The sequence below is a fragment of the Carlito syrichta genome, unplaced genomic scaffold, assembly GCF_000164805.1.
Source record: "Carlito syrichta isolate Samal-C Ts95f unplaced genomic scaffold, Tarsius_syrichta-2.0.1 Scaffold305574, whole genome shotgun sequence".
In the NCBI taxonomy this organism is placed as follows: domain Eukaryota; kingdom Metazoa; phylum Chordata; class Mammalia; order Primates; family Tarsiidae; genus Carlito; species Carlito syrichta.
In genome coordinates, this window is record NW_007249670.1 from 154,858 (window position 1) to 226,946 (window position 72,089).

Here is a 72,089-nt window from a genome sequence, read left to right on the forward strand (position 1 = left end):
TATGGAAAACATGTCTGCCGGGGAAAATGGAGACTAACAACCATAGACCCACTCCTCTCCAATGGAAAGTTGTCTGCTAATGGATGTCCTATCACCGTGTTTATTACTGTATTGAATCTCTGACTTTTATGTCATCTGCAATCAGGCCAATTTTTCATGATTTTAAGGATAATTTTCACAATTCTGCACATCATTGGCTATTCTTCACATGATCATCAATGTTCTAGAAAACAGAAAATAGGCCAACTGTCATTGGTTGAGCCCAATCCTGCTCTCAGTTTACCCTTATTTCATTTATTTTCTTCAAGCCTGAACCTCTATTCCATTTCTCCTTTCTTGATCCATGGCAGGCATCACCAATTGATATTAGTTCCCTTTTCTGATGAGCTAGGATGCAGCCTCAGAATCTTGCTTAACCTAGTGCTTTAGCAATCAAATCAATCAATTGGAGTTGGGATACAAGGTGAAATCCATTTATCTTTTATTCAGGAATAATAGACCAGGTCTATGGGTTACCTTGAATTAGATGTTTTCATGCTTTGTTTAATATGTCCCCTCTGGTTTACCCTGAAAAACACTTGCTATGCCACTGTTTTTTGTTTTGTTTTGTTTTTTTACCATATGGAATAGCATCAACATTATCATTAATTAAAAGCCTTTCTTGAGTTTTCTAAATAAGATTTACCAATTCACTTTCACTATAAGCTTCTTTTCCTTTGTCTTGCTTATTCCCAGCGTTTCATACTTGTTTTCCATTCCTCACTATCTGAGTACGTGCTCACTGCCAGACTCTGATTGGACCTTTGATTCTCTCACATAAGTGAGACTGCTTCTACACCAGATTCCATAATCACAGCAATACCTCATATGTATAGGATGCTTTACAATGCACAAAATACTTGCACTCATATTCATGAACTTCTTTCTGATCAAAGACAAACTTTTGTGATGTAATTCAAGGATCTCAGACTTTTGGTTTATGGGACAATATTACTTTTCAGAGTCTCTTATTATCTTGCTCTGACTTTTAGTCACCTTCTTTAAAAAGTATCAGCCTACCCACAAAGTCTTTCTTTTTTCGTCATGTATATTTCTTCAATTGCATAGGCAATTTTGACTTTAGAGAGTGGGTCAAAGGAATTTTTTACTTTAGAAAAATAAATGTGTAAAACAAACCTCTGATTTAGGAATTGAACTACAAACACTTTCTCCCTTCAAAATGATATTCAACAACTGAAGTTACATAAACTAAAGTTCATGTATGCATTTGCTAGCAATTTACTCATGATTTCAGAAACATACAGTCACTTTTAAGAGGCTTTTTTCTTTAAAAGTGTTCTTTCTGAGGATATTAATGTTCTAATCTCTTCTTTTTTCTTAAAAGGGGAAATCGTTTGACACAATTCAGTTGGTCCTTAGAGAAAGCTATAGATAAATTTACTACATTTCCTGTGGTTTATTTTATAGAGGTCTTTTTTTAAAAAAAAATTTTTTTTTTAACCTTTTTTAAAGCTTGCCGCACCAATGTCTTTCCTCCTGGACATAATTTCTCCAGGTGTTAGTCTGAACTTATAAAACTTTCTATCATGATGAGTCTTTCTTTAAACTGGAAGCCTTCTCAAACTTTTAAAAATAATGAGCCCTCACCAGGGAAATTTATGATAAGGTTCCCTTCCCTCCACCCTAAACCATTGAGCCTCCCATCGGTTTATGCTTGGCCAATGGAGAGTAAGACAGTTGTAATAAAAAATGGAAGGGGTTCCTAGATGTTCCGATCTCTTTATGAAAAAGAGGAAATGACTAAGTGATTTCATGTTAGTCTATGAAGTCATCAGATATATTGTGATGCCATTAATAATTTTGAGTTCAGATTTTGGTCTCTCTCTCTCTCTCTCTCTCTTTCTCCCAGACGTTTTACTTTCCTACCAAATACCTGTAAAGCCAATGCCTATACTATAGATCCTACATTGAAAAATAAAGACAACTAATAGTTTTATTTATTTATTTTTAACATCTGTTAATATTCCTTCTGTTTCCTGAGAGGTCTCCAAATCATGGTTAATGTAGAGTCTGCAGCTTTGACATTCTTATGGCACCGTATCTCTTCTGTAACTCAGGGCCACTTACACCCCAGGGAGTGTCTTTAAAACAGGAAGTTGCTCAAGCAAATTATTATTTTTAGGAGGACAGATCTATGGCCGAAACATTGCAAAGGCCAATTGCCCATTCTTCAGGGAGGCAAGTGGACAGAGGCATACTTCAGGAGCAGAGGAACTAACCATGCAAGTCCTCTGCTTTCTCCCATTTCTCTCTCATTCCTCTGAGAAGCCACTGGTTGAACTAAAAATAAGTTATTTTAAGGCAAGTTGTGAAAGACTCATCGTATTCAGTTGAGTTAGCTCCTATTTTTCAGTAATGCAGTAAGTGTATAAACACACACTTCATTTTCCTTATATGTTCCCACCTTGCCCATGGTTCGGTTCTGACCTTCATGAAGACTTTCATTCAAGTTTTACTTCTTTTTCTGCTTCATTTGTTACCGAGAGCTCCATCCAATTCATGTGTGCCCATGCTGTCAGCTCCTAGTCTTCAAGGGTGTGGAGGAGGCAGCCAGAAAGCACAGGTCAGAAGTTAAAACATTTTGATTAAATGTAGCCAGTCCCTCTGCTACCCTTTGCCTACTTTGATTTAAAACATTCCTTAATCTTATTTTCCCTAGCCCGTGACATAAATGGGGTGTAGAGGGGGAATCCATTGACAGACGTACTCGAAGTCTGTGTTAACGTTTGGAAGTGTATATGTGGGCTTCAGATCCAGTGTCAAAAAATCTCTTTCAGAGTAAAATTAAAACATTTTATTTTAAAGAACCTCAAGAAAGTAAACAAAAAACAAACAAAAGAGATGCACTAAATGTCTGTGTTGGCTCCCTGATCTGGGATGAACATGGTTCACAATCTGCTTAGCATGCAAAGACCTGTGTGATGACTGCTCTGTCGGGGAGGTGCTCCCGCAGTTCAGGCCTTGTCTGAGACTGTGTTTCTGCTTTGGGGTCATCATAAAGCATGGCACATGGTGGGCATGCAAGCAATACTTGTTGAGTAAATAGCTGAATAGCAAACCTAGTTAGTATTGGACCCCAAATAAATTTAGGCAATGGTTATAGGAAAGAGAAGTAGAAAAATAAGAAGTGAAAACAGCCCTCCATTCAACTGAATTCAAGATAAGTGGACAAGTAATCCTTAGTAGAAGATAAACCTGAGATTATAGATTCCTTCCAAGTTCCTTCCACTTACAATTTTTGAGGTAAAAAGGCTTCTTTTAAAAACAAAGTATAACACTATGAAAACACGAAATGTTTGATGTGGAAGTCTTTTTAACATCAGTAAAAAAGAAAAAAAATCTTTCACTATTTTCAAAACAGGGAAATGGTTTTAGATTTCCTTGAACATTTTAGAATGTAAAAGAATTTCCCATGCATGAATAAAATCAGATTTTCATCAAAAGGCTTTTAAGCAAAACTTCACACTTTTCTCCATAAAACAAAACAAATATTTTTCAGAGTAATATTCTCTTACACAAAAGATTTTTACAAATCATTAGAGTGTTCTGTGTGCGGAAAATAAAATTCAAAATTATTCAGTAAAATATTTTTCTTTCATTTTTTATAGCTACTATGAATAAGAAAGCATTAAAGAGGATAAATGACTATAGATGAAAGTTAGCCTGCAAAACATAAAGAAAAAAAATTCTTTTAATGTTTTGGTCACGAACTCTGACAATGATAAATCACTTTTCAACAGCTGCAGACAGCTGTTAAAGTCTGGCGTCTAAAACGCTTAATTGGGGAAGTGTGTTAAAAGTTAAAGGGCCAGTGTCTTTTTAAGTTATGTGAAGACTTTCTTCAACAGTCCCTGATAGTGCATTCCAAGGTTTGGGAAAGAACATGCTACTCTCTTCGTTGATTAAATTACAAACTTTAGAGGGACAAATGTAAAGTGTAGATCAATGCAGACATTGATATAGATTAGATCAGAAACAATAGTCGGTGTACAATAAAAGAAGGCTCTCAAACTTGTATTTGGTGATGTGACCCAGATTAGTGGTATTCTTTTATTTCAGATGTTTGAGTTGGCAACTACTAATTGCATAAATGTATTAATAATACATTTAGGTTTAAGTTATTTAGTGATGATGTCCAATCCTACCCAAATTAGTAGAGCAAGAAACTTAAAAATTTAAAAAACTAGTTTGTGTGTGTGTGTGTGTGTGTGTGTGTGTGTGTGTGTGTGTGTGTGTATGTGTGTGTATTGCTTGGTTTTTTTATTCTGATAAGGTTTGGATGAGATATCCCAGCTAGATTAGGGATTTTTTTCACTTCAAATTTTTCTTCATTAAGATATTTCAAAACCATTTGCAATCATAATGTTTTTTTCAAGATTCACAATTATTGAAATAGTGTCCTTTTGAAGAAACTTTTGTTGATGGATGGCACATGACTTTATTTTCCAAAATATATTCTGTATTAATTATACATATATATATATACATACATATATATGTAGATATATAGATATTTATATGTAAATATATATTTAGTGATTATATAGATAGATATTTTGTTAAGCTCTGCAAAAACTGATCTGATGATGGTTTTATTTTATTTTTGCCATGGGTACCAAGTGTGTAAAGTTAAGCATCATATATCTGTGTGAAGAGGGACATTTCCCGTTGAGTAACTGTCGGTAGGTCATTTCTCCTCTGTAAAACTCCTGACATTCAGGAAAGGGAGTAGTTCTGTTTCACACTCCATAGCAAAGGTGATCTCTGGGAATTGTTTGCTGAGTAATTTGCTGTTATACAATACATCATTTTTATTGGTAATAAGGCAGATGTCACCAACAGCGCAGTTTGTCCAAGGCTGGCTCTGAAATTTCCTTTAAGACATTATGCTCCCAATCAGGCAGAAAATTGTCGTCAGCTATGGCAGGTTGAAAGATCACATTGCAGTGTCCAAGGACTGTTTATGACTTTACCAGCTATACACAGAGTGGGTGGTGGAGAGTGGCCTTGAGTAAGTGTATTTGTTCCAGTTATACTGCATCTAGAAACATTATTCCTGTTTGCTAGTGCATAAAATTTTGGCAGAAATGTACCCTAAAAAATATGTTGTGTTAAAGTTTGTATTTTGTGAAGCAGATGGATTGATATCAGGGATAGAAAAACAAAAAAGGCCCATCCACACATCAGCAAGAGCTCTTCACATATTTTTTTTTTTATTTGAAGCAGTCTTATGTATTGCTTTAGAAATTCTAAGATGAATGACTTTAAATTAAAACTGTTCATTGCTAATTTTAACTAGAGAGACAGTTTTGTACATTTTGGTCATAAGAATTCTGCAGGTCATTCTTAATACCTTGGATGATGACCATAGTGTCATGATTTCTACTTCAGAGCTTTAAAAAGACTCATATCCACTTTAAATTTGGGATGATATTGTGCTAATATCCAGTACTAAATTTTAAACCTCACTCCTATAAATGTGGAAAGAACTTATCTTACTACTCAAATAACTGAGAGTAGAGTGGGATTATAAATTGTATTTATCACAAGAGAGGTAAGATGACTCATGTCCACCCTTGTGCCAAACCATACATTCTCTTATTGCCTCATTATTTCCAGTGTGACGATGGCACTGTATTTGTAAAGCTAACACTAACTGTTGTAACGAGGTACACTGAAATATTGAAATGACTTAATAAAATATGAATTTGTTCCTTTTACATCACAGCCCAATGTGGGTGTTCCTGGTCAGGTGGTTCTACCCCAAGTGGTGACTTGAGCGAGGTTCCACCATCTTCAACATGTGGTCCCCAAAGTAACCCTAGGGGATGGCATTCATTAAGAAAAGGGGAGAAGAAGGCATTTGGGGCACACATCGCATTCGCCCACACACCATTGGTCAGAACTCAATCACACAGTCTGAGCTAACAAAGAGTGCTAGAAAATGGAGTTCTTGATTGTGCAGCCACTTCCCAGCAGCGCCATACTATGAAACCAAGTGGGAAATTTCAGTGGACAGCTAGTCATCTCTGCCAGAGATTTTGTATTCTGCCTCTCTCTTTTCAGCACCCCATACTTGTTTACTTGTTTTAGGGATCACAAAGTGAGGCATGACTTTCGATAAAAATAAATGAAAAGAACAAAAAAGAAAATCTTCACTTTGTGGAACTTGCTGGAAGTTTCCAAGCAAGTAGAGTTCTTGAACTGCTTTTGCTTTGAAGGAAGTCAAATTGTTAATGACATAGAATATAAGGATTGAAAATTAATTAATATGAAGAAAATGTTTATACCTGTCTCCATTCTTCCTCCACACTCCCGAATCACCAAACAGGCTGCAAGCTCATGGAGTTTGGCACACACTTCTTTTTTTGTATTCAAAATACAGAGCACATAGTATGTGCCAAATAAATCTTTGGAAGTTTGCCTAAGTGCATGCATGGAAGAAGGCACTATCGCAGGAGTGAGCGACTGGGCACACAGATAAACAGCCTTGCTCCGTGCTGGAGACTGTTTCCAATAATTGATCACAAACGGGTTAATTAAAGTAATTCTTAATTTGATTTTGTAAAAAGGAGGGGGACAAGTAAAAATCTAAATTTAAATATTAACCTTAAAAAGATACATACATGCTATTTCTGGAAATTCCAAAAATAAGAAGAAAATGCAGTAAGATAAGAAAATTTCATTTTAATCACACAGAATACTGACGCTTATCAAGTTAAAAAAAATAATGTATGGCAAAATACTGCAAAGACATTTTAGGTGCTTAACTTCAAAAACAGCAATAAATGATAACACTTAGGATATAAGTGTTAAATAAGGTCTTTTTAAAAAACTACCTCCACAATAGCAAAAACAATCCAAGAAACTGAAATGCAAATATATATGCCAAAAAGGAAGAAAGTTGGCACCCCGAGGGTGATTCTAAGGAGATAGCTAAGATGTGTAGGAGTTAAGATAAAGAAATGCAAAACCATGCTGTGTAGAGGGGAAAAAATGACAAATGGTGGTGTGTTCACTTATTCACACAGAAAGATGAACAGTTTTTTTTTTAAATAGAAAACTTACTTTAAAAATGCAAATTGAAGAAAAACAATGTTTTTTAAATAGTCAAAAAAACTTTATGTAGAAAATAATTTGATAAATCTAGGTTAAAAATAATTGACCAACATCTTTGAAAAGATACTGACTAGTCAGAAAAGAAACAGCATTGTACACAGTTTGGGGGAAAAATGAATAAATCTTACCTGTCATTACGAAGTAGGGAAGTAATCAAAACAAAATCTAATTGTACTCACAGACATTAAGAGTCTACAATAACCAAGAACTCGTTCTGTCAGGCTGTGCAACTATCCGCCCATGACAGACAGAGACAGTAGATGACTAACAGAAGGGTTTCACAGCTGCTTGACTCAGCATAGTCATTAGTAAGTTCAGAAAAATACCTGAGACCACTTAGCTCAAGTGTTTTCACACCTACAAAGCACTTCCAATTGAGAAAATGGGTCTCAACAAATCAGTATCAATTTTAGAAACATCACAAAAAGTTAATAGGCAAGTGTTGGTTCTGCAACACTCATACCACTTAGTTCAAATGACCTTCCAGGTTGCTTTCACAGGGAAGTCACAGGCCAGTCTTTTCCCAGCTGCCCTGCTACCTCTCCTTCATAGCCATTATCTTGATGTAATTTAAATCACTGCTAGATTTGATGATGTGTTTAATATCTATCTTTCCCACTAGACTGAATGCTTGGTGAAGGCAGGGATCCTTTCCGGTTATTGCTATGTTTCCAGTATTAATCAATCCCTGGAGTATAATAGACTCCCAATTAAAAAAAAAATCTTCTTAAGTGAAGGAATGATCTGAGGGACAGAGGAATGTTATTTACATACTTTGCTTAACGCCTACTTAATGCCTATTCATCTCAGATCTTAAGTAAGGAGTGACTTCTCAGAGAAGCCTTCCTTGCACCTCTAGACTAGGTCAAATCTACTTGTGACATATTCCCTTAACCCTGTGTTCTTTCACTGCTCTTGTCAAGGTTGTCATTTTATGTTTATTTGTGGAATTATTTGATTAACATCTCTTCCTCCCATAATCTATATGCTTTATGATTATAAATTATTGTATTCTTAGTTCCTAGCATAGTGACCAGCACACAATTGACTCTTGATTAATGTAATTCATCAGCATATAATTGCCTCAAACAGAAAGTTGAAGGAACAAGTAAATAAACATAAGAACGGATGGAGAGAAAAGATATGTATGAAATTTGCCACTAAACAGATCCTGACTCTGGGGATAGCTTATATACATATCGTTAAGGAGAATAAAAAATTTAAGTGACCTTTTAAAATTAGTATGATAACCCGACTCAGTGGCTCAGCCTGCAATCTCAGCATTTTGGGAGGCCGAGGCTAGTGAATTACCAGAGCCAGCGGGTTCAAGACCAGTCCAGGCAACTTGGTGAGACCTCATCTTTACAATAAATCAAAAATTAGCCAGGCATGGTAGTGCGGGCCTGTAGTTCCGACTACTTGGAAGGTTGAGGCGGAAGGATCGCTGGAGCCCAGCAGGTCGATGCTGGGGTGGCCATGAGCATGCCACTGCACTCCAGCCTGGGCAACAGAGTGAGACTCCAACTCAAAAACAAACAAACAAAACAAACAAACAAATAAATAAATTGGTATGATAGTGAAACACAAAAATTTATAACAAATAGTAAAGTAAGATATATAATGCACAACGGAAGGATGAGGATAATACATATTAGATACATATTTCTAGATATAAGTGGAGTGAGGGTGCTCAGAATATTGACAATAGTGAAAGCCCAACACTGAGATTCCAAAATTATGTTGGGGAAGTAACCCAATCACTATGTGGAATACCCATTCAGAGAGAAAGAAGTAGTACATCTGTATCTGGCTCTACAATTGCAAAACATTAACCAAACAAACTTTGAAGTCAATTCTGGGAATATCAATCAGAAAAAAATGAGTGAGGTCTTGAGAATTAAGCCTTAAGAATAATGTTAAGTTGATTAATGTAAGTGAGCTTCAAGTATAGCAGAAAGAAGCAGTATCGTGTCAAACCTTTTACACTGAGACTTCAGGGAGCTATTTTCCAACTCCCTGATTGCCAGAGCAATAAAAATGAACAAAATATAGCAAGTGGGACTTACATTAAAAGTATGGATAAGCGTTTGAGTTGAGCAGTTCAAAACCTTTGACTGGTTTGTTCAAGAGAGTGTCCCTCTGAAAAATCCATGTGGACAAATCTATTTTCACTGGCATGACATGACTTAGGGGAAGTCACGAGGACAGGTCCAGAACAAAGGCTCTGTGATCTCTCCAGTGCCATCAGCCCCAACACTGAATAATAAGCAGGGGTTGGATAATAAAATAGAATTTTTCAGTGGAAGTATTTATTCCTTTATTATAAATTCTGTTCTGCATTCACTCACATGGTCTGGCTACTCTGTTTGTGAAACACCTTCAGGGGGTTATAGCAAAATGAGAAGTCATACCATATATCCAGAATATGAGTGAGAATGTAGGATTATCAGTTTATATGGCATCTAGTAGAAATTTTTTTAAAAACTGGGATGGGCAATGGTAAATTGAAAGTTGGAGAAAAAAATTAATACTATTAAACCAAAAACAGACTGAAATTAAGGCCAAACTCATGAAAAGTTTTCAAAAGTTGAGTATCTGTTGATTTAATCTACCTAGGACTAAGTGTCTGAGTACTGAGAAACCTAGAGCCCTTTGTCCTGAAATTTTCAGATATCATTGGTGGCCTTTATCATGATGGGATGTAGAATTGCTGCCTGATAAGCTAGTTCACTTTATTCATTCCTTCAGCATTAATCGAATTTTTAACTAAGCACCTATCACTGTGTTTGCAAAGTGTTACATTCTGTAGGACAGGAAAAGTTTCAAACAGGAAACCTCCCTTGTGAGGTCTATAAACTAACTAGCTTTCCTTTTACTGCATCAGAGACTAGATTTAGTAAATTAGAGAGTATTTACATTTATTCTGTCCTAATGTAATTAAACTCATTCATGTACTGATTCTTTCAACTAACGAACATAGTAGAAGATGTGAGGCATGATTCTTTCAACTAACGAACATAGTAGAAGATGTGAGGCAATCTCTTGTCTCAAAGAGCTTCTGGCTTACTAGGAGAGAAAAACTGCACACCAATATATAAAATATTAGGCAACCTATTCTGAGTGCCTGAGGCAGATATTTACTTCAGATTGGCTCTCTCAACACCCATTCCCAACCCATTTCTCCTCTGTTTTTTCTAATCTATCTTAAAAATCAGAAAGCCAAATAATTACAGCTTCCATTGCAGTTAGGGTGATACCATGTTATCCAATGAGATGCAAGGTAAAGTCTGCTGAGGAGTTTCTTTTCTTTTCTTTTTTAATTTTAAAGATGTGGGGTACAATTCAGGGTTAGGTATACAAATGTTCATTATGCAGGTACCCTTGATTATGAGAAGTGCCCTTCTCTCCCCTGGCAGTTTCCCTCAACTGTCAATTCCACCCACTGTCCCCTGGCAGTTTCCCACTACTGCCAATCCCTTTCTTATAGTATTATGATAATTGTTCAAGGTCCACTTATGAGTGCAAACATATGGCACTCTGTTCTTTGTTTCTGTGATAGATCACTGAGTAAGATTGACTCTAAATTCATCCAAGTTGCTGCAAAGTCCATATGTTTGTCCTTCTTTATGGCTGCATAATTCCATTGTGCATATGTACCACATTTTTTTTTTTTTATCCAGTCCAGCATTGATGGGCAGAATGGTTGGTGCCATGTTTTTGTTTTTGTGAATAGAGTTGCAAAAAACATGCATGTACAGGTATCTTTTTTGTAGAATGATTTGAGTTCCTCCAGGTATTTAGGGGGATTTCAGGGTCATATGGAAGGTCAATTTCTAGTTCTTTCAGAAATCATCACATTGTCTTCCAAGGACGTTGTACTAGTTTGCAGTCCCACCAGCAGTGTAGAAGTGTTCTTATTTCTTCGCATCCTTGCTGAGGAGTTTCTATAAAAGGTTTTGCTTTGTTGTCCTTCCCTTATCTTCATATCTGGGATGAAAAATGATACCTGGAAATGCAGCAGCCATTCTATATTGACATTGTTACATGCAGTCAAATGCATTCCTAACTGACACAGTATTTAATCACTCCAGTAGACATTACACTATTCATGGTCCAAGGAGAAAAAGGAATAACCAACAAAGCCTTAGATGGAGTGTCTTAGTCCATCTGTGGTACCATAACAGAATACCTGACACTGGGTAATATATAGGAGAGAGAATTCTGTTTTCTTACAGTTCTGGAGGCTGAAAAGTCCAAGATCTGAGCACTGGATGCTTCAATATCAAGTGAGTTGCTATTTCTCATTGACAGTACCTCGAATCTGCACTTTCATATGGTGGAAGGAGGAAGGGAAAGAGACCAAGAGAGTAAACCAGCTCTCTGTCGCCTCTTTTATAATGGTTTTAATTTATTTATGAGGGCATGGCACTCACAACTTAATTACTACCCCAAAGGCCCCACCTTTTAATACTGCCATATTGGAAATTTAGTTTCAACATGTAAATTTGGGGTAGAACACAAGATTCAAACAATAGCATGGTGGAAATGACATTTATTTATACAACTTGAAGATCATTTTTTCTATTAGGCCTTCTATTTGCCTATCTTTAAGAGAGGCAAATTTGTGTTATTTATCTTTGTATGCTTATGCCACATAGCTATAACAGTGTTCAGCATATAGAAGGTTCTCATAAATGTTTGTTAAATAGATATAATAGACATAATACCCCCCCAACACACACACACACACACACACACACAAAACACCTCAATGCATCAAGGTTAGATTGCTATCTAGGGACATGCTTTTTGCATAGTCCACTTGGGGTACACTACTCCATATTACAGTATCACAGAACTATTTTAAGACCAAGAAGCAATTTATGATTCCCACAAAATATGTCAATATCTCATACTAATATAAATCATCATATATCATTTCCTTCTAAGTTTTTTGAGCTTTATAGTCATAAGAATTGGTGCACAGTGGCTCAAAATAAACAAACTAATAGATTTGTAGGAATCCAACCAGCTGATCTTGCCTTCATTTTCTCTGAATAAAATGAAATATATCTGGACATTTATTGAGTCCCTATTGTGCTTTGGGCACTATGCTAGGTGCTGGGGATATAAAAATTTCCTGTCCCAACTTTTCAAGAACTCGCCATTTATTGATAAAAGTAAATAGATAAGACACCAGAGTTCCTACCATGGGAGCTTGTCCCAACACAACAAAGTCACGAAAGAGGGGATCCAGCAAAAGCTTCATAAAAGTCATTGCCATGAGCTGACAGTGAATTCACTAAAATGGGGTTTGCATTTTTACTCACCAGTTTGGGGCAAGTAAAATATCCTTTGTACTTTATTAACTAATAATGTCTTCTCAAACTGTCTTTTATTATGAATAAAAATTTTTAACTGTTTTCTATTAACAGAGCATCTGTGCCCTGAATGGAATGGCAGTAACCATTAAAAAACTGTCTTGAAAATATACAGCCTATTTTTTGGCACAGCGCTTTGTATAGTACAGTCTTGAAGTCAATGGGAATTTATTTTCAAAGGTAGAAAAAAATGGCTCTTATTATAAGGGGGCCTTATAAAACAAGGGTCCCTGACTCCAGGGCTGTAGACCTGAGTCCAGACATGAGCCTGTGGCTTGTCAGGAACCGGGCCGCAGAGCAGGAGGTGAGTGGAGCTCCACCTCTGTCAGTTCAGCGGCACATCAGATTCTCATAGGGTAGTGAACCCTGTGGTGAATTGCCTCTGCAAAGGATCTAGGTTTCTGCACTCCTTGTGAGCATATAATACCTGATGATCCACACCCCGCCCCTTCACCTCCACCCTGCCCCTCCCTCGCCCCCACGTCTGTGGAAAAATTGTCTTCCACGAAACTGGTCCCTGATGCCAACAAGGTTGGGGGCCACTGTATATAAAACAACCAGTCCTAGGCCATGGTGTGGCTCCTAAGGCTTTTATTGAAATACGATTCTGGCTTAGTCATTTAAAATATATTTGCATATATTTCCTTTTTAAAAGATAAAATATAAATATTAAAATAATACAGTTTATTTTATATTCTACTGAAGGAAAGTGATGATGAGAAAAACTTAGAAGAAAATTAATTCTTCCTATGCTTTTAGCTGTTGAGTCACCCCTTAATTATTACTGAAGTCATTTCTGCATACAGCAGAGCACTGTTTTGAGACCCTGGGAAGCACAAGGTTCTTTGCTTCAAGTGCTTTGACATCTATCCCCACATTCCACCCCTCAACCAACCCCAAGTAACTTTTTATTCAACACCCCCAAGAGCAAATGAGCTTCTTTTGTCTAAAATTGTCTAGATGGATACTAGGGGGGAGGGGGAAATTCCAGATTGTGTGTGTCTGTGTTTGTGTGTGTGTGTGTGTGTGTGTGTGTGTGTTTTCAGTGTGAGAATTGAGACTGTGTTAACTTACTACATACCGGTTCTTACTAAAGAGTTTAAAATGGCTAATGTACATCCACTTATTTTGGTGAAACTTTAGTGCTTAGTTGTCCATTATCTAGTGATGCCTGGACATTATGAATATTGTGTTAGTAGAAATAATTTCCTGTGTGACTCTTGATGAATATCTTGGTGTTTAAGCCTGTTCTTTCACAAAGCCCTAAAAGTACAGGACACATGTCTCCTAATGAAACCCTCCTTATTGTAGCCTCCTTATTTTAACTGAAATGTGGACTTTGTTTTCACACTTCTGGCAAAGTTTTTCAACTTTAGTAAGAATTTAGTGGTAATTTTTATTCACAGAGAGTAACAAGAATTACTCTAGGCTCAAGTATGGGTGAATATAATAGATGACCTCGTAAACTCTCTGGCCATGTGAATCTACTCCAGAGGATTGTCAACTGGATAATGAAGAAATATGTTCCAGAGTTCAGAAGTGATTGTTTTCTGTGTGTGCACACGTGTGTGTGTTGCTGTTTGTATTAATGTATGTTGGACTGTAGGTGTTGGTGTATGTAGGTGTGTGTATTAGTATGTGTTGATGTGTGTATGTGTTAGTATGTGCATTAGTTTATGTGTTGATGTGTGAGTGTATGTGTCTTAGTGTGGATAGTAGTGTGTGTTACTATATGTGTTGTGTGCATATGTGTTGGTGAGTGTGGGTGGGTATATGTATGTATATTTGTGTGTGTGTTGGTAAATGTGTGTACATTGGCATGTCTGTGTGTTAGTGTACGTGTTGGTGTGTGCATATGTTGGTGTGTGCCAGTATATGTATGTGTATTTGTGTGTGTGTTGTAAAAATGGGCAATGATAAACTGTGAAACTCAATGAGCATATTGACAAAGAAAGGCTGTGTTCTGTTTGTTTTTATTTTTTCATGAAAATGCTAGCTAGCCATACCTATTCAATAGAGCTCTGGGGCAAAGAAATTGGGAAGAGAGCAATGAAGAGAGAACGAGAGCTACTATGAGGAGAGACAGAGAGAGAGAGAGGAAAAAGAAACACATCAGAAGAAAATGGAAGGACAGCAACATACCTGGGCCAGGGGGTGTCTGGCTTCTTTACAGGAACCATTGCCACAGAATGTGTGAAGAAAAATGATTTATTAAAGTTCAGTTCAACCACATGGGCTGAAATCCATCTCACCTTGGAGTTTGTTTTGCTCTGCTTTTAAGAAACATGAACAATCAGCCTGAAGAAGGACAGTGTGTAGACCAAGACCCCTGAAAGCTTCTGAGCTGTGTGGTGACTCATGGCAGTTGACAGCAGCTTCTGAGCTGGTCTACCCAGCATCAGCCCCAGAAAGAACAGCCTTGGGATTCATTCTGTGTTTGTGTTGGGAGTGTGTGAACAGGGGACAAATGACAAAAAGAGAAGTATAATTTCCCCATATATCGAATCCATTTGTGGTGGCTGAATAGTCCTGTTTGTTTTCCACAGTGTGATTTAACTAAAACCATTTTAATGGGATACATACTAGCAAACATTTTAGTCATACAATTTGTCTACATATAAAGTCTGTATGCAAAGCCCTGCCTTGCAAAATAAACTACTCATCACTTTTAAAGATAAGGAAGGTTTAAAAAAAAACAAAACGAGCATGTTTACAGGGATAAACGTTCATTGCAAGCATGAAAATGTGGTTTCGGCTAAAGTAAGGTAATTAACAAAAAAAGCTGCTACAGGATTTGGAGAACTAAAACAAAAACAAAACGCCTGAGAAGGGTGATGCACCTTCTGACACTCCCCGTCCCCATGCTCAGCCCCCATGTCAATCACCCCCTCTCAGCAGCCACTAACCTGGCTATTTGTCTGTTTCCACACTACTGCATCACAAAACATCATGCCCACTTGCCTGGAAAAGATAATATCTCACACATATGGGGCCTGCCTTTGATCTCTGTGGTCGAGCTGGAGGTCAGAGGCCTGCCTTCTTCAGGCCCTTACTTCAAATGATTCCTTTCATTTACTGAGAAGCCAAACGTTAAGGGCAAAGGCAGAAAAAATAAAAGCTGTGATTTAATAGCAATTTATGTGTTTGTCCTATTTCGGGTTGGGTTTTATTCTCTTTGGGTCACCTCTAATCCTCATTCCTCACTGTTCCCCTGTCCTCCTCCCCCACCATTTGTTTGCTTTGCAGCCTGCAGACAAATTGGCACTCCAAGGATCCTCTCCTCTGTAACCTATCATGCGCCATTTTGTCTTTCTAAAAGGTAGCTTTCTGAGACTTAATTTACTGTCCCTCGCTGACATTGTGTCTAAGTGAGAAGGCATAATTATGGAGGGGCTCTTATAAATTGAATGTTCTAAACTGTGTGTACAGATGGTTTTCTTAAATGCTTGTGACTCCTAAGGGAATGTTCTATTTGTACACAAATGGGGAAAGGAGGTAGGTGATGGAGCAAGTGGGATCCAAAGTTGAAATGAAACTAAGACATGGAAAACATTTAATAGTATCTTCTTTTTTGCAAATGAATAAAATAAAAATAAGAATATCCAAGGGTGCTTTAGATTTTAAAAGTCTGAATGTTCATGTAAAATATAATCAATTATCTTACAGCTATTTTGCAAGGCCATTAATGGTCATAAAGGTCATCATAACGTTGTACTTTGCTGTATAACAACTTGGAATGTTCATACTTATTGAGCATACCCCATGTACCTGGCATTGTGGAGGATGCTTAGTCTGTTTGTTTCACTTCATCCTCATAATAAGCCTATGGGGCGGATATTATTCCTCTTATAAGAATGAAAAGCAAAGAGGAAGAGAGAGACAGAGAGAGAGCACACTCACATAAGTTTGATCACAGTATATTGTTATAATTGCTCTTTATTACTGTGCCTGATTTATAAATTAAACTTTATTATATATTTATGTGTATAGGAAAAACCACTATACATATATATGGGGTTCAGCTTATATCCATGGTTTCAGTCATCCACTGGGAGTCTTGGAAGGTATCCCCGTGGATATGGAAGATTACTGTACTAGCTCTTCCACTTACTAGCTATGAGACGATGAGCATTTAATTAACCTCTCAGTACCTCAGTTTCCCCAGGTGATTCCTACCGGTGTGAGCATAAAATGAGTTCATGTGAATGAAGCATATGCACTGCCTGGCGCAAAGCCAGAGCTCAATGAATGTTCACTATAGAGAGACCAGGGGTTTAGCTGGGTCCTCTGAGTGGATTCATCTCAGTGTCTAGATGCTGCATAAGAAAAAAAGCTTTCTCTCATTGCTTTAATAATATATTGTAAACTTTATTAACAAGAAAAGATTCAGAATTAGGGACTATCTAGGTTTTCCAGAGTTTTTTTGTGTCTGACTTACTCACTGTTGGGTTCTGAGTGAGGAACACCACTTATTTTGCCAATGAGTGTCCTATTTGTTGCTTCTTTCCAGAGCTGAGTATCTTGAATAAAATCTAGGAATGGCCTGAATGCTGAGAAGAAAAGACTTCAGTGAATTATTTGACTAAGGTGCAGTAAGATTACAGATATTCAAGAAACAGGAATTGATTGTGAGCCCATGTCTATTTGTATGGGATGGTTCCATGAAGGTATGGAATTTATAAGGATAAATTGGAACTTAGGGTTAATATGAAGAGAGAGGATGAGGATGAGTGGATGTTTCAATTACAAGATGACCACTGAGCATGGAAAACAAAGAATATCATTTGTCGGCACTTCTACATGTACATGTACAACATCTATATGGTCACACCACAGTATCAATACTCAACTGGCAGATTTGGGATTTTAAAAAAAAGCCTTGCTGAGTATAGTTTAAGGATAAATTTCTCCCTTCACCCTGAAAGGAATGACTCTCATGTTTGGGAAACCTCACTTGTTAGTGGACCAGGTAATTACAAAATCAGGCTCAGGTTCTTATAGAGTTGGAGGAAAGAAGAAATTACAATGAAGATGTATACAGATGCTCCTTGATTTAGGATGGGGTTGTGTCCAGATAAGCCCATTGCAAATAGAAAAGATTGTAAATCAAAAATGCACTTAATGCTGGCATCAAAGCAGATAGCCCCCAACTTAACAATGGTTCAACTTTTGATTTTTTGACTTTACGACAGTACAGAAAGTGATATACTATGCACAGTAGAAATCATAACTCCATCATAAGTCATAAGGAGCTTCTTGACTTTAGATGGGGTTATATCCTGATAAGCCCACTGTAAAGTAGAAAATCAGAGACCAGTTATATCTTAGAAAAAGAAGTTAATTGTTCATTGGGATCAGAGGAACAGGGTCTGAGGCAGCAGATGGGGAAAGCTGGTTCCTTTCCAGGTCTTGGTTGCTCCCACCTAATTCTGTTTCTCAGGTGTGCATTTCACAGTTGGAAATGCTGCAAAAAGGGATTAAAGCCACACCACCTGTGATAACCTAAGTTCTTGCAGATCTTGGAACACAAGAGAAGCTTCCCAGTAATTAATTTTTACTCTTGATTTGCTTGAATCCAACCCAATACTGCTTTCCCTCACTTTTCATGTACCAGTCAGCCATCTTTCTCATTTGTTTTAAGGTAACTTTTGCGATCTAACCCAGAACCCTGGGCTGATTCACTCATGGTCACTAATCTCTCCAATCACAAGACTTTGAAGTCCTGAAAACCTGGAACTCTTTCCCACCTGCTAGTCGTTAGAACAATTACATGGTTAGGAGCTCACAAACAAAGCAATTAATAACGTAGCCGGGTCATATTACATCTTGGTCCCCTATGCAGGGGGCATGAATTATGTCCTTGTTCCATTTAGGAGCTGTGTCCCTGGAACAATGGCACATATACAAAAGAAGAGTGGAAAAGGGAATGGAGATTCTTTTTTGGCTTCTCTTGCATAGACACTTACTTCCCCAAACCCGCCCCTTGACAATGAGCTCTGGTGCCATTTGTCTGACATGAAAATTTATTTTTAAAATCCTGTATTTGCTTTTTCTCCATTGTGTATACATTAGTTTTAGTTCATTAAGTCTTTATTTAGCACTTTTTTTTTTTTTTTTTAGTAATTACCATTCTTGGTATTGGGGGGTGCAGCAGGAAGAGATGTGATGTTCTCCTATGTGGTCTGGTTGCATTAATACTTGGCAAGCTTGTTGAAAAGTTTTGCAAGAGTAAATACAACACTTTTAGACTTTCTGTTAATAGTATGAATTATGATACCAATGAACATTTTTGCCACACTTCATAAGCTGTAAAGTATTCTTAGGCTGACATTGGATTTTGTTACTCCTAGTGGGAGGCACTATCTCTACTGGGGCTGGCATTTTATGACAAGAGGCATTCTTCTTTCTGTTTCTCAGAAGTCCTCAGATTATTCTGTGGCTTTATGATAGTGTGATGCCTCTAAATTCACTTTTTAAAGATTTTTAATGAGCATTTCTCACAATAAAAGTAATGCTAGAGTAAAACATTAAAATGTATTCAGGAGAGAAGGATAGACATAATTCAGAAAATGTGCAAAGGTAACATTCCAACTGGGGAAGTGGAAACAGGGTGCTGAGACCCTTTGCACAAGAGGAATCATGATATTTTTGACTTCTGCCTGATGAGGGCTGCCTTTTCAGTTCAGTTTCAACTTGGCAGTTGATTTTATTACTCCTTCCCCAGGTCAGCATGTTCAAAACAGACATTTCTGGAAAGAAAAAGCATGGTAAATAAAAAGAGCATCGGCAGCACAGGGCACTTTGAGGAGCTCAGGGCTTGGCTTTTGTTTATTTTTTTGTTTTGTTTTGTTTTGTTTTTTGTTTTAAATAATACAGCTGCCAGGCTTGGTGGCTCAGCCTATAATCCCAGTAATTTGGGAGTCCAAGGCAAGTGGATTACCTGAGACTGCAGATTCGAGACTAGCCCAGGCAACTTGGCGAGACCTGTCTCTACGATAAATAAAAAATTAGCTAGACGTGGTAGCACGCGCCTGTAGTTCCTTCTACTTGGAAGACTGAGGCAGAAGGATTGCCGGAGCCCAGCAGGTCGACACTGGGGTAGCCATGAGCATGCCACTGCACTCCAGCCTGGGCCACAGAGTGAGACTCCAACTCAAATAAATAAATAAATAAATAAAGCTAATTAATTCATTCCATTTGACTAGCACTCATCGATTACCTTCTCTATGAGGGGCTTTGGGCCAGGTGTTCTGTGAGGGGTGGGTCGGGGAGTAGGGATTGTAAATAGGGGATATAATGGCTTTGAATTTGAAGTGTGAACTTGGTATAGATGCAGATATAAAATTGAGAATTAATCATTCAATGGTTACCTAGGTCCTGATATAAGGAAGCAATAATCTTTATGTGTCCTAACGTGACCAAGAAGAGTAACATAATAAGAGAAGGAAAAAAAAAGGGGTGGGGTGAAGAGGAGTTAAGAAAACTCTAGTATGAACTAGAAAAGAGAAAATTGCTAGCAAAGTGGTTCACTGAGAAGGAATAGAAATCATATGAGAATACAATAACATATGATTTGTTGTATATGGTTATGCTTAAGTTAATTGTATAGCAAACTGTGTTCATTCAGGCAACAGATATCTGTTTAGCACTAATAAAGATGATCCTCACCCCTGGCCAACATTGGAACTATTTAGGAAGATTTTATACTCAGAGCCACCATACCAGACCTAATAAATCAGAATCTAGGGGAGAGGGAAGAGGGATATATGTAGTGGTATGTTTTTAAAGGCTCCCAGGTGATTTTAATGTTGAGCCAAGGATTGAGAACTATTGGCCTAGTATATTTGTTCTCAAACTTGGCTGAACATTAGAATCACCTGGAGAGCTTAAAAAAATGTGCTAATCTTGGGTCTCAACACAGACCAATTAAACCTAATTCTAGAAGGGAGAGACCTGGGCGTCAGTACTTAAAAATCTCCCCAGATAATGTTCAGCCAAGGTGCAAACCATTCACTGGCCAGTGCTAGGCACTCTAGTTAGGTAATTCTAACAGTAGTGAATAAAATTGACATAATCCCTGTCCTCAGAGAATTTATGATTTAATGAGAGAGGCAAAGAACAGGCTACAAACAAATACATTATGATAAACCGTGATAAGTGTGATGATGAAAACTAAAAGGTGGCAATAATTGGAAATAATGGTGGAGTATGAGGTGATAATCAACTTTAGACAGAATGGTCCAAGACATTTAACCTGGATATTAAAGGAAGACAAAGAGCTAATCTTTGAAACACGGAAAGAGAGGTGAGGAGGAGATGAAACGGGGATAGATATTTCTAAGTAACTTGAACAGCACATGCAAAGGTCTGGGGGGTGAGACAGAGTTAGATATATTTGAATAATGCTTCCATCTGGCAGGGAATAAAGACAGGAACAAATAATAGGAGATAACCTGGAGAAACTAGGCAGGGACCTTACATGCACAACCTTATAAGCCATGTTAAACAAAAGAAAAACTCCCATTGCATTTTAAGCTTATGAGAATCTAGCAAAAATTTTTAAGTGGAGATGTGAGATGCTTCCATTTAGTTTTTTAAAAGATCAAGCAAGAGATGAGATAGGCTTTGATGAGGCAGGTGCAGTGGAGATGTGGAAAGATGTCTCCTACTGTTTAGAAATTGTATATAGAGATCCAAAATAACTGTTATTTAAGACAAGGGTTTAATTTTCTTTTAGATCTTGAGCATTTCAGGCCTGAAATGGTGGCTCTTTCAGCTCTTACCTCTACCTTCCCTAGAGAATGCCTCCTTCCTCAAATAATCTCATGATTGCGACATAGCTGATGCAGCCCGAGTTGGTGTGTTCTCTCTCTGGTGGGAAGAAAGAGGCAGAACAAACAGCCTGCCACTTTTAGAAATCTTACTTACTGGAAGTCCCACCCAGTCTTTCTGCCTACCTTCTCTTTACAAGGACTCTGGCTACTACAGTCTGCAAGAAAGACTAAAAACTAACTTTTCAGCCGAACACATTGCCACCACCAACTAAATCTGAATTTTGTTGTAAGGAAGAAGGGGAAAAGGACATCGGGTAGTCATTGCTAAGTTTGAGGTATTATAGGAAGTAGAAGCAGGAGACTTTGCTGCATTGAGAAAGAGAATTGAGGGAAAGCGAAGCAACCAAAATAGAAGCCACAGAGGACTGGAGAGAAACATGAAAAAATAGGTTGAGAAATCAGAAGTCCACCTGTGGGATATGAAGTTTAAAATACCTGTGAGGTATCTAAATAGCATTGTTAGGCAAGCATGAGCATGAGAAAAAATGAATTTAAAGAAATGGTATGGGCTGAAGAATACATTTGGGAGTGGTCAGGTAGTTTAAAATGGAAGCTCCAGGTGGAATGAGATTGCCCAGAAAGAGTGTATGATGAAATAACAGGCAACCCCTTCGGGTCCAAAAAGAAAAGAAAGAAAGAGCAAAGTGGTTGAGAACTAATACCTGAAAAGCACCAACAATTAAGGGTGGGGCAGATGAGAAGGAACTAGCAAAGGAAACTGAAAAGAAGCCAGTGATTTAGATAGAAACCCAGGAAGGTTTCTGCAGCTGAAGTAGAGAATGTTTCAAGAAGGGTGGAAGTTAACTTGTTTAAGGCTTTTGAGAGGTTGAATAAGTTAAAGACAAAGATGTACACGTCATTGCATGATCATAGCTCATAGAATAAATTCCCTGCTCTTAAAAAAGAAAATGCAGCAACTCTGATTTCCCTCATCTCTCCATCTCCAGACCCTCCTTTCTATTAGATGGTTTTCCTCAGAGTGCAAAGATTCTCCAGTATCTCTCAACTTAAAAACCACAAACATAATCCCTTTGATTCTCAGTTTTTTTCTAGCATTCCATTACTTTGCTTCTCTCCAAGACAAGCATCTAAGAGGGGTCTTTCGAGTGAGAACATGTGGTACTCAGCTCTTTGTTTCTGTGATAAGTCACTCAGTAAAGAGGGGTCTTTCAAATGTTATGTGCACATCTCCATCTTCCATTCGTACCTTAACTCATATCTCACAGCAAACTTGAACTCCTGACCTCAAGTGATCCTCCTGCTTCAGCATCCCAGAGTTCTGGGATTACATGTGTGCGCCACCATGTCTAGACTAGCTGCATCTTTAGGAAGCCTAGAGGAGATGGAAGCCAGGACACAGAGTGGATGACTTGGTTTGTGAAGGAGCATCCTCATCCTCTGTAATGTTAAAACCCACTGTATGAATGTCATTTTGGAGTGTAGGTTAAGTCAGTCTCAGGTGACCTTTATGTTTTGTGATAACATACCCTTTCAGTCTCATTACAGATTTCAGTCTGAGACAATGATTGTAGTTAAGATCACGGTCCCATTGTGGGCGGACCAGGTTAGGAATACTTCCCGTAAAATGCAAGGTTATTTCACTGCAAATATGAGGTGCAATTTATAGATACAATTTTTTTAAAGTTTTCAATAGCTTACATCAAATACAATATTATTTTTCTCTTGCCTTTCTCCCTCTCTTCTTCCCCCCACCCTTGAAGATCTTACATGGATGCTTAACTCAGCCGTAAATGGGGTTTTGTGTGTAAGTCTTCAATGTTTACTTTTAAAATTGGCATGTGGCTGGGTAACCATCCATCCTGGTTTGCCCAGGACTGAACACTTTCCCAGGATGTAGGACTTTCAGTGCTAAACCGGGCAAGTCCTGAGCAAACGTAAATGGTTGGCCCCACCAAGTGGGGATTATGAATGGACAGGTGGTTTAAAGATTTTTGGCTATAAGATACACTTATCCAAACACATTCCTTCTCAGTACTCAATCATGTTTCAACTACAAGAATACTTCTGATAAAGATAAGAGAAATATAATCCAACTATACCACAGTCTTTGCGAAATGGCTTAGCATTGCATAGTGCTTTGAAAACCAAGCTTTGGAGTCAGAAAAACCTATATTCAAATCCCTGGCAGTAGTGCTCTATGACCTTGGGTGAGCTAATGAGTCTCTAAAAGCCTCTATTTCCTCATGAATAAAATGACAAAATATTAATAAGACCTGTCTTTTAGCTTGTTCTGTGCATCACCGAAGATAACATGTGCAAAGCACAATGCTTGACGTAGAGGTTCAGTGATTGGCAACTATGATGTCAGTATTGATACTAATAAGGAAACATAAGGTAATAACGTCTGAATTACACCCAGTTCCACACACTGAAACACTTGAATGGTACTTCTGTTATTCACCAGTACAGTGTAACTGATATTCTCGTGGCAGGCTAGACACTGAAATGTTCTATATCCTGTCTGCATAATTGAAGAAAGGTTAAATCACATCAGTATGGTTTTATGTAAAATGTGTGGGATTTTCAAACAATTTCTTGATTAAAGGTCATATACCATTATGCTGAGGAGCACAGATTTGGAGTCAAACTTCTTATGTTCAAAGCCTAACTCTACTACTTACCAGCAAAGAAATCTTGGACAGGTTATTGAACCATCTGTGTCTCTATTTCCTTCTTTCTAAAATGGGAATAATATCAATTCTTACCTCACCATGAATATGAACTTGGATAATACATGTAGAATTTAGCACATAGTAAATGCCAATAAAGGTACCAATAATTATCCTATTGATAATGTAGCTCAGGATGGTACTTACACAAACCCTCTGTTATTAAGAATATTTAATTCTATACTAAATAACACTTCTTACTATAGTTTAACTTTATAATAATGAAAACATAAATAGTAGCTAGAAAAAATACTTCCTTAGAAAAATGTTATTTCATGTAATAAACCAAAAATGCATGTTTTAACATTAAAAATCTATTGTCTCTCCCTTCTCAGATATGTTAAGATTCCAAACCTAAAAGTACTACATATTATTCCATTTATTTCATGCTGCCCCCCCAAAAAACTGTTTTAGTTATAAGGTTTTACGTTAGAGGTAAATGTACAATAAGAGCAACAAACATCTTCAGTTCAGATTTTCTTTTTTTTTTTTTTTCCTGAGTCGGTCTTACTCTGTCTCCCAGGCTGGAGTCCAGTGGCATACTCATCGCTACAGCAGCCTCAACCTGCTGGGCTCAGGCGATCCTTCCTCCTCAGTCTTCCAAGTAGCCAGAACTGTGGGCACGTACCACCATGCCTGGCTAATTTTTTTGATTTATGTAGAGATGAGGTCTTGCCAAGTTGCCCAGGCAGGTCTTGAACCCCTGGGCTCAGGATATTCTCTCAACTCTACCTTCCAATGTGCTAGGATTACATGTGTGAGCCACTGTGGCCAGCCAGTACAGATTTTTTAAATAAATTTTTTTCTCAAATAAAAATAAATATGAGATTATTAATGAAATCTTTTTAATTTTAGAAAAGCACAAAAATGGACATTACCTCAAATCTCATTATCTAGAGATTGACATTTTGGTATATATATGTCTATCTTTTTTTCACACACACATATTTCATATTTTTCTTAAAAAACTAGACTCATACACATTGTTTGGTAAACTATTTTCTTCTAAAAATATACAATGAATCTTTCTCAAGTCATTAAATATTCTTCTACAACATTATTAGTGTATATTTAGGTATCACAATATATTTAACCAATAACAACTTATCGAATACCTAAAATTTATCTAATTTACAATCTTATAAATAAGGCTACAATATCTATTTAATAAAGAATAGAAGAAGAATAATTCAATAACTTTTGAAGAATAATAATTCAATAACTTGTTTTTAATTCAAAATATTTTAATTAATAAAATTGATACTGGGGGGGTAGCAGAAAATTAATTACTATAAAGAAAATACAAATTAAATTCAATGAACTTATAATGGCAATATCATAAAGAATGAAATACATTATTAAACTGTTTTTCTGAAATCTTTAACACAATAAACTTTTTAAAAATGAGCTCCTTTTAAGTTCTCTATTGAGCTGGAGTTGAGATGCTTAGAGTCTTAACTTTGCTCCTGATTAAATCCTGTACCAAAGTTACCTGTGGATTTTTCTTAACTTTACTACTTGATTGAACACTTCAAAACTCTATGGGTCATATGTTGTTTAGTCCTTCATGGTGACCCCTAGCACAGGGACAAGTACTGCATACTTGGGAACAAATTAGCACACGTACTAATTTAAATAGCTGTAAATGTTTGTGATCTTTACTTTGTTCAAAACAGAGATGAGAGCTGAGGATGCAATACAAAGAAAACAGTTTAAGATTTTTCAAGAAAAATGATCTAAATGGTGGTTATAAAAATGAACCAAAGTCAAAGTACAAAAATGAGGGTTAAAAACTTGCTGTGAAAAAGTGTTTCAAGATTTTATTTTAAAAGTTACCTAAAGGAGACAAGGAGAGTATGATTCCCAAATGCAATGTGGGATTCTGGATTGGATCCCAAAACAGAAAAAGAACATTGTTGGTCAAACTGGTGAATTCTGAATAAAGTCTAGTTAATGGTATTGTTAATAAAGGCTAGTTAATAGTATTGTCCCAGCCGGGCTCGGTGGCTCAGCCTGTAATCCCGTGCCTCTGGGAGGCTGAGATGAGTGGATTGCCTGAGCCTGCGGGTTCAAGACCCGCCTGGGCAACTTGGCAAGACCTCATCTCTACAATAAAGCAAAAATTAGCCGGGTGTGGTAGTGCGCTCCTGTAGTTCCAGCTATTGGAAGGCGGAAGGATCACCGGAGACCAGCAGGTCGAGGCTGCGGTGGCCGGGAGCGGCCACTGCACTCCAGTCTGGGCGACAGAGTGAGACTCCAATTCAAAAATAAAAATAAAAATAGTATTGTCCCAAAGTTAATTTTTTAGTTTTGGTAACTGTATACCATGGTACATTGTTTAAAAAAAATCTCTAATGATCAGCATAAAGTCATATAACAACAATTGTCATTTTGATTTCCTAGAATGTTAGATGATCCAGGCAACATTTCATAATTACTGTATTTATTCTGAAGCCTATTACAACAAAAGAGACGTTTTAAAGTATACAATAAAAATCAGTATCAGGTGTTTGAAAGTCTGTATTTCTATTCAGTTCCAGCTCAGAGTTACAATTAAAAAAAAAACCACTAAATTAATTCTGTACCATCAAAATGTACAAGTACCTAAAGATGGATAGTGAGGCATCACTTTATATTTATCTCTGCTTAAGCTGAGTACTCACAATGTGGCTTAGTTTTGGAGAGCCTAATAAACAGGAACTGTTTTTTCTTTTCTTGTAAATGCTTGAAAATAATATATACAAACATCATGAATTTTGCTACTAGAGTTAGATAGAAGACACATATACTCAAGGAAATAATTTTTACCCATAAACTCATATGAAAAATTGATAAAACAATGAGACACTTCCAGATGAGAGTTTATGTGAAATGTCCAAATTGATCATATAAATTATTTTAATTCATTACATATTGTACCTATCGCTTTTATTAAAGTTATATTTAATTTTTATTGTACTTAAAGGTTAAAAAGTGCTGTGTTTAACACTTACCTTAAATGAACACAAATATATAAATTTCATAAACACTCCTCACCTACCAGAATGACCTACCTATTTTCAGTGTCAGCTGATAAATAAGAATTAAAAAAAAAACCCAAATATATATATATGACTGGCAAGTATTTACAATTTTTTCTTCAAATATATCTATGGAACTCAAATAATTATTTTTATTTAGTGTAAATATAGTACCAAAATATTTCTGGAAACTGATAGAAATAGAAGATTATAGCCCTTTACTCTAAATTTTCCTAAAATTCTGCAACCCTGCAAATGGTCATTTACATTTTTTGGACAAGCACGTGCATCTATCTCAACAATAAAGGGAACTGGAATTTTCCTAGTGATATTTTTCCCATACTAACTGACATTGAAAAAGTAAAATTGCTCAAGGTTAATAAGCCTCATCTGAAGGAGAGGAAGTTTACCCCCTCATTTCCCAACAGATTCTTTTTAATTTGGAAGTAACATTGACAGGTGGCCTCAACACTCAGGGCATTACAGACCACCTTGAAGGTCTCAGTGCCAGTACCCTTTGAAGTCAGAATAATCAACAAGTCATTTGATATCTGATCAGACAGAATGGCCCCACAGAGAAGGCCATCTCCCAGGTATACTGATTGTCTATCAAATAGGGATAACTCGATACAATGTGTTGAACAAATTCAATGACTTTAATGGAACTATAAAGCGAAGAGAAATGTTCATTACAAATTGGTTTTTAGTGTTTTTACTTTCTATAAAATGTTAACACATTTTCTTTAAAGAGTAGATAAGCATCTGCAAAAAATGAATCATTACCAATAATGAAGAGAAGAAAAATTGGTTTGCATTTTATTAGCAGTTAACTCCTCCCCTTTTTCTTGGTAAACTGTTTGAAAAAATATTTTGAATCAGAGGACACGTCATGTATAATGTAAAAAAAAAAAAAAAAATTAAATATTTCCAGAATGCATGAAGAAGACTGAGAAATGGATTTCTATTCTTGGAAAGAATTTGTGTTTTTCTAACAGCAAAATTAACTGTTCTGGGCAGTAAATGTTCTCTACTCTCTGAAAATGGATGTTAAGGTTTCTATTTATGAAACCCGATTCCAATTGCATGTATTGAGCTCTGAGTTGAATTTTACACTCAGTTGAACAGGTAAATATATGTTTTAATTCATGTAGCTAACCTCTACTTGTCCAAATGAAAAGTAATTTATAGCACATTGTGTGCTCAGGAAAGGATCTAACACCATATACATGCACATCTGAGACATTCATATTGTCAAGGTTCATATCAATTTGACTTAATGCAATAATTTCTGAGTCTTACTTCTATGTTTCATACATTGAACCAAGTGCTTTGAAGGGAATTCCATGGATCACAATAGCTTTGTCAGCAGTAGTTACAAATATCTTGGGCATGCCTCCCCAAAGTGAATGATGTACTGGACATCCTTTACATGGCCACAGATTCCCAGAAAATCACTCTTTCCTAGTTTGCAGGAATGTCCTACCTTCCAGACTATGAAGATGCTCCCATTAGCAAGGACAGCTCCCATGATTCACTGAATGCACTGGGAAAAAAAAAAAAAATCCTGCTGCTGTTAACCTGTTTCTTGTTTACTGTAATCTTATAGCCTCTTGAGAAGCTCAGATGTAATGAAGGAAGAGAGAAAAAATGGAAGAGGTAGAAAGAATGATTCTTTAAATATGAATCAGTAGCATTGGGAATATTCCAGAATAACTGAAGACTCATCTTTCTGTGATAGCTAGATTTGCTAACCATTAACCTTATCATTGGGAACATTTGCCACCCAATGGTTGCTGGCAGCGCTATGGCAGAGTTAAACATAGGCCTTGGAGTCAGGCCATGATTCTAGCTCCAGCTGTGCCATTCACTAGTTGAGTGACCATAAGCTGATTACATGAAGTTTCAAAGTCTCAGTTTCCTTTTCAGTTACAAATGGGTACTAATACACTTACCACATTCTCAGAGGCTATTTGTGAGGATTAACAAGACCATGCATGCGAAGTATTTAGCACTTAGCTTGATACAGAATCAATATTCAGTATCTTGTATCTTCTATTTGTTTCTGGAAGTGTTGTTCCAGCCTTCCTCAGAGTGACTTGGCAAAACATATAGTATTTTTCAAGGTCCTTAATTCTTGTTGTTGTTGTTTTTGTTGTTATTCAGCTGTTAAGCCACTATTGTTCTTTTACCTCCTCCCATCACATCCCTAACATCTAGAATTTAGTGAAGATATTTAATGAGTAGATAAGACTGGATTATGCAGAATTTTCTATAAGGGAGTAGGAAAAATATTTGCAAAGACTGTCTTGTATACTAGACTGCAGAGATTATACGCAAAGACTTTTTAATCTGAGTAAGAGCAAAGTTATGATCTAGCAATGCTGACTGAGAATAACATAAGTATGTTGACCAGAGACACAGAAGCCGATGACAAAGGCTGTTAAAATAATCCAGGTGCACACTGAAAGGAAAGAGGCAATGTAGTGAAACTGGGTACAGAGTTTTAAGAAAAAAGCCTGTAGATATATTATACAAACTGAATATCTAGTTTGAAAAAATAAAGCCAGAAAGTAATACCATTTACAATAGCACCAAGAAACATGAAATATTTAGGGGAGAAAGTTAACAAAATGTGTGCAGGATCTGCATGCTGAAAATCACAAAATACTGATGTTAGAAATCAAAGAAAACTAAAATAAATGGAGAGATATATCATGTTCATTTATTGAAAGCTCAATCTTGTTAAGCCTTTGAATCAATCTATAGATTCAAAGCATTCCCCAAAAATATCCCAGCAGAATTTTGGTAGATATGTATAAAGGTAACTTAAAATATTTGTTTCAAAAGAAAAATAAGAAACCTAGAATAACCAAAACAATCTTGAAAAAGAAAAATAATGTTGAAGGACTCACTAATTTTAAGGATTTCATGTAAAGCTGCAGTAATCAGAGAGAGGTGGTATTGGGAAAGGATGGATACATAGATCAATGCCTCAAAAAGGAAGAGCCCAGAAATAGACAGATGTAAATGGTCAACTTTGCCAAATGGATATTTACAAAGGCAATTCAATGAAGAGAAAAATCTTCTTTTCCACAAAGGATGCTGTGAACAATTGCATCTCCACATGTGAATAATATAAACTTTAACCCATCCCTTGCACACATAGAAACATTCAAATGGATTATGGACTTTAAATTCAAATATGAAGCCCAAAACTATAAAATGTCTAGATGAAAACATGGGAGAAAATGTTTGTGATCTTGGTTAGGTAAAGATTCTTATATATGACACCCAAAGCATAATCTACACAAGAAAAGAAATGAACAAAACAGACTTCATCAAAATTTAAAACCCCTGAAAAAGATATACTTAAGAGAAGAAAAAGTCAGACTGGAGAAATGTTTGTAAATCATATATGCAACAAAGACTTTTATCCAATATATATAAAAAGCCCTCAAAACTCAACAATAAGAAAACAAATAACCTAATTTTTTAAAACAAGCAAAAGTTTGAGCTGACATTTTACTAAAGAAGGTAAACACATGAAAACATGCTTTTAGAAAAATGCAAATTTAAACCAACATGGGATGCCATTACAAACTATTAGATTTACTAAAAATAAAAAGACTGATATTACCAAGTGCTGAAGAGGATGTAGGGCAACGAGAATTCTTGTACTTTGCCAGTGGGAATGCAAAATGATACAACCGTTTTGGAAAACAGCTTGTTTATAAACTTACAACATAGTCTAACCACATATCATATACAAGAGAAATGAAAACTTATGTATATACAAAAACCTTGTATATAAATGTTTATAGCATCTTTATTCATAATCACACACACACATAAAACCCTGAAAAGACCTCAAATGTCCTTCAACTGGTGAATAGGTCAACCATGGCACATTCAATATAAAGGAAAAAAAAATGATACATGAATCAATGTGGATGACATGACTGTCATTTGCCATGTGAAAGAAATCAGACTCAAAGGTGAATATTTTATGATTCAATTTATATGACATCTTGTAAAAGGCAAATTATAGGAACAGCAAATAGTAGATCAATGGTTGCTAGTGGATTGTGGTAGAAAAGACTGATTACAAAGGGCAAATGAGGAGATTTGGGGAGGTGATGAAATGTTTCTATATTTTGATTTTGGTGATCATTACATAATTATAAGCCTAAACTGTGTGTCTAAACATATAGCCTGTATGCCAAAAATAATTCATTTTACTGCATATACATTTTTTAGAGTGATTAGAATAAAAAGTAAAACAGTTAAAAAAAAGAATCAAGGTTTTTGAGCTTGTGTGACTGAAAGGAAAAAGAACTAGGGTAAAAACCAAGGAAGACCTCAGAGAAGAAAAAAGGAAACCAAAAATATGTGAAGACTTGGAAAGAAAAAGAGACTTTCTAGAGCAGATGATGTCAAACCTGCTTAAATGTCAACTAAAATTGTTGTTGATTTTAGAAAGAGCTCTTTCAGCAAAAGTTACTCCTAGCAACTACTTTATTCTTTCTTAGATCAACAATGCATTAATTTGACATTTAAATAACCACTCTTATAAGAAGTCTAGTGTTGACAAGAAAAGACTAAGGTAGGTAGGTGGTGGGTAGGACTTCAAGTTCAGGAGACAGAGTTTTCAAGATAGAGACGAACTTGAGAATTTAGGATACAGGAGCAAGAAATTCAAAAAGGAGAAATTGAAGATGTGGAAGAAGAAAGAGATGGTAGTGACATAGCATAGCCCCTTTGGAAATGGAAAGAGATAGAGATTAGCCTTTAAAGAAGTGGAAGGGCCTCTTTTCCCTGGAGTCGGAGAGAAAGGATGGAGACAAGACAGTGAGATCAAAATAGCAAGAGGCAAAGGAATGTAAAGGGCTGAGATTACCCTCAGATGGCCTGTGAACTCCATTGTTTTCTTCTCTCTATTGGTGATGAGTCTTAAGACATTGTAAAAGATTTCCACACAGCTTCTTCCTTCCTGTGGCAATTTCAAAATGGCTGGTTGTAGTAGCTCTCTTTTAGTATTTTGGGTGCTACTCCCTGACAAACTTGCCCTGACGCACTAGTGTATCCTGGAAAGTGTTAAACTATCGCCACCCTGTGGCCTCAGGGAAGAATGGGGCTCTTTGTATATTTGCAAACACATCATAGATTGGTGATGCCCTGTGTCCCATGGAGGTGTAATTATATCCACTGACCTTTCCCCTTCCCAAGATAACCAAGGTTTAGTCAAGTGTCACCTTAAATAAATATTCAGGGATAACGTGCAAGCTGAAATGTTGATAATGAGTAAAAATAATGTTTGAATGAATTCTACTTCCAGATGTGTTCAAGTACATTTGTAGCTTTCATTCAGACAAGACATGTGCATATATAACTTTTGGCATTGAGGGAAAAAAAGAAAAAGAAAAAAAATTGTTCTGAGATAGTTTTGAGTATCCCTAAGCTGTTACTTAATTAATGTCATTCATAAATGCATTTGTAAGGCTATTGACCACTGACAGTGAAGCTATACAAACCAATTTGCAATGCAGCTTGGAATGGGAGGCTTGGGATATACATGTTAAACATCAGCAAATTTGAAGCAATCTTTCATGAAAAGGCCTAAGAATTGATGAGATTTGACATATGCCATACAATGTTTGCCAATGAAATAAAAACCCTACAGAGACAGACATAGTGCTTTAATTGCAAAAATAACACCTACCCTAAGGAGAAATTCAGCAAGAATACTCGTGATTCCCATTACCTCTAATTGGAATCAAACAGCAAAATCCCTGGCCTCCAGATCAGGTATTCGTTTCACAGCTGACATTTGCTTTCTTCTCAACTGATATTTTAAAATTATTACAAAGGAAGAAAAAATGTTGTAGGACTCTGCTTAGTTCAATGTTGTAGCCTTGATTTGTAAGACTACATTCAGAGACCAAGTTAAGCCCTTCCCCACACCTACTTAGAGCCATATGGCAGGATGAAGATAAAATCAGGTAAGTGTAGCTTTTCCTTCTAAGCCATTCTGTGCATGGGAAAGTGCTGTGGCAAAGCAGAGAAAAAGTGTGAATTTCCACACTCATAAGCAGTAAATAAAGAAATAAATTACTTTATGATTTCCACCCTTAAATGGAAATAAAATGGCTTCACCTTTGACTTGCAGTCATTTTGTTTATTCCATCAGGGCTATTCTCAGAGGTAGAGCACTTGCAGATCTGGAAATAATTCAATACAGCAAAAGTGAGCAGCAGTATGTGCCCAAATGTCTATACTTGGGTTGACTATAAAGATTGATAAACCGGAAGTTAAATTTTGCACGTTTTAAAGCTATCATGGTATTTATTTCTTGAAATTTGCCTGATGGAGGATTAATAAATGTATTGAGAAGTTCTGCGATGAGGAATTCCTTCCTGGTTGAAATAGTGAAGGAGAAGTAAAGTAACATGGCTGATGGCTGAAATGTTACTTGGTGACTGTCCTGAGTCTGGACAATAGCAAACACCTGAATGAAAACCAAAAACTGCAATAAATTACCCTAGATATCTGGCCCATCCAATATCCAAATACACAAAACTATAGAGACAATCACTTCCCTGTAATATTATTTTTCAGGATTCATTGGAATTTCCTATGGGGACACTATAATACGGAACACTTTAGATAAAACCAACTAGAAGAATAAAATCACTCCTGAGAATAATGGTAACACTGGAAATAGAAAGGACTATATGTAGACATAAATTTGGAAATCAGCCTTAGGAAGGAATTATGTAATCAAATAAATTTTCCAAGTTTTGGAACACAGAAAAGGACCAACAGAAGTTCAAGGCTAAATCTCCAGTTGATGCTAATGATTAATAGCACACTTCCTCACACATCTACCATCACTCTCTTCTTTATCACTATGTGACATGTTATACACTTATTTAGTGTCTGTCCTTTCCACCTCACTACAAGTAAGTTCCATGAGAGTAAGTGTTTTGTTTTGCTCTTGTTGAAGTCCCAATGTCTAAACCCTTGCTTGAAATACAAGCAGATGCTCCAAGGCAAACACACACATATAGTTGTTGAAATGGGACAAAGGAAAATAGAAAAGAGACGAGACATAGAGGGTGGAATAATAGTCATTGGAGACTTCCCTGGGACATGTGGGAGGATAGGAGGAGAATGAGGGTTGAGAAATTACATAAGGAGTACAATGTACACTGTACAGGTGATGGTTGCACTGAACGTCCAGACTTCACAACATATCGATGTGACAAAACTGCCCTTGTACCCTTGAAGTTTATACAAATAAAAATTTTTAAAGAGACACAAAACAGGAGAAAAACTGTAGGAAGAATCACAAGAAACAGGTGGGCCATTGCTGACAGGCCGAAAGGAACAAAAGCAAAAAATCTAGGAAGACACTATGCGTTAGGAAAATGAACCAGAAAGAGATTTCATGGCACCAGGAGCTAGGCAGGCCACGCCACGAGTGGCATAGCAAACCGGGTGCTGAAAAATGTCCCTCGTAACAGGTTTCCATAGCACCCGTGAGCCTCCTTTGAGTTAAGACAAAGCATTTGTTAAGTTGCAATTTAAAAAGGAGGAGGCATAACAGAATATTAGACGCTGTTAACATCGATTGTTTTACAGATTGCCACCTTTCTCCTTCCTCAAGTGCTTTTGAAAGTGGCGCGTTAAATTCGTATGATGTAACACATCTTACTGATTATCTGGAAAAGTCGCCAAAATGAGGATGGATTACAGAGATCAGGATTGAGCTGTATTTGAGCACACAACATGATTTTTTTTTTATAGCACACTGACTTTTTCTGTTTTGAACAGGTTAGCATTTACATGGCTTTATCATTTGTGAGTATTCACACTGAGGGCAGAAAAATTGACCCCAGAGGTTAATATGGTGCAGAGTAAGCAATTTGAGATATAAATGTACTCTGGATACCCTACATATAACCTGTCACCTAATATTTCTGAATTGTAATTACTATTCAAGGGCAGCCAGTCAGAGGAAATGTGTACACGTGAATTCTACAGGGATCTGGCCTGGGCTTGGGACAATTTAACTTTTTAATCAATGATTCATAAGATTCAATACAAAATATTGTCATTAAGTATACATATGACACAAATTAGGTCACCACAGTGCTATAAAGAATCAGATTAAAAATAGCAAAGCGACATTGTCAAACAGTAAAATAGGAGATAAGGGCATATGTAAACAAGATGGAGTGGACAGGATTGAACTTTTCACAATTTATCAAAAGTTGAATTTTAAAAAAAAGAGGAACAAAGACGGAGTAGGAAAGTGGATAGGGAGGACCCCTTCAGTGTAAACTAGATAGAAACATATCTGAGGGTCATAATGATTTGCAAAATAAATGCTAATCTGTAATGTAAAAATATCTTATGTATGTGAACACTTAGCACAATGCTTGACAGGAAGTTAAGGACTTTTCTGAAATGGTAGTTCTTAGCATTAATACATGAATAGGGATAAGGGGGAAATACGTGAATTGTTTTCTCGGTTTGTTAAATTCATACTATCTGAGATTGAAGTCAGTCAGCCATAGCAAGCTGCCTTTATCACTCAAGCCCACCACATTGAGCTCCTGGAATGAAGGCATTTTTTCCCCCCACAGATGGGTTTGCTAATAGTTTCCACTTCCCCCAGGCAATAGTGGCCCTTAGTCTTGAGAATTCTCTCCTAATGTCCAGCCTCACAATTATGTGAGAGTAAAGACTTAGTGGGAAGCAGCCACCCCATGAGGAAAGACATCTGGGGAACTAAATCTTCAGTCCAGTTGCTTTGTTAGAAACACTGAAATTAGTGGTCACCCTTTGCAGCTGGAACAATTATTCTGCTACTTATCAAAGCACATTTCATCATATCTCCACTCCGGCAATATGCCTAACAACCCCTGCCTACTCACTGTTGTCTCCCTCTTGTCATCACTAGTAAGAGATGGAAACTCATTGGGCATGGAGGGAATGAACTGGGACGCAGGTGCCTGGAACACACATGCAGGACGTTGGAATCCTGATTACAACTCCAATGTGTGGTGGACCAACTTGGAAAATGTTCAAAAAACAGTGGGTTTTTAAAAATGATATGATGATGGGTTTGGAAACTTGATCTGGAGAGAAAAAGAAAAATGAACTGTATGTATTGAATGAACAGAAGATAATCCTGTCTGGGGATTATGGAGATTCTGTCTGTGATGGTCAGCTGCTGTATTGTGTACCCTTGTTTCAAGAGCCTTGCTATGGAGCATGATAGGTTCAAGCTAGATGTTAAAATCTTCCTTAAATGAACCATTTCCTGCAATAATGAATTTTGCTGTAAATTTTTCAGAAAGGTATACAGCATTTTGGAATGTTGCAATTCAGTTACACTAGAGGTATATGAATGTTGAACTATCATCAATGAGAATTTCTTGGGCAGCATGTGCATGTTTAAGGAGGAAAAATAATCTTCAATGAGAGCTCAAGTATCAGGGTCTCGCCGTCGACTGGTCTTGAAACTTGTCTTGTTTTCTCCATACTTCAGATTTCTCTATTTAGCTCTGGAACCTATTTAAAATAGGGTCACAACTGAAGTTGAAGAAAACTCTTAGAGTCCAGAGATGGTTGAGTAGAGACAGGGGTGTTTTCTTCTCACCTAGATCCCATATGGAAGGAAAAAGAGAATTGTTTGCCTAACATTTTTCTTATATGTTAAATGAGAACAATAACGACCTCTACTTTACAGTGATGTTGCTAAGATTAGTTGATTTAAGGAAAACTCCTAGCATACAGTTAATATTCAAATTGTAGTCAGGATTACATCTATCCACTCATACTTCTCACCCCAAGCTATGTTATACTGTATTATTGCATTGTGATGTTGTATATATTGTGATGTTTACCTTGATATGGAACAATGGGAAATTTTTTTGGATGCCTTCTTATAGAATTCTCAGAAAATACATGGGAAGCTCAGCTAAATCTGAATTTTAGATAAGTAATGAATACTTTTTCAGCATAAATATATCCCAAATATTCCACTAGACGTACTTGTATAAGTATGTCCTTGAAAAAAGTTATTTGTCTGAAATATAAATTTCAGATCAAATTTAGCTGGGTGCCCAGCATTTTTACTTACTAAATCTGGCAAGGTTACCTATTCAACATCTATTCCTAATTTACCCCTTTCTGATAGCATGTAGGTTTTCATTCTGGTAGTGAATCCTCCTGATGGCAATTGACTCCACCTGGCCCCCAGATGGTTTAAACTAATCAGCAAGTTTTAACCCCTGGAAGAAGTGGTTGACTGTTCAGTGAGCATGCACCCTAAGTCAAAGTGAATCTTAGGACTCTTGTTTGGAACACAGAACAGAAATACTAACTCTCACTTGAGTGTAGACAAGAAATGTGGAGCCCCTAAAACTGCTGGTAATCATTTGACTGCCATGAGGGAAGAGGACCCATAGAAGATGCAAAGTCAAGATTATAGCCGAGGAATAGCTTATTTCTGGAGCCAGGAGTGGGATCAAATTTCCTTGGAGTTACACTGCTGTGTGGGGAAGAGACAGACACTTGAACAAGACTTTTCCTTTTCCCAAGGAAGGAATAATTAACCCACTAAAGAGTGAAGCACAGAACTAAGAGAAAATGTGTCCTTTTATCAGTTAGGATGCTTTGTTTGCAAGTACTGTAAGAGAAAAACCTAACCTAGACAGATGTAAATAGCAAAGGGAAAGTAGAGGTTCCTATAACATATGTCAACCTAAATACAACAGAGAGAGGAACTCTAAAAGAAAACGATATTTATTTGGGAATAGAACATTGTAATGGGAATACGTGTATCATAGTAAACTGTGTATGTATTCAGGGAGGTAAAGAAAGACACCGGTTTTTAAAGGAAAAAACGAGGAGGATTGTATCATTGTTGTAAAATAATTATCCTTGGCTACAAAGGTCAATAATAAAAGTGATGTCAGTCTGAGGTTGGACAGGCAATTGCTAGGCAGCTATCTTTGTAGAAATATTTTTTGTGTGTAAAGTTGTGTGATCTTTGTGCAAGGTTGTACTTTTTGTAGAATTTTTTGGTGATTGTTTTTGTTATGAGGCAATACACATAAGAACCCTCTCTTTATGGCCTTCTGCTCTACTTGTCAGACATTATTAAAAAAATTATTTAGCATTAATGACTCTATTTTAATTTTGACAACCTTCACACATAAAATCCCAAAGGTAGGTAAGCTTCAGTTTTCTCTTCAGGGTCCTCTCTGAAGCTGTCTGTTTAATAGTGAAACATAGAATCAAAGAGAAGAGAGGAGACTTTTTAAAAAAAATTTAGCTACTGCTTCTGTTTTTATGACTCCATAATTCCATGATGACTGGGCAAATTCAAAATGCAGCTAGCTTTACAAGAGGGACTCCCCCAAAATGCAGAATTTATTTCTAAAAATAAGTATGTTTTTATTCTCACTTGTTAAAACTTCAGTCACCTTCAAAGGACTCTCCATTTAATTCAATACACCTATCAAGATGGTGTTTCCACTACTCAAAACAGGTTTTAAACTTGTCAATTTTGATGCGTTTTAGTGCTTCCGTCATTTTTTGTTTCACCTCTTCCACATCAGCAAAATGTTTCCCTTTGAGGACTTTTTTCATTTGGAGAAACCAAAAAAAAAAACTTGCCTGGGGTGAGATCAAATGAATAGGAAGGGTAAGACACCAGGTTCATGCTATTTTTCATCAAAAACTGCTGAACACTTAGCATAGCATGGTCATATTGTTTGTGTAAATCACCCAACAAGAAATGGGCAGACACATGGAAAGAATCTCCAAAAAAAAAAATTCACTGAAGCTGAACATAGCCTCTCAAAATAACTAGCTACTATACTGAAGCTGATGGGTTCCTAGAATACTTACCTAGTGGGGGATGCCTGTTTTACAAGGGCTCTGCTCTCCAAAAAAACAATTCCATTTTTGGGGTCCCCTTGTATATCTCAGTTTCCAAAATTATCATTTATATAGCTTTATGTAGAGTTCAGAGCCAAATTTTTAGTGGCCTTTACTAACATTTCAATTAATTTTAATCTTACCTGCTTTGAAATGCAGGCTTCACATTTTCTTGTACACATTTCAGAATTACTTCTGCCAATTCAAGATTTCATAAGTTTGCATTTGTGAGCTTTGTTTTCTGATTAGTTGTGTCATTGCAAAGTACAATTCTGTGTATGTTCAGTAGAACTAAGAAGACAAAAAAAAAAAATCTAGTTGATAGTGTTTCTTGCTGCCTGAATTTAAATCTCAAATTTTCATTTAAGATAGTATTTTTCCCACTCCTGATTTTAATAAAATGTATAATGATAATCACTATAAAAATAAAAGGCATGCGATAAGACATCTTCCTTTCAGTTTACCAATGGTGTTTTGAGTACCATTGTATCTAGCACTAGAATGGATATTCTTACCTTATGAACCACTAATATGAATATGATAAAGCATTTTTGATCCAGAAGTCTAAATACTGGAAGCATACAAACAGTGGAATTGTTAATTTTTTCTTTTTTCTATTTTTGAGATGGGGTTTTACTCTGTCATCCAGGTTGGGGTGCAATGGCATGATCATGACTCACTCCAGCCTCAACCTCCTGGGCTCAAATGATCCTTCTGCCTCAGTCTCCCTGCCACTATGCCAGGATAATTATTTAATTTTCTGTAGAGATGAAGTCTTGCTATGCTGCCTAAGCTGGTCTTGAACTCCTGGGCTCAAGCAATCTTCCCACTTGGCCTTTCAAAGGGCTGAGATTACAAGCATGAGCCACTGCACCTGGCCAGAAATATATCTTTTTAATGACTATCAAATTTTTAAATTGTATATTGAAATACTTTAAAATAGCATAGGTGTGTTTCAGTAGCCAGAGATGACAGCTCGGTGTTGCCTAGTGTGTGGCCTAACGAATGCCAAGATGGCAAGTAGAATAAGAGTATCACTTGGTAGGCTTGCAGTTATCATACTTACTATCTTAACTTTCAGCTATTACGTTTCAGAAGGCAACAACTCTCTTAAAGTGTTGCTTTCCAATTGCATAAATATGTTTTGTTGTGTTGTGGTGTTATGATATCGCTACTGGTTTGCATTCATGGTTCCTAGCTCATAACTGCCATACTCATTGCTGCAGTCTTTTGTTATAATGTTGGATGCTTTAGGCCTCAGAAGCAGGCCTCAGAATCTCTCTCTCTCTCTCTCTCTCTCACCTTCTCTTGCCCTCCTTTCACCTGCCCAAGGCAGGACTCTAATCTAATTGTGGGTCATAAGACCCTCATTTCAGAAAAGATCCTTCCCCATGCCCTGGAGAAAGAAATGCTGCACAGAGACCAAGAAGAAGCTGATCAGACAGGCCTTGCTGGGTTTAAATCAAATGCTTTTTGTCCAATCACATTTCAACATGGTCATCCTTGCTGCAATCGTGGGTGACCAATGAAGTGTCCATAAAAACCCAAAAAGACAAGGTTTGAAGAGCTTCCAGATAGCTGAACACATGGAGGTTCCTGGAGGATGCACCTAGGGAGGGCATGGACACTCTGTGCTCCTTCCCCAATATTTCACCCAGTGAATCTCTTCATCTATATCCTTTGTGATATCCTTTATAATAAACCTGTAAATGTGTTTTTCTGAACCCTGTGAGCTGTTCCAGCCAATTAACCTAGCCCAATGTGGGGGATTGTGGGATCCCCAACTTGAAACTGGTCAGTCAGAAGTTCTGGAGACTTAGACTTGTGACTAGTATCTGAGGGTGTTATGTCACTCCATGGGATCTGACACTAGTTCTAGGTAAATAGTGTCAGAATTGAATTAGAGGGCACCCAACTGGTGTCCACTGCTTGGTGTGTGGGGAAACCCCCCACAGTTGGTCACAGAAATCTTCTGTGTTGATGATTATTGTGTGGTATGAGAGAAGAGGGGAAAACACAGTTAGAGAGCAGTTTTCCTGAAACAATTTTAGAACTCATTTCTTACTTGGTTTAATGGAAAGAAATAACTGGAGAATGCATCTGGTGGAACAGAGCAAGTCTTTTCCTGTTTGCTGGGCTCTATTGGAATTTTATCTCAGCTCCAAAAATGTATTAATTTGGACACAGATAGATTTGAGACTATCCCACTAAATTATTCTCTACTATAAATAGCAGTTATTGATGATAAAAAAATACGGACAGCTAATATTTGCTAAACTGCTATGTCAGGAGCTCAGTTAAGAGTTTTACACTCATTTTATCTTTTTGTCTCCATTGGACAACCCTGTCCCCGTTTTGTGGATGAGCATTTTGCTGAGATCAAAACAATGAGAAGCCATTTGGTCCATGTCACTGTCATAGCAGAGAGAGCACAATGACACAACATTCTGGGTGCTGCTGGGATGCCTAAACAATAGGCTACAATCCTTAATTTTGGAGTTTTGCAAGGTCAGCAATAGTGTTCCCATTCTGTAGATGGGAAAACTGTGACTAAGAAGCCTGTCATCTGCCAGACTCAATAAACGGATTGAGCCTAGATTTAAGTTCAGACTTCTGAACTGAATGAACTTCATTGCTTTGTACTTTATGTTTGCCACATTCCCACTCAAAATACTTTTTATCAACTTTCATTTATTTATCATGAAGAGTTTAGAGATATAGATGATATCTCTATTAACAAGAAGAAATGTTCAATGATAAAGAGAATGACCAGCTTAGGAAATTCTGTGGTATAATTGATTTGGGGTTACAAGACTTTTAAAAGATATTAAGCCATAAAAATAGTTCCTTTTTATAAGTAAAGGTAGCTGAATCCAAGTAATATGTCCTGGAAAAAAAAAATATATATATATATTTTTTTTTTTTACTTTATTTTACTATAGAGGTGTGAGGTACAAATCAGGATTCGGTACATAAATAATCTACATGCAGGTGAAGTTTGGATCCCCAACTGGTCCTCACTTCCCTTGGTTTAGGACACCTGGTTTAGGAAATTCCCCTGGCAGTGTCCCTCAACTGCCTATCCTTCCCTGTGCTGTTGTGATTAATGTCCTACTTATGAGTGAGGACTTGTGGTATTCGGTTCTTTGTTTCTGGGATAGATCACTAAGTATGATTGTCTCCAACTCCATTCAATTTGCTGTGAAGTCCATGATTTTGTCCTTCTTTGTGGCTGTGTAATATTCCATCATGTATATGTACCACATTTTTTTTAATCCAATCTACTTTTGATGGGTAGTAGAGTTGGTTCCATGTTTTGAACCTATATATATTTTTTATACACCCAAGACAAATAAAAACACACAAACACTAACTTTAAGAGGTACATTTTTCTCAACTTGAAAGTAGCACATTCAAACAAGCTCTGCTATCAACATTGCTGAAGAATTGTTACTTGAATTTACATGGAACTGTAGTTTTCATTTTGGGTCTGTTTAAACTCAAAAAGCAGCAAACTACAAACTAAGACCTTCCTTTTCAAGTTGTTCTTTTGCTGGGGCTAGCCCTCCAGATTAGAGACATTAGATTTCCAATGGAGGGCTGCTGCTTGAAGCAGAACAACCTTTAATGCAGAAAAATTCTCCCACAGATTGCTGGACATAGGTGATTCTGCCCCTTGTCAGCTTTATTATAATAATCCAATTAAGAAATATTTCTTTCACAATGAAGTCATGTAGCATATCTAGAGCTTTTAAATGCCAGGTTGTCCATTTCACTTTCTATTTAGTTGCTGTCATAGAAAGCTTTACTAGAGCTTATCCTCCTGCCTGTGTGGGGCAGGTTCCCAGGCATGTTCTCCCTAACTCGATGGGACTAAATACTTATGCATGTGTACATGTGTGAAGTCCTGACATTTTTCCACATGTCACCTTGGAAAAAGTCACTTGCTCTTTTAAGCCTCGGTCTTTTGAATAGGTAAAATGAAGAAAATGGACTAGATTAGTGGTTCTCAAAGAATGGCCTGGGGAAGTCTGGGAGTTCCCAAGACCTCTTCAGATAGTCTGTGAGGTCACAACTATTTTCATGATGATACTGAAAGTTTTACGGACCTTTTTCAGCCACGTGCTCTCATTTGTATACAGTGGAGTTTTCCAGAAGCTACATGACATGTGACGGTATCGTCACTCTGAATGTGTGCTTAAGTATTTTTGGTTTTAATTTATAATACTATAAATATCAATAGATATAGCACACATAAAATTGAATGAGTTTCTCAATAATTTTGAGGGGTGGAAAAGGATCCCGAGACCAAGAAGTTTGAGGACTGCTGGACTAGATTACCTCTAACTCAGTGGGTCTTAACCGCTGTTGCTGAAAATAAAATTTACACTTTTTTAGATGATGGTGACAAAGGATGTTAGATACTTAAATTTTTAAAAAAATTTCTACCTTGTAAGATTAAAAATTTGTGACCTTTTGTCAACCTCAGTGCTCTTGACATTGCGGGTTGGATAATTTTGTGTTTAGGAGTGGGAGGCTGTCCCTGTGCATTGTAGAATGTTTAATAGCAAAATACATGGTGAAATAGGATTATCATGTTCATTTAATCTATATAAAGTTCATATCAGCAAACTATAGATTAGCTAATTAATTGCTTTCAAAGCATTTTTGTAGTGACAAAAAAATGTCTTTTGCTTGGTTTTGTTTTTTTAACTCAGGGCTTCCCTTTTCAATTGAATTTCCAATATGTGGTGATTTCCTTTTGATTTTATTTATTCATTTATTTATTTCTTTTGATTTTTAAAAGTACTTCTTTTTATTCTTCTCCATTGCCTCATCCTTCATTAGAAAAGAATTATACTGCTAGTTTATACATAGCCTAATGCATTCTTCTTGTAACCTATTATTCAGAGAAAACATTAGTTTCTCTGTAGATTGTTATCACCCAAATGAGTCTCAGATGATGTTCCATTCAGCTGTCTCTTTGTACCCTTGAAATTTGTATATAGAGTTTGCATTTGGTTAAAAACCCAGTTGACAAAAATACTCTTTAATGATACCCCAATGTCAAGGTCTATCCTATTTTGTCTTTACCTGGGCATTCCTCAGTTTCTCACAATTGATTTTAAGTCAGATCCTGAGACTTGGGCCAAAGGCTTATCCCTCAAACATCATTTTAAGGAGGAATTGATCAATGTGAACTCTTCCAGTTGCTGTTTGAAAAATGGCTGCTGGCAAATTCCACGGGGAAAATTCTCGACTTAATCAGTAGCTCTCTTTGGAATACTAGTGTCTTTGACAGATTACTTCTGGATAAGTTACAAAACTGAAAGTTCGATTTTCAAATTTGAATAGGAATTTTTGTGCTTAATTTTAAAAATTGCAACCCAAGGTAATAATAATTAATATATTTCCTCCCAGACCAATTACATGGTGAAATAGAATTAGCATGTTCATTTAATCTATATAAAGTTCATACCATTATTAAATTATGGATCAGCAAATCAAATGCTTCCAAATCATTTTTTGTAGTGATAAAAAATGCTTTTTTTTTTTTTTTAGAGTCTCCCTTTTTAATTGGATTTCCAATATGTGGTGATTTTCTCTTGATTTTTGAAAGTACTTCTTTTTATTCTTCTCCATTACCTCATCCTCTTCCCTCCTTGTTGGACTGAGTGACAAGGGGCCTTGAATTCATGATGAAAGAAAGTGTAATTGAACCTAGTAAACTAACCACAGGAAAATCTGAGTTCAAAATCTGGCACTGTCTCCTCTTCATTATCAAACCTTATAGTTTCATAATTGAGACAATGTATATTGTTATAATACTTCATGGAGATGTTGTAAAGATTACTGAGTCATGTTTCTTTTAGCATCACTCATCTGAAGAGGTAGGAAGAGATAAATGCTTTTCCAAATGCATTCCACTTGAATGAGGGTGGAAGGTCTGGGAAGCAACTCTCTCCCAAAATGCCAATCAAGTCAACAGCAGTAGAAACAAGGTGTTAGAAGTATGCTGTTCTCACTTGTAGGAAGTTGTAATTAGCCTAATTTCTTTTGGCGGGAGTCTGAGGGACCTGTCTATAACCTGGGAAGTGGAACCTGTTCTTCTTGCGGTGAAACTGACTTCATTCTGGTATTGATTTCAAAGGCAGGTGAAAGCAGCCGGAAGCAGGTCTTAGATCTGAATATCCACACTTCTCTATTACACTGCCTTTTCATTCATGCTCTGGGAAAGTACTAGTCAATGGTTTTCAGTGCAGAATCCCTTTGATCACTGCAGAGCCTTATTATACTCTCATGGAAGAACCTTCACAATGGTGACATCTTAGTCTGAAAGAGGGCTTCTCAACCTCAGTGCCCTTAACATTTGGGGTTGGACAATTTCTTATTTGGGGGTAGGAGGCTGTCCTGTGTATTGTAGCATGTTTAATAGCCACCCTGGCCTCTACCCAATAGAGGCCAGTAGCGTTCTCTCTCTGCAGTGGTGACAATGAAAAATGTCTCCACAGAGCCAAGTACTCCTTGTAAGACAAAAAGAATGGTTAGTCTATAGAGTCACAAAATGTCAGAATGAGAAGAAATTGTTCATATCATATAGTTCTGTTTTCCCACGTTTGTAGCTTTTTGACCACTTATGGTGTACTTGATGATTTTAGGTAAGAGGCAACATTAGATGACACTGAATTACATAGTAGAAAGTAATTATCTTTTAAATTGTATTTCGAGTATTCCCTTTAATCAAGAAAAAAGTCTCTGCTTGATATTAGAGCATCTTTAACTCCTCCCAACTTTCACATATGAGAGAGATCAGAAGTAAAGCCTTGAGTGCAGAGCCCTCAGCAGACAGAATCATCTAGCTGATATTGATATTGCTTTATTTTTATACTATTTATTTTTATGATTAGTGACACTGGTTTTCCATTTGCCCTATTGATATAAAAGTTTCTTTTACAGTTAATATATTTGGTAATCATATTGGAAAATATTTACCTCTGACTCAACAATTCCAATCTTAGGTATTTATCCAACAGAAACATGTAATTATATACTCATCAAGAGACACACGAGGATTGCTCTAGCAACCCTATTTACAGTAGTCCTAAGTTGGATATTATCCAAATGACCATCAGCAAATATACCATATATACTCACTTACACAGCAGAATTTATACAACAATAAAAATAATGAACTAAGACTACACCAATGTGAGTGAATCTCATAAACAAAATATTGAGTGAAAAAAGACCCACAATAAAAGATATGACTCCATGCATATGAAGCTCAACAATAGGCAAAATCAGTCTCTTCTGTTAAAGTCAGAATAATGTTTACCCCGATGGCATAATGACTACAAGGGGCCTGAGGATCTTCTAGGGTGCTGGTAATGTTCTTCTTCTTGATCTAGTGGTATGAGTGTGCTCAGTCTGCAAAGGCTTATCCAGTATGTAATTGTGATTTGTGCACCTTTTTGTATATAAGCCATACTTAAATTGAATTTCAAAATTCAAATTTAAAAAATAAATAAAAGAATAGTAGGGAAAGAAAAATATTAAGCAACCTTACATACATAATTGTGCAGGTGATATGTCAAGTTAAAAAAACACACACAGTTGTAAATGTGGTTTGAAAGTGACTGAAGTCAGAGAAACCCTGGTTTTGTAAAACCTCTTTGTGTTAAAGATTAGGATGTCCAGGGCCAGGAAAAGGAGTGACTTGATCAGTGTCCTCAAGCAGTGAGTAGACAGTGGCTCTGTGACTATAACCAAAGCTTCCACTGCCAGTCCAACACATTTTCTGATGAAATAGGTCCTGTGCCAGGTTTCCTACCATCTGGTCTCAACCTTCAGTTTCTGGAATCCTCTTATTTCTGCCTCCCCACACGGTCATCTGCCATGGTCTCACTAACATCTTGAAGTAGACACCTCTGAAATGAATTAATCTGAGGTGCTTCACCTTTGCCTGGATTCTCCAGAACATTCAGATAGCGACTGGTCTGGGACAGGCACTTGACCTCCTGCCTCTGGCTGGGGCAGTTCCCTAATCTTTCCCTTTTGATTGAAATGTACATGCAAAACAAACCAAGAAGGTGCCCAATCACACTTATTCTCATGACAATAGTCATTGAAACCACACTGATCATTTCTAAAACATGCCGTTATTTGCAATGCATTTCAAAGCATTTCCAGGTAGCATTGTTTAACTTGAAAGCAAAATATGCAACACTGATTGCAAGAAAGGAAGGGGAAGAGGAAGAATAAAGCCACCTTCTTATTTCTTGGGAAAAGAATCAACTTGAGAAGGTCCTCAATGGGCCCATACTGGGAAGCAGTTTCCACTGCTGTACATTTAGAGTATACTCACCATCTTCTAAGAGAGCTACTCTTGAGTTCAGAGCTGCTGTGGTGAAGTAGAAAGGGGCTAGGTTTGGAGTGGTGTGTTTTCAGGGAGGTATCTCATCTGACTTTATGTTCTTCATGTATGAAATGAGGACAAGAAGCATATATGCTACTTACCCTAGAGGACTGTCATAGGAACCAAGTGAGATAAAGTATACGACAATATCTTATGAAATGTGAAGTAAGGTTTATTATCTTCTCTGTTAATCAGTTCAAATTCATTATATTTGGCATATCTTAATATTAAAATTAAAATGTCAAGGCTAGTGTGCCCATGTAACATATTTTAATGTGGCTAGAGAAAGCATGTTATAACTGCCTTGTTTATATTGGTTCCAGCTTGATGTTTTGTAAGAAGTTTTTTATTTTGTTACAATGAGAAATTTACGCTTTATCATGCTTACAACTCTTCTGTCACCTGGATGATGATTCGTCTAGATAGAAACACTTTGTTGCAGTTTTCTTCATGATAAGAAGTGTTGCATTCTGGGAATCTAGCCAGCTCCACCGGAGAGATGGACATTACAGAAATTTCAATGATCATAATATACAAAGTGATTCTATATTGGTATTAGAAATTGTTCAGATGATGTATAAATTATTGTGCTAATATTTCTTTGCAAATGCTACTAAATCTTTTTGCATACTAAATCAGAGTGAGAATAACATTGATCTTTGGCTTGTATTGCACTGAGATTTGACTTCTTAAAGTGATTTTTGAGCATAAGTGGTATGATTTTTTTAATTACACAGCATAAGCTTAATCAATATCTTTTCAGTGTGTTTGAGTACAATAAAAGACCCTTTTTTAAACCTATGTGCATCAATTTCATCAGCCTGAATGAACAAGAAAAGCTACAATGAGAAACTTGCCATCCAGGGGATCCAACATTTACAGGTTTACAAGTTGTTGAATTTCAAGTGACATGAAAGGAAGCCCTTTGGGCTGGAAGTTGACATGTCATTCTGTAGTCCTTAGCCTGACCTTTTTTAAACATCAGCTCACACACAAAGACACTGCGCTCCAAATGACTATCTTACCTCCAGGCTGGTAACTGTATCACCTTCCTGAATGACACCTCTGCCACCTCCACTCTTGTCAGGAAGGAAGTCTTTTTAATTCTTCAAAGCTTGCAGTGCTCTTCACAATGACCTTGAGGGACTGAACACTCTGTGGTACTTGCCAACTACAGATTAACTTGTATTATTGAGTCCAGAGAAAACTGACAAGGAACTATGGATTCATGTAAGTCTCCCTGATGGGCTAAGTCACTTTACATTTATTTGCAGATGAATTTGTGATTGATATTTTGATGGGAATCACAGGACACATGAGGCTATTTTAAACTCTATTAGAAAATTTGAGCAAAGCATCAGTAGAGATGAATATATTTGTCTGCATGTAATATGACTGCAAAATTGTTAAAAGAAAAAATAGAGGTTAAACTGTTCTACTTGGTTAACTAAACTGAGAGAAACAGAGCCAGACTGGATTTGAGGACTGGCCTCAGATAGTTTCCTGTAATGAAAAAACTGGGATGAGAAGAACAATCCAAATGCAATGAGAACCAACTTTTATTCAAATAAAGCAGTTGGAAGCTGAGAGAGAGAGAGTACTTTTCCTTACCTTGTTTTCCATTTAAAAAATCCTCTTTCTCACTTAGGCTGCATGAGAAATTGACCAGAGATTATTGGAAAAACTTTTCGTGTAGGCCATCCAAGACATTTTTCTTTCCCAGCAATAAAAAACAAAAAAACAAACAAAGAAAAACACCAAGGTCCATTAAAGATATCATTTAGTAACAGAGCTGTTGGCAGATAAATTTGGAGATTTTATTTTTTTCCAGTTCTGTATCTTGATATTGAATTGAAATAGAACACGTTCTTTGGGAATTGCTTCAGTTCCATGCATTTATGCTCTTCTTCTATGTTTTAGGTGTTTAGAAACATGGATGTTTTAATTGAGATAAAATTCACATAACACGTATTTAGCCATTTTAAAGTACACAACTCAGTGTTTTTCAAATATATTCACGTGTGTAACTCTCACCTCCATCTAGTTCTGAAGCATCATCATCCCCAAAGCAAACTTTGTGCCCACTAGCAGTTCATTCCCCACTGCCCCCTTCCTCTGGGGCAACCACTAATTTACTTCTTGTCTTTATGGATTCTTCTATTCTGGATATTTTTAACAAATGGAGTCATACCATATGTCGTATTTTGTGCCAGCTTCTCCCATTTCACACGTTTTCAAGGTTCATCCATGCTACAGCATATATCAGTACTTCATTCCATCCTGTGGCTGAGCAATATGCCATTGTAGGAATACACCACATTTTGTTTATCTATTTATCCACTGATGTACATGTGAGTTGTTGTCATCTTTGTGCTGTTGTGAATAGTGCTTCTATGAGCGTTTGTGTGTAAGTACAGTATTTTGAATACTTGTGTCCATATTCAAATTTGAATACCTGTTTACACCTAGTAGTGAAAATTCTGGGTCATATGGTAACTCTGTATTTAACGCTGTGAGGAACCACTCACCTGTTTACCACTGTGTGCTCATCTACTTGCATGCAGATAACGCATCTCTTTTAACATCTTTTTGAATAGTATTCAAGCAAAACAGGCCTGTTCTAAGTAAACCTTTATGTGACCTGGCCTTCTTGAATCTTTTCAGAGTGGAGTAGAAGCAGAAGAATCTGTTCCATTTGGAAAACCTTTCAGGGGGCTTGGAAATATGGGAATGTGTTTAGTCTGTTTTGTGAATCAATCCAAACTCCAAATCTGTCTCCATAGGGAAGGACAGCTGCCATATTTGGGAAGCGTTAAATCCAGTAAAAAGTTACTAAGGGTGTGGCCTTTTAAGGTATAGACCTAAAGTTGGAAATCCTCTCCCTTTCTTCAGATTTGTGTAGAACATCAGGGAGACTTTTAAGTTAAAAGTACCGTGCTCCTGAAGTCAGCGTTCCTGAGATCTTTGTGTTTTTGTGTTGTCTCCTAGATTACATTGAGTCTTCTTCTTAGTCATACCTTTCATAATATCCAGGGGCTGGGTTCCTGACTCTTGAGAGATGAGGAGAAGTTTATCTGGTGGACCTGCAAAGGAAGGGAATTATGGACAGAGGAAATGGCCTATGGAAAAGCATAGATTAAAAAAAAAAAAGTTAATGAGAGGATGACCTCTTATGAGAAGTATGAACTGTTTGTGACACTCCTTACAGGAAGCGGAACAGACAAATCATAGATTGTTGGGAGGTGGTAAGGAATCTCTTGGAATCCCCTATGAGACAAGGATGGCCTCTTTTAAAGTTTCTTTATCAGTTTTATTTCTGGATTTTTTTTCATCCAAGGTTAAAAAGAAAGCTCTTTTACTCTATCAAAAAAACCAACAGACATCTCAGAACCCTTACAAAATTGCCCAATTCATACATGGAAACAGAAATATGAGGTTTTGACATTTTGGAAAATCATCCAAACCATTGTTTAAATTTTGATACCATACTTGTTTTTACTCAGTCTTTCCTGGAGGCTTCTCAGTTCTCCAAAATTAATAAATAGAGAAAAGTAATTTTGCCATTTCTGTGAGTTGCTTATGTTAGAAAGAAATCTCCAACCTTTAGTCTTCCAAGCATTCCTTTCCTTTGCAGATGGCTGATGATACAAATATTCTCTAATTCCCTGAGTGTTCAACTGGGCTGGAGTTTCATATTAAACATGGATTTAAGTAAGAGTTCAGTCTCTCTGACTTACAGTCATAATGACTTTTCCATCTCTGCTCATTTATCAGGGAAACAACTTCCTCTTGGAACAACTCTCTTTGTCCTTCAAATCATTAGTGGGTTAGATTCTTATCTGCTATTCCATGGCTTCAGAAAGGGCCTGGTGTGCTACCTTGAAGCCTTTGTTAACCAAAGAGGTCTTAGTTGACACTCCAAGAAGTTAACTTATGACCCCAGGCTAAGTTGGAAATCAGAGTCTGATTTCTTGACCAACATATTTAATAGCTATCTTTTTTCTCTTCACTGATAGATCATATTTGATAGATCATATACTACTGTCCCATCCATTTAACCTATATGTGATATAGTCTTTGGAAATCTTGCCCCTATATTTTCTTCTATTATTGATTAATGTTACTCATGAGACCAGAAAACATTAACAGTATTTCAGATGTCACTTCTTTTTCCTATCACCTAAAAAGGGGAGAGTGTATATTTAAGATTATGCTTTAAGGGGCTTGAATCATCATAGATGTTATGAGAAAATGTTTGTAAAGAAGATACATATGTTCCTAGGCCTCCTGGGAAAGCCACTGTAATAGTTGTGTCTTGTTCCCAGAGAGGTGCAAGGTCGAACTGGGGCAGGAGCCAAGAGTGAAGATAAACTGAAGCTGGAATGTGGGTCACAAAATTGCCACTGCCTGAGTTCCCTGTAAGGAATGTAGTTGACTCAGTTATGGGACAATCCACACTCTTTTCTCAGCTGTTTTCAAGATGTACTGTTAGATGACATAAGTGAAGTGTTGAGAGCCCCAGTCTAGGGTCATGTCCTGTACTTAAAAATGTAGTTAAGAGGTTGGTGGTGTGAATAGAGAAACTACCACTCCAAGGAGAGCATAGATGCCCACACACCATCTTTGAGCTCCTTTTACACACTGCCAAGCCAGGTCCTCATGTTCAGCCTGATTTGGATGTCAGACAGTCTCCTTTTAATTTAAGGGGGTCATAGATTGTTTTGCTTTCCATGCTTTTTCCTGAAAGTGTGCCATAGTGTTACTGTACCTTTCCCCAAAGTGAGTCAGATGTGCTGACCATTAGAATACCAAAGTGGTGGTTCCCATAGCAGCCAGAACCACATAGAAGCAAACAATAAAATACCAACACTGTTCTCAAACCCAGTGAAGAACCACTGCCACTAGAGCAAATTGAAGGCGTATTCAAAACACTGTGCCTTTCTGAGGTTGACATTTCTTTTCCAAACTGGAAGGGTTGTCCTTCTTTCTTTGAAGGCAACTTCACTAAGTGAATATTAGAGCCACTCAGACTTTCCATGAAAAGACTCTCTTAAGTTTCCTCTTGTGTGCACAGTTACGGCTAGAATGACGTTATATCGTGGACTCACATACAAGACCCTTTTGTGGATTTTCAAAGTAAAGCCAGATGTTAGCTGCTGCTTCCACAGAGACTAAATGGGGTTTCAGGTAAATCATATACATGCATGATTATAAAATTGCATGGTCCATTTCATTGAAATCTGCTCTGGTGCAGAACATGATCTCCACAGTACAACCTTACAATGTGGAGCTGAACATTTACCTGGAAATAGTTTCTATTTCCATAGAATCATATTGAGGTGAAACAATTATAAAGACTCACCAGTTTTAGAATATATACCTTTGGAATAAGGAGATAAATGAAACACATTTTCTTAGAAATATAACCAAAAGTATTCTCTTGATTCTGTGTAAGACCCAGAAAACATTAATAACATATTAGAAGATAAAGAGGAAAATTTCTGAAATGACACATTTGCATACATGATAGGGAGACAGTATAGCTTAGGAGTTAAGAGCATAAACTCTGGAGTCAGTCAGATTTGAGTCTGTGGTGCCACATTGACGAGTTTATAACTTTAACATCTCAAACCTTGATTGCTTTTCCTTAAGAGGCACATGGTAGAAATAACACTAGTTCCCAGTTGTTGAACATGTACTGTGAGACAGATACTGTATCTAGTGTTTTACATTTATTATCTCATTTAATCCTCCAGCTACTTTATGAAGTAGTACTATTATCATTCAATTGCAATTTGGGAAACTGCAGTAGAAATAGTGAGAGTAAATTGCCCAAGTACTTCACAGTTAAACTGTGGATTAAGTAGATATTAAGTGTCCAATATATATTAACACTTTAAAAACAATGCACATGTTAGGACTGGATATTTTGTATGATATGCATCAGTACCAGAAAATGGAAAGGGTTGTATGTAGAAGAGACTAAGAGAGGTTGATTAATGGTATAAATGTACAATCTGATATAAGAAATTAGACCTAAAGTTTAATCTATCAATAGGCTGATTATAGTTTACAACCTATTGTATATTTCAAAATAGCTATAAGAGAATAATTTGAATACTTCTAGTATAAAGAAAGGACAAATATTTAAGATAATAAATATCTTAATTATACTTATTTGATGTTTACAAATTATATGAATGCATTGCAATATCACATGTATCCCCAAAATATATATTATGTATCAATAAAACAAATAAAGATAAAACTATCTTTTATTTTGAGATTGGTTCTTAGAAACACTATTGTTTCATTTTCATACTTCAAATATGAAGTCCCAGAAGTGAATTTCTTCCCCACAGGAGAGAAGAAATAGATCCTCAAAAAAATTTTTTTTCTTGGGTTATTTTTCTCTACCTAGAGTTACCATTAAATGTCAAGAGATGGTTTTATTTTTTAAATGTTTTTATGCTACTCTAAAATTGATTGTCTCACCTCCAAGTTTTTTTTACCTCTTTTTCTTATGTTTTTTGGGAGGGCATCTCACCACTGGTTTATAAAGATTTGCCCTCTCATCTATCATGGGGAAAGTAAGAGAAAAATTTCTTTAGGGAGAATCTCTTTCAGTGAAAATGAAAACCTGAAAATAAATTTGAACAATCCAAACACCCATGAGTATTTTAAAAGAAAATATTAGAATCCACATGTTTATTCACATACAAGGATATACATATTTTCCTGAAGGTTGGACAAGAGCCTCAATTTTGACAGTTTCTGCAGTGATGAAAAAACAATGAATGCATATGAAGCCATGATATAGTGAAAACTCTCATAACTTTATTGTTTCATGCCAGATAAAATAAAAGTGAGTTGATTGGGAAAGAATTCCTACTAACGCCAGCATCATCAAGAAATAGGTTAAAAGATCTTGTAGTGAAATAAGGGCCAAAAAAGATAATCACAGACTTTCATAAATAATAATCTGTCCTTCGTCTTGTGGTTGTGGCTCATAAATCCTGATTCATTTTTCTGGAAATGGGGCTGAATGTACACTGACCCCTCATAGTCTTGCCTGGACCACCTTGCAATGAAGGTCAGGAATCTACAGACAACTGGTGGAGTTTGACTATAATCCAGAACATAAATCCGGGACACAACTGCCTGGTCCAAATCAAATCCTAGCCATACTGACATGAGTCTCTAACAAAGTGAATTACTGCAGGAAACTGACAGCTTCCACACTACTTTATTTCCAGAGTTTCAGCGGATACTTTATTTACCTTTATTGAACTGACACTTCTAAAAATATCGTTCTTGTTAGGACTGACATTCTGTAGATGTGTGATGAGATACCAGTATTTCTTCTGAATTTGGTGTCTTTGCATTTCAGGTTAGTAACACTGTTAATCCCATTTTAAGTGGTTACAGAGTACAAAGTCACCATCAAGCTCAACTTATCAAAAGTCTGAAAGTGTATTAGATTTTTAAAAGGTCAGTGCATAATCAGACATTCAGAATTTAATGTCTCAAATTGGCCTTGTTCAGTATACTTCACGATGAAATTTTAAATTTTTTCCTTTGCAGATGAATCTTCAGCATTTCCTGTTGAGTGTTGGTAAATGATTCTTACATGAGCTTCGTAGACTTCCATTGTCAAAGAAATGGTTTAAATAAACCTTCTATGACTATAATACCTACCTCTTTAAGACAATCCCTGAGTCTTGGGAGAATCTGGGCTTCTTAACAGTTTTGAAGTATACATTCAGACACCATAGTTTGAAAAGCTTTCAATACATTTGCCAAATCCCTTCCCCCTTCATAATATTTGAACACATTTAAGGGAAATGTAATCCATATGTTTCTGACTCATTTACATTTGAATCATAAGTATATTATTTTCTAAGAGCCATTTAGTGTCCAACAGCTTTTGTCACATAAAAAATATATATATTTTAGACCTTTCCCCTTTTAAAACAGAAAATCAATTTTAAATGAACTAGCATATACCACAGATACAATTCTAATTCAGTGTTCCTGTTTTTGTGTTCTTCCTAAAATTTGGCAAAGTATATGCCTTATATGTTCCCTATTTGCTATGTTAACTTCAGAAGCATGCCAACTTTTCATTCTTTTACTATATAATTATTAACTTTAGTGCCATTGTGGTTCCTGTTAATTCATTCCACACATTGAGTATCCTCTGGAGACCTTTATTTTTCAAGTATCTTTAAGCTTAGGTCATTTGGGGCTTACAGAGTAAAAGAAATGGGGTGGGGGCAATTTTGCTTTTCTTGGAATGTGAATAAATTTTCAGCAAATAATTTCTTAAAAGGCTTATATACTGTGTGATGCATATCCAGTTCTGAATGCTTTTCCTTCATTTTGAAAACAAATAAATAAAGTTCCAGACAACACAATCATTCTAGGAAAATCCTTCAAGGAGGCCAACAGACATTAATGTAGTCTTTGAATTTAAGATGATTTGAATAGGAATCTTCTGTTTCCAACACGCTCATGTATAAAGACGATTGAAAGACTGGAATCTCAGAAACACTAGTATTACACATGGCTATACCCAGGCCAAAAGCTTTTATTTTTTTAGCAAATATTATTTTTTCACTTTCTCCAAAAAGTTCATCTTGTTTAATGTATTTCAGCAATTGCCATAGATATGCTTTTATTTCTCACTGAAAATATTTCTATTAATTGCTTCCATGTGTTGGCACCCATGGTGATGTGAAGCTGTCTTTACTGTGACGCACCCAGATATTTACTTTGACATGACGTTTTAAGTGTCTTATCTTTTCCTTACATTCATTTAACAGCTTCATATACTTGATGGAGTACAATTGCTGTCAGATTTACAGATCTATCTTGAGAGATAAAATGGAGCCCAAGAATCTTCAGAAGAATAATTACTGTTGGCCTCATCAGATATTTCACACATATGTATATTATCTGGCAAGCTATTTCCAATGCATATTTAGCTTGGGGTGTAATTAATATGTGGGAAAAATATCCAGGCTCCACAGAGCTATTTAACTCAATATTTAATTTTCTTCCATTAAAAAAGAACCTATAAGCATTCAAATATATCCATGAGGATTTATTCTGATTAGATGGTATATCAGAGGTTATTGGCAGATAAAATAGCTGAGACTGTGTCTACATGTAGACTCGTAGTTTTATGTATGAGTCTGTAGCAATTTGTGACAGACAAAACTAATAGCATACTCAAGGAAATGGCTGGTATAGGTGGCCTTGTTTTTGCAGTTAAATGGTTTGTTGATTCCACCTGGGCAGCCCTTTCATCAGTCCATATACTTGACTGTATCTCAGGACTTATCTTTCTATTCTGCAAACACTGAATTCTGCTCCTTCCACTTATTTGCCACTAGTTCCAGTGTTATCTCTTACCCTCTCTATGGTATTTGAGATGTCCTATTCCCTTTCATTGTTTCCACCAACATATACAGGGAAATTGCCTTGGGCTATATCTTTGCACCCACATAGAGACAAATGAGCCAATATTTTAAAAGAACTCATAGCAACTGATAAGAAATTTACTATTTTTGTTCATAATCGATCCAAATTGGAAAACATGGAAAACTTTAAGCAACTGACAAAATTCTAGGATCACAATGCCTTGAATACCTAAGTATGCTTTGGATAACCAACTGCCTAGGGCTAATCTGTGCTGTGGAATTCACTTCTATGAAGTTGGTTGTTTCAGGGAGACACACACACAATGTTTGTCTAACTTTAGTAGCAGTAGTGCTTAAATGTTCATGGCACATCAAAGAAACAAACACTAATATGAGCAGCGCCAGTAATTACCAATTCTATAATTAGATCATGTTTTAAACCCCTGCTCTTGTCTTAGAAATGAAAATAGAAAATCGCTGCTTTGATTTCTACTTTAACCCAGGGAAACAGAATGTACATTTTGGTAGTATTGGCCAGTGCAGAAAAAGTCCCTAAACAGAAGCCAACTAAATTCCTTAGAACTGACATTCCAAATGGTTGTTTTTTAAGTACCATGGTCAAATGTTCAGAGGATTTATGTTCTGGAATCCTAACTCTGTCATTAGCTTGGTATACAGTCTTGGGCTTGTCACTTGGATACCAAAGGATCATGAAAAAGCATTACTGTATATTGATCTACACAGTGCAAATAAATGAGAAAATCTGAATGAAATTTCCTTCAACACATATCTGAGGAAAAATAAAAACAAAAATAATATTAAAATGAAATGGATATGTTTATAGTAAGAGCATTTACAGTATTAGATAATATTGTTTTAGAGTAAGAAAAGGCTTAGAAATGATACACAAAAAAATTCCAAGCCAAGTAAGCTAATTCATTTTTGCGAATATGAAAATGCCTACTGATATACACCTCTCCCACATAGAGCGAATTTTTGATGAGAAATTGTTAGATACTGGCTAAGAGTCAAAGCTTATGAGATGGGAAATCCAGGAACCTCAACCTCATCCTTGGGAAGGTGAGTGTGCTCGGGTAACTCATACCACTCTACATGAGAGGCTGCCTCAGACACACCTGTCCTGGGACCTGTGGTTATATGATTTGTCCAGTATGCCTGCCTAAAGCCACTGGTGTTGACTCTCATGAAACTATCAAAGCAATCCTCCTGGCATAGTTTGAAAACTGTAACAAATGAAGTTAGAGTCCTAGAAACATAATGGATTCAAGAATAGGAGAGTAGTGCGAGGTAATGGAAAAAAATTGATTTAGAAGTGAAAATTTGGAAGCTGCTCTTTAATGCATGACCTTGGATTCATTATTGCAATTCCCCGAGCTTCGGTTTCCTTAGTTTTAAAATGGGAATCATATTATTGCCCTGTGGAAAGATTAACATCTTCGATATGTTAATAAATCACTATATAATTGTTCAAGGAGTGACATTTATTTACTCAACAAAATTTTAGTGAGACCTGTCATAAACCAAAACATTATTAAGATGCTTCCCCAGCAATGAGTAAAATATGTAGGTCCCCACCCTCAAAAAGCTTAAAGGCAGTGTAGTGGGGATTATAAGTGAGCAAATAAGCAATTTCAATGAAATCGAATATAAAAGATACAAAAAGTTATAAATGAATGCAATTAGTACTGGAACTGCCATTATTCAAAAAAAGAAAAAAAAACAGTTTAAGAGTGAAAGGATAAAAGGGCTAGGAGTCAGTAGAAGTTTATTCATTTGACAAGTATTTAATTGAGAGCTTACTCTGTGCTAACCTCTCTTGGCAGCCATCAGCAAACAAAACTCAAGAACCTTGTTCCTTTGGAGCTTACAGTCTAGTGAGGGGTGGCAGACAATATAGATAATAATGTAGAGGACAAGAGTAGTTGGTGGGGTGTGTGTGTGTGTGTGTGTTCATTAAGTGGTCAGGGTAGGACTCAGAGAGAAGGAGACACCTGAGAAAAGTTGTGTAGAATATGAGAGAATTAACTAAGTGACCATTTTAGAAACAGTGTTTCAGGAGGAGACATTAGCCACCCCAAGGACATAAGGTCATAGCAAGTTTGTACCTCCTAAGAACAGCAAGGAGACCAGTATGAGTGGAGTGGAGGGAACAATGCAAAGAGGTGTGGAAGGTGAGGAGATGATGATGAGAGGAGGTGATGCACTGAGGTAGAACTCGCTGGCCTGTAAGGATTTGACTTTACACTGAGTGAGATAGCAAGTTTTGAGTAGATGGGCCTATTCAAAAGGAACACTATGGCTAGCAAATCATCCTTTTAAAATAAAATAAAGAAACTAGGGTTTTTAGGGGGAAGGGAAGGCAATGAGGAGAGGGAGGGCAGGAAAAGCAGGCTGGCTCCATGGAAGGAGACTTTGCTGGAACCTTTGGTGAGAAAAGTGAAAAATTCCCAGTAGGGAGTGAATGTCAAAGGATTTTTAGTCCAGGGACACTTCATCTATAACTCGACAAGTTGTTTCTGTTACTGTGATGTAAATTTCGAACACCTCTCTAATCGTTCATAAATTCTAATACTCTCATGCATCCTTCTAGAGTGGGAAATAAAGAATCATTTTTTATTCCATAGAGTACCAGTCTCCTAGTGCCTATGCAAGGGAGAGGCATACTGTCACAGGAAACAGTGGGCCAGGGTTGCAGGAGATAGCCAGCAGTGGGGCTGAGAGTGGGAAAAAGAAATAGCTCTATAGAGAAGTGGCCCTGTGACGGCTATTCTAATAACTACAACTGACTACTACAACTCAGGATGCCCAGGGACACCCTGTGGGTGTAACCTGCAATCAGGAAAAGCAGCTGCTAAGAAGTGACTTCTAAGTGAGGACCCAAGAATAGGAAGGCTGAGGTTTGAAGTGAGAGAATGCAGGGTCCAGGTGGAAGGGCCTGCATGTACTTGGGCACAGGCATGATTGCAAACATGGCAACAGGGAGACCTACAGTGGCTTATGGTCTGACTGAAGAGGAGGGAATTAGGGGAAGTAGCAAAGAGAGATGAACCAGTACCAGACAGATATGAATGCTTTAAGCCATGCTCCTGAATTTGCATTTTATCCTCACAGCCAAAGGAAGACGTTGGCAAGTTTTTAAAAAAATTTTAGTTACTTTTTATGGAAAACTGCACCAAACACTAAATATCCACTTTTACAATAAACAAATACAGTAACAGTAACTCACACTCAAACAAAACATACTTTTGATAGCCATTATTTTTCTGTTTGGGACAGTTTTAAAGGTTTTCTTTTGTCACAAAACCAGAAATGTACCTATACAAAGGCTCAAAATAGGCCACTTTTTAAAACAGAAAGACAATGATTCACAAAAGAACATGTAACTAGTAGATACAAATCTAGTAGGAATTATAAAAATCAGTCACATCTAATACATTTGAAGTGTTCTTGTAGAAAATATCACGTGAAGAAAAGAAGACTTTATCAATATCTAAAAAAGTAGGTTTGTTCATAGATAAGCTGACAAGTTACCACACAAAGTGTTTCCTGAGACATAAGGAAATGCACAATTATTCTTCTTGAACTCCTTTAGTTGAAGACTTTTCACTCAATAAAATAGCAGGGAGTTAACAATCCTTTAGAAAGTTCACTCAGGCTAAGCAGTTTATTACTGAAGTTTGAAGTCAACAGAAACTCTATGACAACTCAGCATTATTCTACCAGACTCATAGGGGAGGCAACCCTTAAAGAATACCTACATTTTTAAGGTACTTCTGATTTTTGTAAAATAAAATAGAACAAGGCAAATGAGATTACATAATTTATTTTAATGGCAAAAAGGCTTGGGAAATGAATAGTACTTCCTCAGTGTACCACCTTCTGTGGCTAATAGTCCAGTAACAGTTTTTGTCACTTGAATGATCTTTAAAACTACTATTCATATCTACCAAATTACCAAGTATGGTAGATGATAGTTGATAATAAATATAAATTATTCCATCTTGATATTAATCAAGTTTTCATTATTTTTTTAGATGTCTTGATGTGACATTGACTCTGAATAATTCCCTGTCGTCACTGAGTGACACATCTCCTCCTATCACAAACAAAATATTGTATTGAGTGACCATTTAAAAAATTCAATTCCTGGACCACTCAACATCTTTAAAACCTCTCTGGCCTTACTCTACTTACCTAGCTGAGGTGTCTGGCAGAGGCTATTGGAGACCTTGTTGTAGTAGCTAGATATGGAAGGGACAGAGGAGATAAACAATTGAAGGTATGGACTCAGAAAAGATTAAACAACAAGAGAAATACATTAATCTGGAAAGGGAACTTTGCTCAGGGTAGAGAAAATTAAATTTGACCCGGGCAGGGGAGAAGAGTTGTTCTGTGATTGTTATTACATCAGATTGTGGAGTTACTCTTCACTGGTCATACATTCATTTTCCACTGGAAAAAATATTTATTCCACTAAGTGCTCCACAGGGCATGACTAATAAATAATAAATGGAAACAATAACTCCATTTGGTACAATTTATTTCAGTGGGTCAAGGCACATTTTTATTGCTTGCTGTTGGGAACATTGTGTTTGGAGTGTGTTCATGTGTCTATTTATCAGGAGACAGGTACTGATATTGGCGGAAGAAGGGGACCAACAGGAACTAATCAATTCCAACCGCCGTGGTTTCTCTTGAATTCTTCCGCTGGCAACTCACAGGCTGCATTCAACATTCTACGAGCTGAGGAAACCACAAGTCAGTAAAACCTCCCTTCTCCTTGCAGTTATGCATCCTAAAGAAGGACAGATTTCCCTGGGTTGGGGCACACCGTGACATTTGGTGGTGAGAAGGAGGTATGGTGACGCTGGCCTCCAGAGAAGGCCTGGTACTGTTGACTGTTAAGCCAGCTGTCTGGCATCACATTACTTGGAAAATAACCCTTCATTTTTCACTCCCCTGAAGGTGGAGGGTGGTAATTCTTGGGCTCATTACCCTTGTCTGTAAAATATAGGAATGTGAGAATGTGCTGGAATAGGTTTCAAAGCCGTCAGACTTTGTGGTCTTGATATCTACTTGGATGCCCAGTTATGTGTTTATAAAACCATTGCCTTACCCACTCTGTGGGCATCATGCTGGATAAGCACTTGTCTGCCGCCAAGCTTGGGCGGATGTGGAGTGACCAGACTGTTATACTGTCTGTCGTTAAAACTCTGCTTAAATAGAAATATTTCTAGATGATATATTGTTAAACAAAAAAAAGATTACAAAAGATAGATGTATACCTGTACATATAAAAACAAATTTTATATACAATGTTCATAAGGAAAAACCTGTAAAGCTATGTAACAGCCATGTTACAAATGGTTGTTTCTGAGTTCTGAGTAGTGGGATTTGGGTTAACTTTACTTTCTGCTGTTTTTAAGAGTGCGGACTCTGGGTTTGAGCTCTCTACTTAATATATGGTTGGATGATTTTAGATGCTATTTAACTGCCCTACAACTCAGTTTCTCCATTTGTAAAAATGAAAATAATAAGTATCCACTATTCAGTAAAATTAGATGACATTAGACATATTAAAAGCTTAGTTCACAATAAGCACACAACAAATGTTAGCTATTGCTTCTACTGCACTATTATGTTAGTGCTGTCCTTGTTATTGATAAAATATATTAATTGGATGAAACTAACAGAGGCCTTTCCTCAGACCTGCTCACATGTGTTTTTCATTCACACACCCTGTGGCCCAGGGTTGTCCTGGTAGCATTTCCGAAGAAGGGTGGGATGGCTTAGTTCCAACCCCACACACAATACCCCAAAGAGGGTTGGTCCATACTTTATCTAAGAAAGTCATATCTTCATGTTTTACCTTAAGTCAAAAGAAAATAATCTTCAAAGCCTGTTAACTTGGCCACTCTTCAGGATCCTCTGAGTTGTTGAAAATAATTAGGGTTGTATTGAATGCCATAGGCGGCCTAATAAGTAGTCTTGGGAGAGAATTCTGAAATGAGCATCTCACCCTTATAATCAAGTTTCCCACCTTTACAAAACATGGAAAAATCGTTTCTCATGCACAGTTCTTATAGTCTGAATAACTCTGTGGGAAAAAAAAGGCAACCAGTGTGATTTACACAATTGGAAAATGTATTAGAACACTGAAAATCCTTACTTTCATATACATCAAAGCTGAAATGTTTGAGAAACGTTGTTGAAAATTTGAATTGGTCTCTTGGTATTTTGAGTTTCTTCTCAAGGTTCAAGATATTTTACTTGAATCTCCTCTCTATAAAACCATGAAGCAGAACAATGTACATTTTTAGATGGAGAATTAACATCATGTGGAAACATCTACCTATTGATAAGATTTCAAACACCTTAAAAAGTCATGTCTTCTAAAAAATGGTTACCTCACTTGCCTGCTGGGATCTTGCCTTCCCTACCTCCAGCAGGGTCCAAGATTCCTTCAGAAGAATCATTTCCGTAGATGACATTTCACTGGGAGGTGGCTTGGATTCTAGCTTGAGGAGCATTCTCACCTGGCCCTCTTGCCACTGGAATTCTGGCCTAGGTAAGTTTACCAGACTGACATCTCCTATCTGCATAATTCTGTGGTTTCCAAAACACTTCTAGCAAGTTGACCTCTGGACATCTTGGCAGATGCAGAGAGTGTGAGAAAATAATTGCAGCCAAGATGCCTTAGGCTTTGTGAGGGTAAGAAAAGAGTAGAACAAGCTCTGAGAGACTGGGCATTAGACACCAGAGTATATGGGGTGGGGGGGGGCTGATGAAGTGAACTACAGGATAAGCCCAAGATCACTGTGGGATAGTGCCCCAAAGAGAGTGGGAAGAAACAAAGCCTGTCCAAGATCACTTTCCTATTTTTGTCTCAGGTCAGGTATGCCCTATAAATATGTTAGTGCAGGAAACCTTAGAGACCACCCTACCCAAAGATTGTTGTTGGATTGTGTGCTTCTAGAAAGACCTGAGGGCCAGGCATGGTGGCTTATATCTGTAATTCCAGTACTTTGGAAGTCTGAGACAGGAGGCCCACTTAAATACAGGAGGTCAAGACCTGCGTGGAAAACACAGCAAGACCCTCTCTCTTAAAAGTATATATTGTATGAATATATAGATAAAGATAGATGACAGATAGATAGATTAGATATATAACTAGACACAGTTGCTATGCTGGAGGCTGGGGTGAGATGATTGCTTGAGTTCAGGAGTTCAAAACTTGTGAGCTATGATTGTGCCACTGTCTTCCAGCCTGAGTGATAGAGTGAGATACTGTCAGAAGGAAAGAGAGAGAGAGACAGAGAGACGGAAGAGAGAGGGATGGATAGAGGAAAGGAAGGAAGAAAGGGAAAAAAGATTAAAGAAAGGAAAGAAAGAAAAGAAAGAAAGAAGGCATGGAGTGTCCCCCAGCCCACTTTCAGATATTCTGACAGACTCAGAGTAGGACCCAGAGATCTGCATTGTAACAAGCATTGTGGTCCTCAGGTTGTTGACTCTTGAATAAAGCCTACTTTTTCTTTCACCAAAAAAAAAAAACCCAAAACAAAAAACCAAAAAAGCACACACAAGCACTGTGGAGCTTTTGATGCAGTTTGTTCATGAAACACACTTTGAAAAACTCACCTAACAGTCTGTTTTAGGAGTGAAGAGGCAGATGCCTACAGAGGTCACATGATTTACTCTAGACTACATTGATAATTTGGTGGCAGAATGAGCTGGAACCTAGGTACTGCTTACTGGAACTAAGCATTGTCGCTGGAACTAGGTATTGCCTAGACTGCCATAGACTTTTCTAATTTCATGCCTCATTAGAATAGTGACCTCCATTCACTAGAATGTATGCTTTCTTTATACCACCTTGAGAGTGATGAGAATCCTTTGAATGTTTAATGACAGGTAGAAATCTGTATCCAACAAAATATGACAGAACTGAGATTCACGGGACACCGATGGGCCTTATGGCAACAACTATAGTTAGAGATCCCCCAGTTCCAACCCCGCACACCAGTGCTCTACAAACAGAAGGCCCAGATCGATAATGGTTGCGGTCTTAGTCCCATAGACCCATTCCAGAACCAGGTAAGAGCAGAGTGATAACTCTCCAATTGCACAACCATAATGGAAAGAGTCCATTGAGCCCTCTTTCCCTGTGTACTTTTCTCCTGGGATAAGCACCTACCATGGTTGTGGCCCCCAAATCCTATTCCCAGTGGAATGGACTGGGATAGGATAACTCCTCCAGCCACCTACCATCTGGTATGGCATCTTTATCTTAAACTTCTCTTTGGGGTAAATGTTTAGATGAGATGACCCAAATTTGGTGTAAAACACTATATTCTTCACATAAGACCACCAGGACACAGTTTAGATAATCCCAAATGTTTTGCCACTATTTGAAGCTTCACAGACAGGAGTAGATTACCCCAGGCTGGTCAGTGTATTGATGGGGACCACCAATGCCACACAATATAACAACCTGAGGAAAAGAGCCTCAAAGTCCTTAGTGATCACTCAAAGACCCATGGTGCAAGGGTCAGGCTTTTCTCTGAGACCAAGGGAGCAGTTGGCAGCTTGTGAAGTCCTGAGATCTTGATCTCCTGAAAAGGAACACCATATTCTATGTCTTTGGACACCATTCAACTCCATCTTCAAAGCTTTAGATTTGGCTCAGACTAGGTCAACTTGGAAGGCATGATCAAAAGCTTTGTTCTTGACCTCTAAGTCTCTCTTGAGGGAAAATCCACATGGATGATTATAAAAATTAGAGAGTACCATAATAAAACACTTGTAATTTTTAAAATATTTTAAACTATGTCACTTTCATCAATATTGAAATACAACTGTGTTGCAATACTCAAGAGAAGAAAAGACTCTACAAGAAACTACTGAGGCTTCTTATAGAAGTGCCAATATCTCACGAGGGATCATGTGTGAAGAATGTCTGCAGGTGTCTGCTGTGAAGAAGGTTGGACCTCCCAGGATTCAAAAGTCCCAACAACTTTTTCCTGATCATCAAGTGTGTTCACCCTTCAGATCATATTCCTCCACTCACTTCCTAATCCTGAAGAAAGAGCACCCACAACCTGATTAACTGTATAAACATTAGTTATTACGTCTCAAGGAGCAGTTAGGTGAGTGTGAGAATGAACCAGCCTGAGGATGATGGACTAGAAATGCTGGATGATGAAATCAGTAGTGTACAGCCATCATCATCCTACCACACAGGCTCAATATAAAACCATATGACAAAGAGAGGTCTACAAGAGGCCCATTATGTCCCTGCATTTTTCTCATGTGATGGCACTTGGAGAAGCAATGGAGATGATTTATCTAAATTATGGGCTGCAAAATAGTCAGTGCCTAATCCATGGTTAGCAATACTCTGAGAAGAGACACATATAAAAGCTTATGTCAAGACATAATCAGCCAGGCTCAGTGGCTCACACTTGTAATCCCAGTATTTAGGGAGGCCAAGGCAGGAGGATTCCTTGAGCCCAGGAATTTGAGACCAGCCTGAAAAACATAATGAGACCTCATCTCTAAAAAAATAAAAATAAATAAATAAATAAAAAATCCTGGCATGGTGGCACACACCTGTAGTCCCGACTACTCAGGAGACTGAGGCAGAAGGATTGCCTGAGCCCAGAAGGTCAAGGCTGCAGTGAGCCAGGATCATGCCACTGCCCTCCAGTCATAGCCATTGTGATAGAGTGGGACCCTAACTAAAAAGAAAAGATATAATCAACCAAAATTAGGAAAGTAATAAAAGGAATTGGGTACATTTATGTGAAACTTAATGTTACAGCTAAAAATTATGCTTGGAAATAATATTTATGAATAATAAATTATTATAATATAATATTTCCTAGATGAGTCAAAAATATTTTACAGGAGAAATATACTCATTACAAATTAAGTGGTTAAATAAAGGAATTCAACAGGAAGCCAATCAGTCTCTCTCTCTCTCTCTCTCTCTCTCTCTCTCTTTCTCTCTCTCTCTCACACACACACACACACACACACACACACACACACACGGCATCGCTTTGCCATGCAGGTCTACAGAGTTAAAAACTAAGCCACAATCTTGCATTTTTTCTTTCTTTGCTCTTTATTATAAAAATGTTTTAGACTGTTCAGAGTCTGATTTGCTCAGTTAGATTTCATCACAGAGTAAGAATATTTAGCTTCCCAATTCATGGAGGGTGGCAAAGTTTCCATTCCTCTATTCATTCATTCATACATTATGCTTTCTTTCATTCTTTTGCATGTACCCATTCACCTGCTCACTGAGGTTCAGATGCTCAGATGCCGAATGCCATTCCAAAAGGATCTCATCCTTCTCTCTTAAATCATCCTCTTCTCTGATGTTGGCGCTCTCTATCAATGGCTTTGTTGACTTCCCCTTTTCCCATTTCCTCGCTAGCCACACCTTTCCCACCACTGTGATAAGCATCCTTGCAAATCTAAATAGTGACTAAATTATACCCATCCTCAAGGAGGAATCCTCTAATTTCTCTTGGAATTCTCACATAAGACTGATAACTGGTCAGAGTAGGTATTTAATAAAAGAGGAAGGAATGAATGATTCATTCTCTCATTTCTCTCATGTCCACATCGTCTTTCTAACACCGGAGTCTTAGCTCCAGTCTGTCACACCTCTGTGTAGACCACTGAGGACACCCACGGACATAGTCTTCCATTTCTATTGTCTCTCCACCTCCAGTTTGTTCCACAAATGCTCCCTAAAGCATTGTTCTCGTCTCCTCACTCTTCGTAAATCATAAAGCCTTTAATATGGCATTCAAAACCGTTTACAATTTGGGTCCAATTTACCTCTTTAGTTCTATCTACTGTGTCACACCCCAAAACCCTTGCTTTATCCAGCCCAGACCATAGACATGGGCATATCCAGTTTCTGAACCCTTCTCTCTGTCTAGAATGTTCCTGCTCGAATCATCATGCTCACGCCATTTCTTTCTACCTAAATTCTACACTTTTACATTTAAAAAAAATTTTTTTTGAGTCAGGGTCTTACTTTGTTATCCAGGCTGGAGTGCAATGGCATAATCACGGCTCGCTGCAGCCTCCAACTTCTGGACTCAAGTCTTTCTCCTGCAGCAGCCTCCTGAGTAGCTGGGGTTACAGGCACATGCCACCATGCCTGGTTAATTTTCTTATTATTGCTTTTTGTAGAGATGGGGGTCTCACCATGTTGCCCAGGCTGTTCTTGAACTTCTGCCTCAAGTAATTCTCCTACCTCTGCCTTCCAAAGTGCTGGGTTTACAGGTGTGAGCCACCACACCTGGCAGCAAATTCTACACACACTTATTTGTAGAATCTTCATTGGTATTTTTCTCTGTCTCCTTGGAGTAAATTTTACTTCTAGCATTCATCATCACATGCTTTCTCTCACATTTTGGTTATTAGTTACCATATCTTCCTCTATTGAGTGAGAGTCTCAATGAGTGGGAAATCTTGTTTCTCACTCATCTTTCCCCTTCAGTACCTAGCAAGTGCCCGATACATTTTTAGGCACTGACAAGATGATTCTACTTGAATTAGTTGAACAGAGAAATGTGATATAGTCCCACCTCATAAAGGAACTGGGGAGAAAAATACATGAAAGAACATGACAGAGTGAAAGCATCAGCTTTTTGGCCCTGGAGACATTTTATAACCAGACAGAAAATGCAGGCTTGGACTGTCAGTGACAAAAGATTCTCTTTGATTCAATATCTCTAGCCCAATCCAGGTATCAACAGTAAAAGTTTAGATTTGTAAAGTGTAGCATTTTAAATCTATAGTGGACTTAGAGATCTTTTCTAATGCCCTCATTTCAACCCGAAGAAGCTGAAGGAAGCCCTAGGAGGGTCACAAAAAGTCCTTGTGCGTTCTTCAAATGCCAGATGCTGTGCTAAGTGCTTTAAACTCAATTCACCTTGAACCCTTATCACCCTGTGATGTGGGCAAGGTTATTCATCCACCTTTCATCAGTGAGAAATCTAAGAACTGGAGAGGTCGAATAACTTGCCCAAGTCACATAAGGGCAAAATCGAGGTTAAAAGTCCATATTGTCTGTTCCAACCATATTATTTGTTACATAGTTAAAACATTAAACAGAGTTAATATTTTCAAGACTTTTCAATGAATCAGCTATAGATAAGAGATGACAATTTCAGACTTCTGGCGTCTAGTTTGTGTCTCTTTCATTGATCACTTTCAGTCAGATTTTCTGTTCCAGTGCTTAGGAAATGCAAACTGAAATCTAATTTGCTTTCACATCTCTAAGTGAAGGGCACACTTCTTTATCTGTTTAAACGTCTTCTGTGCTTTTCTGTATGTTTGAAGTTTTCTACAATTTAAAAAAGTCTATGACAATGAAATAAAATGAAGTAAAATAAAATAATGTATTATTTTCTAATACTACAGAATCATTCTCCAGGGGAATGACCATGTCAAGAGCTTCTCAGCAGACTTTATTGCATCAAAGATAATCTTTTTCAAGATGATCTTCTACTAAGGTTTAACTAGCAACACAACTTTAAATTTAGATAATAAGTTTTCAGAAAAATGTAATGGAAGAAGGAGGGTGGAGATTAACATGTTCTTGAGAGGAGGGTGAGCCGCTGGGAGAATCATATTCCTTTCATGGGCATAGCTTGCCCTCTGCTGTAAAAAATAAGTTCCTACACCCCTTTGATTCAAAAGCACAAAGTTTGTATCTGATGTATTGTGTGAAATAAGATGATAAGGTTTTAAGTGAAATAGTTTCTCATTATGTGCTAAGGTTATTGCCTTAGATCTGAAAGGCAGAAACTGGAGATTCAGATTGGTGGGTGATAAGATGATTTTTCACTCATACCTTAAAAATAAACTTTGTACTTTATAGTGACTCCTCGACAGACCAAATCTCATTTAATGGAAGATCAGAGCCACTAGTCAGACCTTTTCTTGTTCTCCCCTCTCAGAAGAAAGAGCCAACTATGAGACAAGTTCCCAGGCATAAAACCAGCACATAGTCATTGCTCAGCAAATAGAAGTTCTCATCTTAATCTTCATGAAGTCATATCAAAAGGAGAGTGATAAAAACATCTTTTGGTCATATCTTGGAATGCATAGACAGCCTGATGGCCTACCCTTTTACCATTTAAGTCTGCAACTGGGTAAAGTGAGCATTTGGACCTGATAAAATGACCCGGAAGCATTGTGCAATTCACTTGTATACCTTGTGTGGAATTTATGAGGCTTCAGATAAAGTTTTACTAAGGGCTAAAACAACACACGCTTAATGCCAAAAAACGGGGGGTTGAAAATTCAACAAGAAAAAACCCAGTTCTCAAAGCCATCTAACTGAAATTTCACTCTTTTTCATTTTTCTGTGGTCTCATCTCATATTTTAGAGCCAAATGAATTCCTGTGCTGATAAACAACAAGAATGATCAACCTGCTCTTTTTTGTGTCCACACTCCAAGAACACTGATGTGACTCTTATTCCTCAGTGGGAAGTCATTTTGTACTGGAAATAAATGTTTTCTTTCACTCACAGAATTATTTTTTGGCCTCAGAAGTTGGCATTTCATTTCTAAGTCATTTAAAGTCCAAAGTGCTGCTGACATAAGGAAGTAACTACAGCAGAAACATTGTACGTGTTAAGATCTTTGTGGAATTAATATTTTTTTTTAAATGTATGAGTCCATCAGATAGAATATCAACTTTCACTGGGTTCAATGTCATATCCCTTTCCAAAGCACGATCCAGGAGAGTCGCACAATGCATCAATGCCATTCCTGTCTTGCTTGCTGAGGTTTACATTTTTCTTCTGTTTTGAGTGTAAAAAATCAAGTGAGGAAGAGTACAATTACTACAAAAAAATGCAGTAAGTTAGAATATTTAGAGCAGTGATCATTTAGCCTTCGACCTCCTCCTTTTTCTCACTATAGAAGATATTTCATCCTTTGGCAGATGGTCAAAGCTTGTTGCCATAGGGTGCTTTTCTTTTGGCAAATAACAATCTTTGTGGTTTTATCCATCTTTTTTGTTAACCCTAAATTATTCCCATCAGTATTTAGAAGTGTAGCAGATATCACGGTAACTCCATCCATCCAGTGATCCCCAGGGACTTGCCAGGAAAGAGACTTCTTAGAAAGGCCCACAAGACTCTCAACGTCCCACTGTGAGCCGTCTCTCTACCTTCTCATGCTCTTTTCAACCAATGTGCCGATCCCTGAACATGCCATGATGTTTCTCTTCAGTTTCCATGCCCTTGCATATGCTGTGGTTTCTGTCTAGTATGCCTTTCCATCCTCATGTTGTTTGCCTGTCAAACTAGTAATGATATGATTCTGTCTTTTGACACTTTGGGACCTCGTCCTAATCATCACAAAATTTGTTTTTAAAGAACATACCCCCTATTAGAGGGCATATAATCAAAGACAGTGTATTTATTTACATAATAATCATAACAATCTTTGTTATCATATCTGAACGAATATTGAGTTCTTGCCACGGCGAGAACTCTGTGATATATTTTATATACACTATTTCTTCTCCTCCCATTAGACATGAACTTGCATAGATGCAGACACTGAGGGTTGGAGGAATGCGGTGGTTTGCATGGGATCACACAGGTTGTGTTTGGACTACAGATGTAAACCAATCTCTTTTTGGTCTATAAGCCATACTGTTTAACGCCACTTGACATTGTCATTCAATCAACATCACCACTGAATAATGAGTTCCTTTATGCCAGGTACACATTGGATTCCTTTTGGTATTCCTCAAGTCAAGCACAGCACTCTATATTTAATTGTTGGGTTAAGATGCATGTTGAGTGAATACATAAAATTAATAGCTCATTGCAAAAATGTTTTGAGGTGAAGAATCAAATGGTAAGGTCTTCACTTTCAAAGACTGGGAAGAAGATTCTTAGGAGAAGTTAAAGTGAACTTTTAGATCTGGCAGCATAGCCTTGTCCCCCTCCCCTCAACCCCCCGCATTCACCTCTTCCTTGAACTTTGGTCTAGCAGAACTGTGGAATGTCCACTTTCTCAGAACTACCAGGGCAGCTGCCCAAATTGCAAGGAATGTTCTCATTTTCTCTCACCAAGCCTTTTCTTTTGTTTCATTCATGCAGGTTGTGAAAACTCAAAA